Raw genomic sequence first — 68340 nt, forward strand, 5'->3', positions numbered from 1 at the left:
AAGCTCCCTTGGAGGGTCGATATGGAGCCACCTTTACTCTGGGCAAGGCTTGTCCCTCCAGCCCTACACTGTGCTCTGGTGTGGTTGGTGACTTGCTCCCAGTTCTGGCCATGCTCTTCTCCCAGGGTCAGTGCTTCCCAACCCACCAGCCACATCCTGCCCTGGTGCAGAGGAGGATGGATGAGGCCGAAGCACTGGTGATGGGGTGAGGATGGAAGGCAGCTCATAACTTCACTGGAAGGGGAAGGGTGAGCTCATGGCTTCCCAGACGCCAGCGGAACCACAGGGAGAGGGATGTGTTTTGCAAACCCTGGCCACAAGACAAGCTTTGGCTGGAGAGCCCCAGAGCTGCTCTGTTGGCTCCCTCCGAAGGAGCTGCTCCTACACACACCGGCTGGGCTTGTGTTAGGAAGGAGGGATGGGGAAGCAGCTTTCTGGGTCACAGAGTCCCAGGGTCTGCTAACGCAGCTGACACGTCAGCCTGGCTGTGTGCTAACAGAGCAATGAGGCCGCCTGCTCCCCACCTCTGCACTGGGGCTTTTCCCGTCCCATCCGGGCTTAGAAATCACCTTGGAAAGGGGATGCAGGGCCACTGGGGGGACCTGTGCAACCAGGAGGTGGCAACAAGGCAGTGGGTGCTGGGAGAGGCAAAGGAACTCCCTCCCGTCCCTGGATGGAGCCCCACTGCCATCCAGGACAGGCAAGTGGTACCCGGAGGGGCTGCCAGGCGTGGGAAGGGAGGAGGATGTCACGAGGAAGCAGCTGAAGATGCAGGCTGTGGGGAAACTGGAGCAGCTCCAGCATTCCCCAAGCACAGGCTCTTGGCAGGATCGGCAGAGTGAAAACCCGCAGGAACTGTGCTGGAAAACACCCCCAAAGAGAATCCATCGGGCTGTGTCAGCAGGCCCACGAGTGAGGCAGGAGGTGCTGTGGCGGGGAGAAGGAAGCAAAGCGGGAAGCGAGCACATACCTGGAGCACAAAACCAGAGCGTGCCGGGCTCTCCTGCCAGACCTGCATCCAGAGAAAACCACCTCCCTGCCGGGCATGGATCCGGCGGGCAGCTGGGAGGCCGTGCCTGGGAATTGGCTTAGGGACCTGGCCGTGGCTGCTGTGCTTCTCGGCTCGCTGAGCTCCAGGTTAATCTCAGCCCAGCTTTCCCCTTTTATCCCCTGGTACAACCTCGGTACAGTTTTTCAATTAGGTGCATCTTTTTAAGCTCCGGAGCGCATTTCTAGGAAGGGATGCGCTGTTTCTCTTGGCCCTCATGGGCTGATGCTGCGCAGAGCGGGACATGCCTGGCACCGATCCTGCCCGCATCCAGCTAAAGTGCCGCCACGCTGCAGCCGGTGCGGCGCTGCCTGGAAGCACTCACGGAGTTACCCGTTACCCCCAGCCCACCTACCGGGTGTTTTTAAGAGCAGCATTCCCTGCCTCCCTCAGCATGCCTGGATCGCGGACCGCTTTCGCCGGGCCCGTTATGGGAAACCCTGAGCAGCAAACTGACTCTGTCCTCTCTGGATCCGCGTCTGCCGCCCGGCTGAAACCCAAAGGAATATACGCAGCCAGGGTGCACTTTGGGATGAGGAGGCTGGGTGAAAATGTGGTCTAAAAGCGACAGGAAGAAGAAGAATAGATCGATCAAGCCTTCAGTGGATACTTCGGCTCAGTGAAGCCGCTGCCTGATGCGGGAGGGATGCTTGCAGGGCGATGGGTAAAGCAAAAGAGGAGTTTGCAGAGCAGGAATGTGATGTGTGGAGATGTTTCACTCAAGTTGGGAATAGCAGAGGCTGGGATGAATGGGAAGGAAGCAGCTTGCTCAGCCTGGTCAGCCCGATCTGGCCCAGCTCCTACTGGACACAGTGGGCAACCGAGCTCCGCTCCAAGAGCTGAATTAAAACACAATGGAGAAGCAGAGCTCACAAATGCACAATGCTGAGCACATTTCCCCTTGAGGCCAGTTTCCAAGCTGCAGTCAACCGCAAGTCCACCCCATTAACAGCCTCCTCCATTAGCATTCACGTGCTCCTTCCTATCGGCAATGCCCTCCACCGAGGAGCATCTCCAGACGTTTTACAAATAGCAGCAGCGCTGGAGTGCAGCGATTAGGCCTCGAGCCAGGGAGCAGAGAGACCCGGGATTGCTTCCTGCATCTGTCACTGTCACCTCTCCCCTGCCCCACTTCAGTGAGGAATTCTTAGGGGCAGGGGGCTGTCTCGCAGGGCACATCTCCACAGCGCTGGAGATGGGTTCTACACATCTGTCTGCCCCCTGCTCCAGCTGTGCTGGGTGAAGAAGTGGTGGCTCCTTCGTCCCGCTCGTCTGCTTCCCACACCCACATAGGATCATAGAATGGTTTGGAAAGGACCTTAAGATCATCCAGTTCCTGCCTCCCGTCAGCTCTAATGAGCTGGAGCAGGTTAAGAGGTAGGTCTGCTTGTTTTCACACAGACACAAGCTAGGGAACATCCCCTGAGCAGCTCAGCTGGCAGATGGGAGAGACAAGGGAGAAAAACCCCAGCAGCACACTGCTTCACTTCCTGAACGCAGGAAAACCCCCCTAAACTCATCATATATACATACATCAACGAGCTGAGAGAGAAAACAGCACCAGAGCATTCCCTGGGAACAGGTACCTTGCTTCTGGGAGCCCCTGAGAACGGCTGAGCAGACACCCCTTGGCTCTTGCCACTCGGGATGCTGCACAAGCCAGGAGGAGCAGAGACCACATCCCCCGTGCCTCTAGCCCCGATTCCCCAAACAATTTTAGGGTGATCTCACTTGGTAAAAATAACCCCTACAGCTCCCCCTCCTAAACTCTCTGCTCCCTTCTGTATTTCTCAAGCTGGATGGGAACAGGGAGTTTTTGGCGCTGCTGGAAGGGCCACGGGTCACTTGTGGCTCGCTGTGTCTCAGGTCATTCTGGTCCTCGATTTAAAACAGAATGGGTGCTTGAAGCAATGCAAACTCAAGGCTCTTTGTTCTCCCCCTCGTGACTAAAGGGTTCAAGGCAAGCACTCACGTGGGTCCAGCAAAGAGCAGAGTGTCCTCCCACTCGAACCCAAGCACTTTGAACTGGTATTTTCAGATACTTGGGGTTGTCTCTTTATCACCGTTTTGAAATATTAGGGTTGAGAGTGGAAAGATAAAAATCCCACATGGGAATCATTTTGCATTTCCAAGTGCTTAAAGTCCTATGGATGAGGTAAAAAGCTGGGAGTTAGATGTCTGGGCAAGCAAATGCCAAATCTCCTAATCTTGGTGAATAAGGGGGAAAAAGTAATTAATGCTTCATGTCATTAATTGCTAACAAACCAGAAAAAGATTAGGACACCCGTTCCCAGTGCTGTCTTCCCAGCTATCACAAGGGCTCCAGCAACAGCGACATAGATGCCTTCCCCCCCTGAGATTTCTTCCCCCCCTGAAGGTTTAAAGGGAGTTACCTTGAGCTCTGATGAATCCAACTGATCGGGCAGCCAGGAAACCAGCATTTGCTCCTGCAGGTAGGTTTGGTACACCAGTAGGAAAGGGGAACACAGCCTGCAGCTTCCTCATTCTTTCACAAGAGCCACCGTGGCTGCGGGCTGCCTGGCTTTATGAAATTGCTGCCTTTTGTCCTGCCTTCAATGCAAATAGGACAGGTGAGATAAGATCTGAGCGTCGCAGAGCTTGTCCTTTTTCCTTAAAGCCAGCCTGGGCTTCTACTGGTGGCAAAACACTCAAAGGACCTCATTGAAAAGCAAACAGAAGATAAAGAAAGGGAAAGACAAAGCACTAAAAACTGCTTCTCTTCCAGAAACGTGTCTCATTGTTAGTCACAGGGAGTGTTTCCATCAGGTTACAGAGTGATGATGTACATTTTGGGGGAGGATGGCAAGATTTAAACTGTATTAGCATATATACGATCAAAGATAGATTATGACATTGAGTTACAAAGAAATACATTTCCTGTGGCTCAGGAGACATACCAGCTTACATGGCAGTGCTGACTGACAATCTCCCATAACTAATGTACTGCATCTCCCTAAGATAACATCTGCCTCTGGAACAATAGGTTAGATTTCAGGAGGTGTTTGTACAAAGTAAGCCAGCAGTCCTCTGCCTGCAGAGCCTCCTCCAAACACACACTGCAAAGCATTCCTGTTCCCAGGGTATCTTTTCCTACAGCCCTGGATGTGCAGTGAAACAGCCACTGGAATGTGTTTATCTCACTGTTTGTGAGCTAGATATATGTTCTTGTTCAACAGGTGAAAACATTATCCCTTCCCACAAGCATATCTGACTCATGCTTAGGAAAAACTGTTGACAAAGTGCCGATCCCTTTTGTTAACACATCTTAGGGAGACAAACCCAACTGTTCAAGCCTTCATCTCCTCCTTGGATATGGAGCTGAACCTCACACCTCACCTCCCAGTTTTGTGGAATCAGAACTGCAGGGAACACCACAGCAGGACTCAGGCGGAAGCACCCTGATTCTATTCACTGCTTTGGAACAGGATTTTAGCCTTACACCCTACCTTTCACTAAGACCAAGACTAAAACTTGTGCTTATTTAAGTAGAAGAAGAGGTAGACTAAGAGGTTTTGACAATCCCACCCCCAACATCTCAAAATCAGAACACTAAATTAAAATCAGGAACTTGGAGAGAAGTGGATCATTTGGATCTTCCACTTTTGGGTAGGAAGAGAAAGAAATGTACAGAAACTGATGCAGGTTGAGGCTATGTTTAACTAGTTCTACAAACAACCGTGAGAAGTAAGGCAACAAGAACTGTGCTAGTCTGATATAAAGCTTCATTAAACTTCTTATAAAACAAACATTAATTAGAAAGACAGAAGCGGAACAAGACTGTATCTAGGCTCCTTGATTCGATGTATTCAGATCACTTGCCTTCAACTTGGAGGGACACATTTTAGACCTACTTAAATGGACAGCATATGAACCAGTTGAAAATGAGATCTGTTTATAAAACCCAACAAGATCGCATACAATTAATAAGATATTTCACTCTTCTCTTGTAAACTTAAACTGTTTTAGAACTCATTAGTGCACTTCCAGTCGTTTTTACACATCATTAGGTGAACATCTGGTTTTTACCTTGGGTTTAACACGTTCAAGCAATATCTGTGGCTGTATGCCCATGGAGAGCAGGAATCACCATAGTGTTTGGGAATGCTGCTTTAACACATTCTTGGTAGTAGCTGCGTCATGCTAAACCACTGCAATACAGTTAAGAAACGGGCATGGTACATTGTCCTCAGCAGTTTGCATTTCACTGTGCCTAAGAATTACATTTCCAACTGTTAACCTTCATGTCTGACCTTAAATTTTCCCATCTGAGGACAAGACTTATTTTGCTTGGAAGGTATTTCCACAAATCATTAAAAAGTAACCTCTCTAAAGATTAGAAAAGCTTAGTCAAAACTCTGTATTATGAACAGTAGGGACAAGCAGTAGTAGTTTTGGTTTTGAAGGAATAGCAACATTCACTACAACTGGGAAGGCATCCATAAGGACAGCAGTAACTGACAGTGTGCAGTTCTTCGAGGAACCTCAGGAATCAAAGGATTCAACAGCTTATGGACACATCACTCTGCAATGTGACATGCCACTGCTTTTTAATCAGTCAGGTTTCCACACAAAGTACTGAATATTATTCTATTTACATTCAAAAATAGCATTTTTCTCTCTTCAGTACAGAGTGGGAACGCCTGTAAGTTAGTCAGTAGAAACCTCTCTAGCACAGGTGGAGGACAGCTTTGTTGATCTCTGGGTTTGTCCAGTCGTTTCGGATATCATCCAGGTGATTATCAAAATCTACCAGTGTCTCGTAGGACTTGCTGTCCAAGAGAGATGCAGCGATTCTCTGGGCTTCGGTCCAATCTTCACAAAAATCACTAGGATGTAAAATAACCAGCAGTCAATAGTAATCACCAGGAAAATCTCCACGACCTCCTCCACTCTGGAAATTAAGACACACTCTCTGCAGCACAGTTGTGGCAGTCATCCTGCCTGGCTGCAGAAGCCAGTTCTCTGTCACTACAGCAAAACCCACCTTTAAAACCCAGCTACACCCACCACCCTTACAGTGTCACTCAGCTACAGTCAAAGTTCCTCTCTTAAACAAGCAGCCTGTTTTTCCTTGCTACCCAAACACAAAGAAACTCTGAAGTTTACTCACACATGTGGGTCCTTGCACCTCCACTTGTTCTCGTGAAGCTCATACACATGAATGGCAGGCTCTACGCACTCCATCGTAAACTTGGTGTTATCGACCTGTTGTGCACAGTGAAACACCACTTTAGTCTCCTCCTCAAGATCTCAAGTAAAGAAATGAAATAAAAACCAGTCAGTTTTTACTAACAGGGCACTTTATACTAACTCATCCATCGTTCTACCTTAGAATGAGCTGAATTTTACATGTTTAAACTGCCAACATCCTTTGCCACTGCAGCAAGGAGGCAAAGCACTCCAAGTCTTGAAAGACAAAGAGTTAAGCAAGAGTTTAAGTCACAGAAGGGGGTCTGAATTAATGAAAACACTGTCTTCACTCTAGCCTTGCAAGCAGAGAAAGCCTCCACTTCCTTTGAGATGGCAGCAAGGCAACCACAGCTTCTTTGTAGACACACTAAGAACTGCACTGGCTACTGGCATCTCCTCCCCAGAGCATTTGGAGGGAAAGAGAAAATTAGTTACTCCACTATTAAAGGACCCAGAAACTAGTGTTTAAATGGCTAGTCCAACACTACAGTCATAACATTAACAATACAGAAAGAGGTGGGAGGGAATGAAATAATTTACCATTATGAGTGCTGTATCATTAAAGCCTTCTGCAATCCTGGAGGCCACCTTTTCTGCAACCTGGTTCGGGCTGCAACAGAAGGTAAAAGTAACTGTGTTAGGTGAAGCAAGACATTTCAGCTGAAATCAGCAGGAAATATGCTTAAAGAGATGTGAAAATTACACTGCGTGCTTACAAACAGGAACCAGATATCGAGCTAATGATACACTTGACTGAAGTCAGAAAGCCAAGAAAGCCTCAGCTCCTCTCTTCAGCACATGATCCGGACCTCAGCTATGCTTAGGCAATGGGGTTTGGGATGGCAAAATGTTCACCGAATCAATGTTTTGTGGCCCCCTACCTTCTCCCACCAGACCAAAGGCAGCAGCCACCTTTGTCCAAGCAGGTATTTAAAAAAGAAAGCAAGTTTGCTCCCCACTCTGCATTTGAACCCACGCACTGCCCAGCTTCTCTACCAAAATCAGATAATCTTTTAAAGGAAAACCTTTATCCTGTTTCAAAGATGACAATCCCTATGCGGTACCAGTTATCTTCAGAAATGAAATCAGAGTTCAAAAAAAAACCCCAACCAAGCCTGTGATATTCTTTCAAATCTCAAATAGAACAGACAAACTGTATCTTCTCCTTAAAAACGTCCCTAGCAGAATTATTTCCCTTGTAAGGAAAGGATAAATAATGCTCTTATCCCTGCTAGATACTTTAGCAGTCACAAGGATTACTTAAATAACATACTTGAGACCGAAGGATTTACATTAACAACATAACTGCAACGTAGCATAATACTTTAAATAAGCTGTTCATACTTATTTTAAATGCAAGTATGATGTACTCTCATTAGCCCTGAAACTGGATTTATCTAATAGATACAGGGGAAAATACTTGATACACATATCCAAAACTACTGTGGCTCCACAGTAAGGCCACTTTATTGCTTATTGAGTAATCTGCATTAGCTACGAGGGAAAAAAAAAATGACTAATTGTGGGGAAAACAAAGTGAAAAGAGATACCGCTGCTTGACTGACATCACCTTCCATTTCGAGAGCGTCCTGCCACCATCTAAGAAAATGCTTCAATAAAACTTGGAGACTATTAGTTTAGCAAGAATTAGGTCACTTCTGAAAGACTTTCAAAGATACTCGGAGTCATTCCAGTTTACAAGATCTGTACTGCACAAGCAAACACGCCTGCAAATTTTGGCTATTTCCCTGACAACTGCAATTAAACTGGCTGGCAGTCGTTCAAAGACTGGCCTTTTATAGGACCCACTGAAGAGGAGTGGTTCTGGAAAGACTGGGGTTTCTGCACCTGAACAAAGGCCATACCCACCAGGCTCCACGAAGACAATGTGAAAGCAGATGACAGTTGTCAAAGTTAATCAACACGCATGATTTATGTCGATGATTTTTGCTGGCAGAGTACAAAGTACAACATAAAAGAGCAAACAGAAGGAAATATTGCACCAACACACCTGGCATCTTTCACGCGTTCGTTTGCCTGGTAATATCCAGCTATCACGTAGCTATTCTCTTTGCACCAAGAGTCAATCTGGAAAAGTAATTCGAACAAGTAAGACCAGGAAAAAGAAAGGAGAAAACCCCCACAGAACTATGGAAATCTCATGTTTGCCCTGCAAATGGAATAGTAATTGAAGCATTACGGTATCTTTGCCAGTTGCTTCTTTAAATATATACATATTTATATGTATTTATGTGTGCACTCACACAGTTTGCCTAATTTAACTAGAACAGAGAAATCAAGCTGAACATCTAAGAGAATCACGGAAAACATTAACCAAATGGAGCAAAAGAGCAAGAAGTTATCTCAGTCAAAGCCTGGCCTAAATTTGAGTGACAGGACTATTAACTTCAGCAATGCTGCCTGGGAGAGGAGTCTTGGTCTTACCTATCGCTCTTGGTGGCTGTTTTCTGTTGGTGTTTATTTGACAGACTCTAGACAACATTCACCATGTGGATGTGTGATTGCACTGTCATTCAAAAGGAGCTTGTTGATTTTATTTCTATGTAGTATAATAATGTAGTGTTTCTAGGTTAAAACGTAACCATTTTTTACCTTCATTAGAAAATAAAGCTCGAAGTGAAAGTTAAGTGTGAGGCACAAAAAGTTTGCCCCATTTACCATTTTTCCAACCCACTCCATTATAAAACAGCTTTTGCAACAAAATTGTTTTTCTTTTGAGAGTTCCTCCTTATTTAACACCTGCATGTAAATGCTTAAATGTAAGCATTTCTTTGCGCAGAATTGATATAACTTTTGATTTACACAAGTACAAAACTTTATGTCGTTTTGGGGGTTTTTTAAGTGCAGGTTCAGCATGCACATGCTGCCGCTCTTTCTGCTTCATGCTGGATATGAACTATTCCTGCTGAGTCTGTCTTTCTTTACAATACTTATATATATGTGATGTTTCTCCTTATAACTGAGGATATCAAGTCAGCACAATACAGAGCCCTGAAAGACAGAAGTGGAGAAAGCAGCTAGAATTTTCCTTTGCAGTCCCTAGAGAGCATGCATCAAGAAAACCTCAACAGCTATATTAAAATGGAGTCCCAAAATAACTGATGCTGACCTGTCGCATCCTGTAAGTCAAATCAACCTCATTTTTAGCAGTAATTATAGTATTAGACTGCATAAAAAAACAAACAAACAAAGCCATGTGAAATAATCCTGCCTCTACAAGGGATGACATGGATTTATGTGATAAAAAAGAAGCTGTGTAGCCCTCCTATAGCTGAAGGCCAACTGCCGTTTCAATTACAAACCCATGTTGAGGGATTAGGACTATGGTTTTAATTGTTAGTGGTTTGAAAGCTTGGCATTAAAGCCAGAAGCCCAGACACTACCATTAATAATAATAAAACAAGAAGTCGATCAATTTAAAAATTAAAAAACCTTAGTTCTCAATCAGTTTTTGTTGTGTACTGAAAAAGGACTTAAAAAAGTGATAGAGAGGATGATTTTTAAGTTCTCCGCTCTCTGAGTGGTAATTAAAAACTGCCTCTGTCAAAAAAAACAAGGAAAAAAAAACATCTTTTTGGAATTCAAGCTGTTTCCACATACACTTTCCAAACACTCTCTAACCACGGCCCTGCCACCACATGTAGGCTCAGCAGCAACTACTCCCTGATATTTTTAGTCATGTCCAGCCCTGCCAAGGACAAACCAGTGGGAGATAAGCTGCATCCCGCTTCCATACGGCATGTGTCAAAAGCAGCCTGCCCTTGGGTTTGCTGCAGCCACTAAAGTGGGTGTAGGGGGGTTTGGAGAGCCCTAAAGGAGGAGAAAGGCTGTAACCTACCACCCTCTGCTCATGGGTCCAGGCGGTGGGGAGCCGGCCATGGGAAGTGCTGCTTGGTGCGATGGTGTTTGTGCTCTGTTTGAGAAGATGTGGTTGCAAACCCACATCAATTAGCTGAGAAATTCAAAAGCACAAAAAAAAACCCCCAAACCCCAACCCCCCCACCACCACCATGTGAAACTTAATTCACTTTTTCTTTAATGACTCCATTTTCAAAAGGGATTTCAAACTGATGAGCCAAAGCGCAAATTAAATGCAAGCGCTTCTGCTCTCTTCTTCAGAGTTACAAACCTTCAAGTGCTGCTGCGTGTTTAATAACATCTGATTTTGTGGATTCCTTGTACCTAGGCTGCTGCTAAAACGCTGCTCACGATTTTTATTAGTTACCACGTGAACAAGCCTATTTTCAGGCTAAATCTGGAGACTATTGCTCCCATTTAGTGTTCTGGGATAATTCAGGTAAAACGAGGAGGTGAAACTCGAGGGGCTGGATCTATAAAACCCTCACACAGACCACAGGCTTGACCAAGAATCAGCAGTAATTGAACTGAAGAGAGACAGATCACATCAAAACCTGCCAGAGCTTTAAAATCCTTTAGAAACAGAGGTGCTTTGTTACAAACACTGAGTTTCAATGCTAATCTCACTGATTTATTCAGTAACCATGCGTTATGTGGTACAGAACACTCTCCTCTTCAACCCTACAACAATAAAACCCAATTCTCTTAGCTGCCGAGCCAGTATTTACTGACACCTTTGCCTCTATTTAAACAAAGAATGGGAGCAAAAGGCCATGGGCTCTTGTTGAGCACAGAGTTTTAAAGCTGCCAAGTATCACAGGAGTCATCAAACATGACTGCAAAGCCCTCTGCAAGTCCTAATTAATGTGGGAAATGCCAGGGGTTTCCCATCTTTGACTTTTTGTATCAAAACCCAAGAGCAAATACATAAGCCACTGCTGCTTCTTTGGTTCCATAATGATCTGCTTACAGTAGATGCGGTAAGATGCTTCAGATGTTGCAAGAAACAGGATTTATTTCCTAATAATCCAATCCTGGAGCAAGATCCACACTGGAAAACTCCACCAAAGGTCAAAAGTTCATGAAAATTTACTGCCACTGACCACGCAGAAAAATATCCTGATTTAAAGACAAACCCTACATGTACTTTATGATACATGTTATTCTATACTTCACTAGCAACTTCCACTTACTCATTCCCAGAGGAAAAACAAATTACCGCTGTTCCAAAAGGTAACGTCAAGCCCTGCCTACATTAAAGCAATTCCAACCAGGATTATTATATTTTCCCAGACTGTGCCATGAGGAAAACCATAAGGAGGAAATGATTACACTCACGGTGTTACTCCCCCACTGGTGTAAATGTGCTTAAGACTGACAAATATTGTGTGCTCCACAAGGGCACAGGCCAGGGTTTTGGGCTCGGTTCCTGTTCCTACGCCTCCGGCTGCATATCGTCATGTCCAGGCTTTGGAAAGATCTCAACATTCCCATGGCATCACCTCAACTAGAGAAAACTGGAGTTTATTTATGAGAAAATATGGGGTTTTTTTTTTTTCATTAAGCTATCTATTAAATGGAGGGGAACATTTAGGACAAATCTAGAAGGATCAGGAATTAGTTATTTTTACAGGTATCAAAAAGGGACAGACTTTCCCCTGATAAGAATGGAAAAGTTGCAAAATGGATAGAAAAGTCCAGAGCTCGAATCATACCCAAATCTCACTTTATGCCTGCAGTGAGGGTGCCAAAGCACTTCTTTGCCTCCAGATTTGCCCCAGCCCGCCCTGACTCCCTATTGCAATATATCCAAGCATGTTTTGCTCCCTGTGTCTTCTGGTTTTGACAAAAGGACTCTCTCAAATGCTGGCAGAAAGGAGCTGTGTCCCAGCGCAGGATAGCTCCTGCTCTTCCTGAGCAGGGGTTGAGATGGGAATGTGCTGGTCCTGCAGTCCTGACATCACTCTCATCCTGCTTGTATGATGATGGGGGGGGGGAAACGGGTTATCTCATGACGACTTATTGCTCTTCCACAGCAATGGGCAAGGTGTGGGATGTAAACAAGGAGTGCTTGGCTGTCCCTGGCTATCCCATGGTTAATGAACTGACAGCGAGCTGGCAATATACCAGCTGAGACATCACACCCAAGCAAGACCTGCAGTATGAAGAGACTTCATTCTTTTTTCTGCTTAGGCTAATGGCTTCCATAAACGGGGAAAGTACAACAAAATTTATTAAGAAATACATACTTATAATAGAATGCTTTGGGTTGGAAGGGACCTTGAAGCTCATACAGTTCCAACCCCCTGCCATGGGCAGGGACACCTTCCACTAGAGCAGGTTGCTCCAAGCCCCTGTGTCCAACCTGGCCTTGAACACTGCCAGGGATGGGGCAGCCACAGCTTCTCTGGGAAAAGTCTGTGCCAGCGCCTCAGCACCCTCACAGGGAAGAGCTTCTGCCCCAGAGCTCATCTCAATCTCCCCTCTGGCAGGTTAAAGCCATTCCCCTTGGCCTGTCCCTACAGGCCCTTGTCCAAAGCCCCTCTCTAGGTTTCCTGGAGCCCTTTAGGCACTGGAGCTGCTCTAAGGTCTCCCCTTCAGGAGCCTTCTCTTCTCCAGGCTGCCCCAGCCCAGCTCTCTCAGCCTGGCTCCAGAGCAGAGCTGCTCCAGCCCTCGCAGCAGCTCCGGGGCCTCCTCTGGCCTCGCTCCAGCAGCTCCACATCCCTCTTGTGCTGTTGCCCCAGAGCTGGATCAGGACTGCAGGGGGGGGTCTCCCCAGAGCGCAGCAGAGGGGCAGGATCCCCTCCCTGACCTGCTGCTCACGCCCTGGGGGTGCAGCCCAGCACACGGCGGGGTCTGTGCTCAAGTGCACACTGAAACCAATGAACCAACACCCCCAAGTCCTTCTCCTGAGGGTTGCTCTCAATCCACCCTGCGCTGAGCTTGTATTTATGCCTGGGATTGCCCTGACCAGGCACAGGACCTTGCACTTGGCCTTATCGAACTGCATGAGGTTTTCCATGAGAGGTGAACAGTCCCACCTCTCAAGCCTGTCCAGGTCCCTCTGGATCTCATCCCTTCCCTCTGGTGTGTTGACTGCACCACACAGGTTGGTGTCATTGCCAAATTTGACGAGGGTGCCCTCAATCCCACCGATGATAGATACTTAGAGGCATTTATACACCCATACTCTAAGACCAGTGTTCCCTTTTCCAACCAGCATACACCGCTTCGAGGTGCCTTAAACTAGGATAAGCTCTTCCCGCTGCAGAACGAGGACATTCCCTCTGGGATTTACTCTGGGATAACACCATCAATACACACAGCAGTTTCCCTGCACTTAGAAGGATATTAAACAAAACTAAAGGGCTCTGTATCCTGCTGCTTCTCCACAGGAAACGGGATGGGATTTGGGGGTTTTCCACACTTCAGGAACACTCTCCTCACCCCAACCGATACCAGGGCCCTCAGCACCTCCTCACCCCCTCCACCTTCAAGCCTACTCCCTTACCAGTGTAAGCGCCACCTCCAGCATGGGCGCCAGCGCCAGGGTGCCGTGGAACAGCGGGATGCAGTCCACGAAGAGGGATGGGGGCCCGGTTTGATCCCGGCGCGGAGCTCCCGCCGAAGGCCGCTCAGCTACCAGCAACCCGTTCACGGCGCAGTGCGGGTACTTGGCGCTGTGCAGCACCATTTTACAATAGGCCTGAGTGGTCAGCTTCATCCTACCGCGGACCCGGACCCGGACCCGGACCCCGCGCCCCGGGCCCCGCTACCGGCGCCGAGCCCCTCCGCGTCCCCTCAGGCCGCTCGCTGTGCCGCAAAGCGCCTCCGAACACCGCCAACCACCGTCGTAAAAGCAACGAGGGGATAGTCCGCCTGTATCCCATCATGCTTTGGGGAGAGGGGAGGGGGCCGCTCCTCCCCGGTGTGCACCGCGCTTCCGGTCCGCCGCGCTTCCGGCGCGGAGCGGCGTAGAGGACGGAGGCAGGTCGTTGGGTACCGGGGCCCGGAGGGGGGGACCGAGGCCTGGAGAGGGGGGACCCCCGGTCCCATTCGGGTTATTGAGGGAGGGGGGACACAGAGGGAGCGCTTGTAGGCCCCGTGTGGTGTCGCCGCTGTCGCGATATGTCGGGGGGGGGAGGTTTGGAGGGGAGGCCCGCGGTGAGGTGATAAACCCGTAGTCTTGCGGCGCTGGTGCCTGTGTGAGGCGGGCGCTGGGTGTCCTTGCGGCGGACGCGGCAGTGTTGGGCGGTGATGAGGCGTTTGGGGGTGCGGGATGCGTTTAGGGGTGCGGGATGGGTTTAGGGGTGCGGGGTGCGTTGTTTAGGGGGTGCGGGATGCGTTTAGGGAGTGCGGGGTGCATTTAGGGGTGCGGGATGCGTTGTTTTGGGTGTGTGGGATGCGTTTGGGGGTGCGAGATGGGTTTAGGGGTGCGGGATGCGTTTAGGGGATGCGGGATGTGGTGTGTAGGGGGTGCAGGATGCGTTGTTTAGGGGGTGCGGGATGGGTTTAGGGGGTGCAGGGAGTGTTGTTTAGGGGTGCGGGATGCATTTAGGGAATGCGGGATGCGTTTAGGGGTGTGGGATGTGTTGTTCAGGGGGTGTGGGATGCGTTTATACCCGTTTGGGGCTCCTGGCTTGCACCCGGTAACGATCTGTTACCAGGTGAAAGCGCCCAGAGAGGCTGATTTGAACAAGGGAATGCCTTTGAGGTCCAAGTGCAGGGAAAACAGGGAGAGGAAGGTTCATCCCAGTCCGTCTGGTAAGGGAATGTCTCTGAGGAACCCAGAGCAGGAGGGACAGGAAGGCTCTAGGCTGGTTTATTTAATAGACTCGTGGAAAATGGTGTTATTTCACCGTTGTAGGTTTGATGTCTTCACCTCACCTTGACTTACCTACTGCTGTTTTGTGCTGACAGGATGTTGGCTTCCAGGGCATTCAGCCTCGTTGGGAAGAGAGCCATTTCCACCTCCATCTGCTTGAGAGCGCATGGACATGGTAGGTGGTGGCTGCTTTGGTATCGTAGTGAGGATGATAGGACGAGCAGCTTAGAGGAAGAAGGTGAAAAGCTGCTGCTGGTGTTTGGGTAAGAGGAGGGTTGGGATAGAGGAGGGATGGTGGGGCTGGTGGCAGGCTGTGCCAGCAGATGGCATTGTGGAGGTGCAGGCAGGGCTGTGGGGAGGCGGCAGGAGCTGAGGGGCCAGGCAGAAACCAGGGTGGAAAATGGAGCCAGGCTGAGAGAGCTGGGCTGGGGCAGCCTGGAGAAGAGAAGGCTTCTTAAGGGGAGACCTTAGAGCAGCTCCAGTGCCTAAAGGGGCTCCAGGAAACCTGGAGAGGGGCTTTGGACAAGGGCCTGTAGGGACAGGCCAAGGGGAATGGCTTTAACCTGCCAGAGGGGAGATTGAGATGAGCTCTGGGGCAGAAGCTCTTCCCTGTGAGGGTGCTGAGGCGCTGGCACAGACTTTTCCCAGAGAAGCTGTGGCTGCCCCATCCCTGGCAGTGTTCAAGGCCAGGTTGGACACAGTGCTTGGAGCAACCTGCTCTAGTGGAAGGTGTCCCTGCCCGGGGCAGGGGGCTGGAGCTGGATGAGCTTCAAGGTCCCTTCCAACCCAAACCAGTTCTGGGATGCTATGATTAATAAAGTGATTTTGGATATTACCTTTTATATATATATATATATATATACTTTCTGCTTTATTCTTGCACTCTTAAAATAGCACCCATTTTAAATGCTTCACCTGGAAGTCTTCTCCGTCCTGGATCCTTTCACTGACATCACTTTTCTGACTGAGCTGTTGGGTTCTTTTTGTATTGTAACCAGTAAGAGGTGTTTGTGCAGGAGTCGGAACCTGTGTGTCTGTTCTGTTCCCCTGTGCAGCTGGCGTTGTCAAAGCGGATGATTTCAGCCTCCCAGCCTATGTTGACCGCCGTGATATTCCGCTGCCCGAAGTGGCCTTTGTGAGGGATCTCTCTGCTCAGCAGAAGGCGCTGAAAGAGAAGGAAAAGGCATCTTGGACTGCTCTGTCTGCTGATGAGAAGGTTGAACGTAAGTAATGGGGGCTTTAAGTCACCTCACAGCTAGCAACAGTGATCTAACCTGTTGTGTGTTAATTATTGACAACCTGGTAGTGCAGCCACTAACCCCTGTGCTTCCCGATGGCTCTGCCGTGAGGAGCTTTCTTAGTTCTAATGGAGCTGCTTGTGCTTACACAAGCAGAGATCAGTGCTTGGTGTTCCCGGGATCCTTGGTGCTGTTTCAAGGTTAGACGTTCCCGCTGCGGTGTCTGTTATGTACCTGAGGTCAAGTTCAGCAATTTCTTCTTCTTCTAGAAAATAATTATTATATTTATTTCTTGATTCCCATCCACTTTCAACAAGCCAGATGAAAGATCTCCTTATTACAACAATATGCAGTAGTTAGTCCAGCTGAGTAAAAATGTGCCCTAGGGATTGGAATGTTAATGACCACTGACCTCAGCATTGCCAAATTTTGGCCGATTAAAGTGCCAGGCAGGTGTTTTGACTTGCAAATAAAACCGCATCAAACTAACATCATGGTATGCCAGTGAGAACCCGCTCTCAGAAGATGCTGTGTCTGCCCATGTCAAAGGGGGAAGGCTTACAACTCCTTTGGGAACAGCTCAAATATTCATAAGCACTCTCCAAATGTAATGTTCTGAATTTCCAATTCATTTGGACCTTAGTGACAAAGGTGAGAGAAACCTTCTGAGATACAAGTTGAAATGATTTGTTCTCAGAAGGTTTGGTTGCAATAACTGTGCTGGGAGTTGGAGGGGAGGAAGAAGAGCTCTGTTTCTCCTCCTTTTTGGGCTGATAATGCAACTTTACAGTAATCCGTAAAATAGAGATGAACGTCAACCTGCTGAGAGGTGAGACACATGAGGGGATGGTGAAACAACTCCTTTACCATGGCACAAGGGCCTTGGTCTTGTTGCAGGAGAGTCCAGCTTATTCAGAAGCTCTTTAACATCCCTTTTGGTTGGCTTTAGGCTTTGGTCACCTCCCTCTGGAGTGGCCTGCAAGTCACAGCAAAAGGGAAAGGAATGATTTGATGCTTTTAACTTCTGTTTTTTTGCAGTGTATCGTATCAAATTTAACGAGACCTATGCAGAAATGAATAAAGGAACAAACGAATGGAAGACTGTCCTCGGTGGAGTGCTGTTCTTTCTCGGTTTAACTGGTTTGATCCTCATTTGGCAGAAGCACTTCAGTAAGTAAACACCATACGGTGTTAACTCTTAAATGAAGAGCAAGATCAGTTGATGTCTGATGGGGAAAACAGTGATGGAAAATGAGAGGCTTGCTGTGAGCTGCTCCAGGGAGTCAGTGGTGTATCCAACAGCCGTGCTGGTGCCCTCCTGGCACTTGCTGTTTGTTAGTCTCTGAAAACTCAGTTCTGGAGCTTCTGCATGGAGGTCAGCAGGGATGTAGTGCAAATATTCAGGAAGCTCACTCACTGAAAGGCGAAGGTGGTGGAGAAGAGCTTTGGTGGGAGGAAAAGAAAGGGAGGGGAAGGAGCAGTGATACCACTGATCCGAGAGCCTCCCCTCTGCTGTTGCAAAAGCTTCTTGCTGCCTTGGTAGTAAACATTTGGGTTTCTGCCACGTTTGGCTTCGGTCCCAGCTAACGTTGCTCCCTCAAGGGAGTGTTCCAGCTGCCGCAAGGCAGAGCATGCTGTTAAATGAGCTGTTCTCTGTCCCGAGGCTTCATCTACTTGCAGTGAAAGTGGGTTGTTGTCTTGGTACAAGCCTTTACAGAAGAACGGAAACGGCTAGGGAATCGATGAGGGAATCCGGCCTGATCTGAGTGCTTCAGGACTCAGATGTAGGGAATGCAGGTTTGAAGAGATGATGGTGTGGGGGTGATTGGTACCTATAGCTTTGGGGCAAAAAGCTTTTCATTAGTGAAACTTCAGTTCCCAGCTTCATATCATGGTGTGATTCCACCTGCCTTTGAATTGCAGTGTACGGCCCTATTCCGCATACCTTCTCCGATGAGTGGCTGTCGGCGCAGACGAAGAGGATGCTGGACATGCGGATTAATCCCGTGGAAGGCATCTCTTCCCAGTGGGATTTTGAGAAGAACGAATGGAAGAAATAAAGCAATTCAGTAGAACCTGTTCTGCTTGAATATGAAATGATTCCATCCCCTGTGTGTGACCTCGTTGCTTGTGTACTGGAACAACCTCTCCACCTACATAGAGGCTAATAAATGTCTGGTTAACTTGAATGTGTCCTTTTATTGCTCTTTGGATGTGTGTGTTGTGATGGGAATCTATAGCGTGGGTCGAGGGGCAGAGCTTTCCTGAGTAGTCTTGTCGTGAGTGGTGTTTGTTCAAGGGAATGTCTTTGGGGCACAGCCAGCTGTCCTGCTGTGCAGAGGTTGGAGCTACATGTAAGGTAAGCAGATCCCAGCTCCTGCAGAGGCTCTGCATCCCGTAACCATTCCAAAAATAGCACGTCAGTGCTCCAAAAGGCCAAGTCAGAGCGTCTGTGGTGGAGATCAGCGCTGCTCCCTCCGTCTGTCTGCCCTCCTTGTGAAGGGAATGTGAGGAGGAGAGGGAATTACTACAGGTAGTTCAGCCAAGAATAGGTTTAGATGAAACCCCAAGGCATGTTTCACACCCTGCCTTGTGTGTGAGGTGACAGTGTTCAGAGGGGATCACTGCAGAGTGGGGAGGGAAAGAATCTCTGTGTTTAGTGCGACCATATGGAATTATATTAAACACAGTGGGCTGAGCAAGTTCTGGTTCATGGCTTAACGTTTTCAGGGCCTGATCTAAGAAAGCTGGTGCCTTTGCTCTGTCTGTAGCTGCTGAATTTCTCTCTTTGGCTAACCTGGTACGTGGCTTTCTGCAGGCAAACCTTTTCCTTCAGCTTAAAAATGCCCCTGTGGAGACTAAAACAAGCTTCAACTTCAGCTTGCTCTCGTCCCGATGACAGGTCTGCCTTGGGTTTAAATCCATGTGCATGTTTAGCAGCTGAGGTGGAAAATCCTGGGGTGGCCTCAGCCGCGTGTGCTGACCCGCTGTGCTGGGCCTGGCAAGCCTTTCCCTTCCAGAGACACGGGGGAGGCTTTTAAAATGAGATGATTTGATGGGAGTTAAGCCACGAGCTCCCCTTCCTACATCTTAAACATCCCTTAGGTGAAACGCTTGATCTCTGCAGCGCTGAGAAGGGTGTAACAAGGATGACAGAACCACAGCCTGGCGATGGCTGCGGGGTTTTTGCTACACTTGTGGTTTGCTTTTCTCTGCTCTTCATATAGCTGGTGCCTCTGGCAGGCTGATGGCGCTGAGCTGGGAAGGGGCCAGCAAGCTGCTAGGCAGATCTGCTTTGGAAATGGATGTTCTGAAGCGTGTGCTGCAATAGCAGCGCTGTTTTACAGCTCCTCTTAGCTCCGTTCCTGGAGGGAAGGGGGAGATGGATTTATCCCCAGTGCTCCATTAGCTGCAGGTCGCTCGTGCCACGCTCTGGTTTTTGAGGTAAGTGCCCTATTCTGTATTCTCCTCTCATTCCTGTGGCTGCGATGAATTAGCATGAATGGGAGAGAAATCCCATGGAGCGCAGGGCTTGTAACAGCCTGTAGCATACCAGAATGACGCCCAGAAGCATCGCTGGGACAAGGGAACTGTTCCTGCCAGGAACATCCTCCTCTTCCCTCTCCCCAAAAGGCTTTGAAAGCCCCATCGAGCCCAGGATAGAAACCTGAGCCTCACCATGGCCCTGGATCCTTATTTCCTCCTCCCCTGCCTGGCACCAGCCACTCTCCTCCAACCCTTTCACCCTAGAGCACGGCACAGGGACCTGCTGGAGCAGTCTATGCCTGGTGAGTGAGCTGAGTTTGCCAGGGCTCTGCACGCTCCCTTCCTGGCATGTGTCCCCCTTCCTCCTGCTCTTGGCAGAGGGATGTGCTGTTGGGAGGTGGTGGATCTCACCGTCCTCACTGTGATTTTTCGGGTGTTTGTTTTCAGATAGCCTTGGATACTGAGGAGCCACCTGAATCCTGATCCTGGAGACAGGAAAACCATGGGGAGTGGAATGAGCAAGGTACTGGGGCCAGCGGGATGGTGGCCAGCTTGTCCTCTGTGGGCAGGACCTTCTGCAGCCCGGGAGGATGCTTGTTCAAAGCCACCATAATCATGGAATGGTTTGGGTTGGAAAGGACCTTATGATCATCCAGTTCTAACCCCCTGCTATGGGCGGGGACACCTTCCACTAGACCTTGTCACCCACGATGCCCTAATAAAACTCTTTGAATATTCCCTTTCTCATTCCCCTTTGAAGCTCCAAGCACTTGAGGAAGGGAATTAAGAAAGCAAACAGTGATCTCTGGGTTTATATCCAGAGTGATGAGCTAAGTGCCTGTGGGTGTTAGAGAAGTGACAGCCAGCTTTCTATGCTTGTCCCTTGGGTGGCAAGGCCACGGCATTAGCATCCTCAGGGCTGATGGGGGTCCCTGCAGGGGAATTTCCTCCCCTTGCCCCCTCTGGGACATGTTTGTGCCCAGCAGCCATGTGCTGCAAAGGGGAATGCGGTGTTTTGCTGCTGCTTGTTGCTCAGCTGAACGCCAGGGCTGACAGAGGGGATTGATTTCTGTTGCTATCCTTAAATAACCGCTCGGTATGTGCGTTCTTCAGTTTAAAATTAGACTCTGAGACAACAACAGCGAGACCAGATCAGGGCAAACTCTCTCTACATGGCTCTGGTGAGGTTTAACATCGGGGTTTTGTGCCCTGTAGATGCAGCCTGACCTATACAGTGGCTTTTACAGCCTCCCCGGTGCCACTGACACCACTTGGGGAGCCCAGGCTGCCTTTGCCAGGGGCTGGGTTGATGCAGACATGTTTGTGCTGCAGGATCCAGCTTTGACTTGATGAGCTGCAGGGCTCAATGTCCCCCTTCTATTGGTAACAGCTTGTGCCATGCTGGGCATAGGCGTTTGCTGAATCCATGTATTTGCACACCAGGGATGGGCTGGGGTTCACTGTGTGACCCAGTGCTGCTGAAAACCTTTCCTATAGCCTCTTAAACCAAGTATCTTCTGCCAGATGGGTGCAAACAGGTCAGCTCTTCCCTTCTGTGCCCCTGGAAACTGCTCTGGTGGGCTCTTGCACCCTGTAAATACTCTGAGCTGCCCCTTTTTCTCCTCCATAACCCTGCAGCAGCGAGTCAGAGACCAGCTCCATGTACTTCACGGCACTTACTGCAGCATCCTGGCCAGAGAGGTGTTATAAATAGCCTGTGCTTTTGCCCATCTATCCCCAGCTGGCAGAGGCAACCTTTGAAACTATTTGCAAGAGGTGGTTGCTATAGAATAAATAAATAAATCCAAGCTGCAGTGGGGCTGGTTTGCCTCCAGGAGATGGGGAGATGGTGGGGTCCCCACTGGACCTCCACCTTGACGGAGCAGCTGGGATGGGCTGAGGTCTTTGAGTAATTCACCCCAATCCTGATAGGAAAATAGGACCATGCGTAAGCCTCTTCCATTGATGCGCTGAGTTTTCCTCAGATCCGTGCTCCTGGAGGGGTTTGGGATGGTGGTTTCAGCCTTTGCTGTTTGTTAATGAAGGTGGTTCATTGATTAGGTGCTTGGTTTATCCCTGCCTGGGGGGGTTTGGTGCCAGATGCCCTGGTCCTGTTGGTACCACACATGCAGCCCGATGCTCCCACCACCTCTGATGCACATTGTACCTGTCTGAAATCTCTCTCCTTTCTATCACCTCCCAGGTAGTCACAGGCCTTTACCTTGGGAACATCCGCGGTGAGTGCTTTTCCCTGTGTTTCCACCTCTGTGTTGCTGTGGGATCCATGGGGCTGCAGGATTCCCTCTGTACTCTCTGTGCCTGCTCCCCGGTGAGGACCTCAGCATCATCCAGAGATCCTCATCCACCACACAGCCCCATCCCAATCACAAGTGGCTCTGTGCAGCTCTAGCTCTGGAAATGGATATCCGTAGGGAGTGCTGGAGCACTGGGAAACCCCCGCATGGCTGGAAACCTCCCCTGTGTTTACTGAGGCAATATTTACAGTAGGACAACGCCTGGCTTTCTCACTGGGGCCTCTGGGCCTGTGTGGAGCAGGAAGCTTGTGTTTCCTCCAACAGCGAAGACACAACAGCCTTTTCCAAGTTAGGAGAGTATTTCTGGTTTTGAGGGGAGCCAGCTGAATATCCAGTGCATCCAAGGGGAATTTTGCTTTGAAGGAGATGCATCGTGATGCTGGGTCTCCTTCCTTGCATCACGCAGAATGAAAGGCAGTGGGAATGAGGGGCAAAGGAGGGGTGATGGATGTGGGCTGCTGATGTGTGCTTGGTCCATCAGATCTCCCAGGAGGGCAGGTAATTGATGTGCTTCTCCCACTTCCAGACTCTGAGGACCATGAGAGCCTGCGGAGGAACGGGGTGACACACATCCTCTCCATCCACAACAGCGCCAAGCCGGTGCTGGAGGTCAGTGCTCGGGTTGGGGGGTCTGGGGGAACACCCAGGGGAGGTTAGGGGCTGGGAGGGTGCAGATGGGGCACACACAGTGTTCTCCCGGCATTGGGCAGAGAAGTAATGCTGGGTTTGCACTGACTTGCACTGATTTGCACTGACTTGCACTGATTTGCACCATGCGATGCTGAATTGCACCCAAAGGGGCTCAGCCTTGGGTTTGGGGGGGGGGGGAGGCGAGTATTTTGGCGGTCACGGCCCTTCTCTCGATGGGTTTTAGGGGCCGCAGCGCTGGTGGGGCCTGGACCCGGCGAGAACCGCGAGAGGGCGGCGGCGCCCCGCGGATGGCGGCACCGGCGCCGCGAGTGGCCCCGACGGGGAGGAGCGGGAGCGGGGGGCACAGCGGGACCGGAGCACCCCCGCCCGCCCCAGGACGGTCCTTGTGTGTGTGTGTGTGTGTCCAAACCTCGCTGAGCCCCCAGCGCTGCGGAGCCCTCGGGATGCGGGCGGGGAAACTGAGGCAGGAGGGAGCTGCCCCATAGGTTGGTGCTGGAGGTGCAGAGGGTGTTGCAGAGGGTGAAGGGAACTGTTGGGATCCATCATCCTGGGATGCTGCAGAGGGTGAAAGGGACTGCCAGGATCCATCAGTTTGGGATGCATCAGAAGGGGAAGGAATTGCCAGGATCCATCATCCTGGGATGCTGCAGAGGGTGAATGGGGCTGTTGGGATCCATCATCCTGGGATGCTGCAGAGGATGAAGGGGACTGTTGGGATCCACCATCCTGGGATGCTGCAGAGGGTGAATGGGGCTGTTGGGATCCACCATCCTGGGATGCTGCAGAGGGTGAAAGGGACTGCCAGGATCCGTCATTTTGGGATGCATCAGAAGGGGAAGGAACTGCCAGGATCCATCATCCTGGGATGCTGCAGAGGGTGAATGGGGCTGTTGGGATCCATCATCCTGGGATGCTGCAGAGGATGAAGGGGACTGTTGGGATCCACCATCCTGGGATGCTGCAGAGGGTGAATGGGGCTGTTGGGATCCACCATCCTGGGATGCTGCAGAGGGTGAAAGGGACTGCCAGGATCCGTCATTTTGGGATGCACCAGAAGGGGAAGGAACTGCCAGGATCCATCATCCTGGGATGCTGCAGAGGGTGAATGGGGCTGTTGGGATCCATCATCCTGGGATGCTGCAGAGGATGAAGGGGACTTGCACAGCTACAGGTTGGGCAGAGAAGTGATTCAGAGCAGCAGAAGGACTTGAGGGTGTTGGTCGATGAGAAACTGAACATGAGCCGGCTCAGTGTGCGTTTGAGCCCAGAAACCAACCGTGTCCTGGGCTGCATCAAAAGAACCATGACCAGCAGGTTGAAGGAGGTGATCCTGCCCCTTTGCTCTCGTGAAACTCCACTTGGAGTATTGTGCACAGTTCTGGTGTCCTCAACATAAGAAGGACATGGAGCTGTTGGAGCAAGTCCAGGGGAGGCCATGAGGATGATCAGGGGCTGGAGCAGCTCCCATATGCAGACAGGCTGAGAACATTGGGACTGTTCAGCCTGGAGAAGAGAAGATGCGTGGAGACCTCAGAGCAGCTTCCAGTGTCTGAAGGAGGCCTATAAGGATGCTGTGGAAGGACTCTTCATCAGGGACTGTTGCTACAGGACAAGGGATGGTGGGTTCAAACTTAAACATGGGAAGTTCATGTTAGATATAAGGAAGAAGCTCTTTACTGTGAGGGTGGTGAGGCACTGGAACAGGTTGCCCAGAGAAGTGGTAAATGCTCCATCCCTGGCAGTGTTCAAGGCCAGGCTGGACAGAGCCTTGGGCGACATGGTCTAGTGTGAGGTGTCCCTGCCCATGGCAGGGGGTTGGAAGTAGAGGATCTTAATGTCCTTTCCAACTCAAATCATTCTATGATTCTATGATATTGGGATGCTGCAGAAGGGGACTGCCAGGATCTATCATCCTGGGATGCTGCGGAGGGCAAAAGGCACTGCAAGGACCCCTCATCCTTTGGGACCACAGTGGGGAGGGAGCCCCATCAAAACACCAGCTTGAGCCTTTTCCTCACTAAAGCATTGAGTAAGGTGGAGTGGGGCAGAGAGAGGAGGAAGGAGGCCGCATGAAATGGGCGCAGAGAAACGGCTCGTGGCTGGGGAAGGGGCAGCAGCTGGTGCTGGTGGTGCTCAGGGCACGGCCAGATGGGTAACAAACCACACGGTGACTTACAACACGGAGCGAGGGCTGGAGAAAAGGGGAACCGGAAAGGCATGGTGGGTTGAGCAATGTGTCAATCACAGCCCCGCGTTGGCAACCGCAAACCCCAGCACCGTTCCCATGCATGGCCCCGAGCCCCGAGGAGGGATGGGGGCACCGCGGGGAAGGGGAAGCCACTGGGAGCCCGGCAGTTAATCCGGGATTGGGGTACAGGGAAGAGTGGGGTCGCTTTGGCTGCTCCGCTGGTTGACACAGCGGCTTCGCCAATGTGGTGGCTCTTCTTGCTGTGGGGAGGTTTGGCTGGTGCCAGACATGGTTTTTGGGGATCCACAGCCAGGATCGATGGATTTCCAGCTTTTGGGAATCCACAGCCAGGATTGATGGATTTCCAGCTTTTGGGAATCCACAGCCAGGGCTGATGGATTTCCAGCTTTTGGGAATCTACAGCCAGGATTGATGGATTCCCAGCTTTTGGGAATCCACAGCTAAGATCAATGGATTCCTAGCTTTTGGGAATCCACAGCCAGGATCGATGGATTCCCAGGTTTTGGGAATCCACAGCTAGGATCAACGGATTTCCAGCTTTTGGGAATCCATCGTCCCACAAAACCTGCTGCAGTTTGCTTGCTGGTCCTCATGTCCCTGCCTGGTGCATGGTCTCCTTCTACCTGCTGAGCTCCTGCCTGCACCCAACATCCCCTGTGTGCTGAGGAGCTACGGTTTGGCTGGGGACATGGATGAGAAACCCACCAGCTCTCTTTTCCCCCCTTGTTCTGGTCTTTCTGGCTGCTTTTCCACGCAGGGAGCAGCCCGCTGGCATTCCATCAGGATCTGACAAGTGCCCACCTTGTCCCCATCCCATGAGAAGCTGCAGGGTGGCAGGGATGAGCATGGGACCGGCTGGGGAGGATGGATAGGATGGGCATGAGATGTACAGGAATGCCTGCCCGCACTCATCCTGGCAACATGAGTCTTTCCAGCACAGAAATATCCCCGCGCTCATCCCGTGCTGCCCTTTCCCTCCTTAAATAATCCTGTTTTGCCAGCATCCTGATTTGCCCTGGGCTGGAGGGAAGTGAGGGTGTCTCATGGGGTTGTTCAGCCTAAGGGGGACTCTCCATAGTGATGCCCATGGCAGGGGGGTTGGAACTGGATGATCTTAAGGTCTTTTCCAACCCAAACCATTCGATGATGCCAGAGGGAACTACTGAAGACGGGGCAATCCCTGGTGCTCGGCTGTTTTGGCTCTGTCTGTCAGGATTTCCATCTATTTTGCTGAGAAAAGGGAATAAAAAACACAAAAGGGGAAAAAAAAAAAAAGAACATCAGATGAAAAGGATCTAATTTTAGCTCAGAACAGGGAGGCTCGAGGAAGCGATGTTTTAAAGAAAGGAAAGTAATCCGACCTACGCCAACATGCGGCAGGATGATTTATTGTGTATTAAAAAGGGCTGGGAGGAAATAACTCATTGATGAGAGCAGCTTCATCAGTGCGTGTTCATACATGTCTTCCTCGTGGGGCACACTGGTTGGGGCCCCGGGAAAGGGGTGGCTGGGATTTGGGGGGCTCCTGAGCATCGTAGCAGTTCTCAACAGCCTGGCCTTTCCTATGGGATGAAATGGGGGGGAAAGACCCCATGGCGGGATGGATGTGACCTGTCATGGTTCTTCCTGCCTACAGGGAGCAGGGTGATGGTACCCAAGGGTACATTGTGGCTTTCCCCTCATCTAAAGGTCAGATGGGGAGAGGGAAAAGGGAGAAACAGGGGTTTTTTTGTGTTTCTTGCAAGCATCTTATTACTGCAACCATCTTTGTATTGCAGGACATGACCTATCTCTGTATCTCAGCCTCAGATTCTTCCAGCCAAAACCTGTAAGTCATTTGCCATCCTTTTGCCTCCCATCCAAGTGTTGGTAGTTGTTGGTCAATAAAAGCTCAGATTCTGCAGGATGAAGGTTCAGTTCATTTGTGCTGTGGAAACTTTGTACTGTTGCAGAGCTTGACAGAAGCTGTGGTTCATCCTCAGGTGGTAAATAGCATTTGTAGAGCTTAAAATGTGTTTCTGTGTGTGTTTGCATTTAATTTTCCATGAAATCTTAGGTTTTTTCTACTGGGCAGGGTTTAGAATTAGAGCATTAGAAAGACAGTGATTTGTGTCGTTCTTCCATACGTTTTCCTAGGAAAGAGAAGTAAAATATTTGTTAAAACCATCATTTTCACCCACCCCACAAAGCATAGTTACCCATAAGTCTTTTACTGATGTTCTGAGGATGAAGCTGGTGGGAAGTGCTGCAAGGAAGCCCCAGGCTTTCATGGGATGCAGTGCTGGGGTGTGATGGCACAGGGGGCTGCAGCACCATGAAGCTCCTTTGGCATCCATAAACCTCCCACTGCAACCAGAAAATGGGCATTTTTTTCTCTCCAAACCCTAAAAAGCATCAAAACTTAATGCAAAATGACTGGACAAAGCCTCATTTGTGGAGGTGCCGGTTTTCCAGCATCCTTGTGAGCAGCCTTGCGTGGGGATGGGATTCTGCTTGCTCATGCTCCCGCTGAGAGGAAAGAGGAGCTTTACAAGAAAACCCTGCCTCAGCAAGAAATGGGTTTTTTTGGTTGTTACTTTTTTCTCTCATTTCATTGCGTTTGTGGCATGTCTACCAAAAGGGAAAGAAAAAAAAGGGAGAAAAAAAAAAAGAAGATCAGAGTGGCTGCCGGAAGGAAGGTTTATTCAAGGAACTATTTTCTGCTTGTCAGTTTATGCCTTGGATTTCACAATCCTGGTGAACTTTGTGTCCTGCAGAGGAGATGCTTGTGACTCAGGATCTCGGTGGCTCTCAGCATTACCAGCTTCACGCCCCAATTCCATGCTTTGAGGTTGGAAAAGCATGGAGAGAGGTTTTCTATGCCTGGGGGGAAAAAAGCCAGGGTGGAATGAGTGAGGATGGATGGGATGGTTGATGTGCTCACCTCCCTCCAGGATGGGGTGGGAGAGTGATGCTGCATGCATGGAAGGGGCTGGAGGCTGGCAGAGGGAGCTGGAGGTGAGAGCATCACATCCATGCAAGCACCGTGCATCCCTGCTGGTCCAAGCCGCGGATGGAGGACTGGGACCTGGAAAGCTTGGACGTATGTAGACACCATGTGCAGCAGCCCTGATGGATGCTGTCTGCTCTGTGGAGTAGGATGAGCTGAAATGCCCTGGGAAAAGCAGGGAAAGGCCCCTCGGATGGTGAATGCTCCATTTGCTGTTGTGGTCAAGGAGGAGCCGTGTCTGTAGCCCATGAGGAGTAGTGAACTGACATCTCCTACCAGGGCTGAGAAGCTCAATATTTTTACAGCTTCAGGGGCTCCCCCATCTCTCTTCTCAGACAGCAGAACCCTCTGCTGTTTCTGAATACATCCTTGGCTGGTTTCTTAGAAGGTGCAGAGCAGGGCGAAGAGCATACCCTTCGATGGGCTAGCTGGGATGGAGCAGGTTTTGGAGGGCTCTGCCTTGTCGCTGCAGGGAAGCCAGCTCTGTGCCCCACTGGGAGCGAGCCCTGGGCTCTGTGGTAGCTCATGCCTTGGCTTCTGAGAAATCAGGAAGGCTGTGCAGGACACCCACCCCATCACGTGGAGCCAGAGGAAGTCCGGCGCCGGGGCAGAGTGCTGCTGGCTCCTGCACTCCCTGCCAGGCGTCAAAGGGACCCTCTTCTCCTGCCCGGAAAGCTGGGGCCGGGCAGGCATCAGCAGCCCGAGTTACTCAGAATCAGGTTTTCTGCCTCAAAACTGCCCCAGGGCTCAGTGTGACTGCAGGGCGAGCAGGGACGGGCAGAGGTTATGGCAAACACACACCAAGGAGATGAGTACCTGCCTCAGTGTGGGTTCTTGGAGATGCTCGCTGCCTTTGGGAAGGATTTGCAGCAGCTTCCAGCATCCCATCCAGTGATGAGCGGGAGGGATGCGTCTCACCAAAGCCTGCATAACCCTCTCACAAGCACCCACCTCTATCTCATCCACACATGTGGAGTTATTTATCTCATTTTATATGTCTCCACACCTTCAAAGAGATGGGTGCTGCTCATATGGCCAAGCATCCATGTCGGAAGCATCCAGGTCGGAAGCAGAGAGGCATCATAATGTGTTGCAGCAGAAACTCCTGTCTCCCTGCCCTGTTTTGGTGTGAAACTCTCTGGTTGGGGTTAATGTGCTGCCTCGGCCTTGCTGGGGTGCTGGTTGTGCTTTCAGAAGTGCAGACAGCTTATCCATGGCTGGCAGCCCTACATCCTACATCCTCGGCATGGGCAGCCCTTGGTTGGGAAGGGGCTGGAGGGGCTGCTTGTGTGAGAAGGAAAAGGGAGTTGCACTATTTCAGGATCTGCAAGCAAAACGCCTTGGGAGCCACCTTTTCCTCACCAGCATCTTCCCCTTGGAGGGAACTGGGTGTTGTTGGCATCGTTTGGGAATTGGGGGTGAACCAATGGCTGAGGACAGCCTCTGGCATGGGGATGTGCGTGTCCCTTGGGCACAAGATGACAGCTTTCCCCGGAGGCTGTCCCCCTGCACTGCCTTGGCTGACAGCATCACGCTGATCCTGAACCCTCAGGAAGCAGGAAATCCCCCGGAAAGCCTCCCAGGTCATTTCCTTCCTTGCAGACAACCATCAGCACCTCTGCCTTCGCTTGGCAGAGGGAGGATCTCTGCTCCCATCCCATGTCGGTGGCCCCTTGGGGGGGACACGCAATGGCTGTTGCCAGGGTGGTTTGGTGCCTCCTATCCTCACGTCCTTCCTCTCTCCTTGCAGGCTGCAGCATTTTAAGGAGTGCATCCAGTTCATCCATGAATGCCGGCTTGGCGGCGGAGGCTGCCTCGTCCATTGGTGAGAGCTGTGGAACCCCATCTCATTCCCGGTTGGCATCGGTCCTCTGGGAGGTGGGGATGGGCTCCCAGAAAGTGTCCTCAATGTCAAATGTCACTTATGGTGGGGAGGAAGAAGATAAGACAAGGAACAGTGGGAGGGGGACAGGGGAAGGTTTCTGCTGCTGAGATCCATGGGGCTCATGGAATCAATGGGGTTGGAAAAGACCTTTAAGATCATCAAGCCCAACCATTCCCCAGCAATGCCAAGACCACCACTAACTCATATCACTGAGTGCCTCATCTACATGGTGTGTGAACACTTCCACTATGGTGATAACACCACTGCCCTGGGAAGCCTGTTCCAGTGCCTGACCACCCTCTCTGTGAAGAGATTATTTCTATGTCAACTGCCTCTCACAGTTGCAGCCTATATTTAACAAGGAGACAGCTTACTTTCAAAGTGTATTTCATGAGTATTTGCTATGCCATCTCCACTACAGTGCTTGGATAGCAGCAACAAGATGAGTTGGTAGAAAAGTTTGTCTTACATTAGACTCAGTAAGGTTAGATTGGAGAGTTGTCAGATTGAAGAGTTAATCTCCATCTAAACCTCCCCTGGTGCAGCTTGAGGCCGTTTCCTCTTGTCCTATCACTCATTTGGGAGAAGAGGCCAACCCCAGCTCACTACAACCTTCTTTCAGGCAGTTGTAGGGAATGATGCATGGTATCATTCCTGAGTATCCAAAGAGATGGGATGGGGGAGTCCATCTACCCAGAGCCACCAGCAGTGACTCTATGTCCACGCAACTCCTTACCCCCACCCAACCCGCAGCCCTGCCAGCATCCCATTGAGATCGGGTGTCCATAGGGAGATGCATCCCATGTGCATCCCTCGCTGTGATGGGAGCACCTCTCCCTGATGCTGCTCCCTCGCTCCGTGCCAGCCTGGCCGGGGTGTCCCGCAGCACCACTGTCCTGGTGGCTTATCTCATGACGGTGACCGAGCTGGGCTGGGAGCGCTGCCTCGCCGCCACCAGGGCCGTGAGGTCCTATGTGAGCCCCAACTTCGGCTTCCAGCAGCAGCTGCAGGAGTACGAGGTGACCTTGCTGCAGGAGGTATGTCCTACATCAGTGTCCCTTTATATACGTGTCTGCAATGTCCCATTATATACATGTCTGCAGGGTTTGCGAGCAGGGATGGCTCTTTTGCATGCAGCTCTATGCATGGCCAGCTGTTTGCCTGAGCTGGCCTTTGTGTGCGCTATTTATTACCTGGGGATTTTGGGGTTTTGCATGCAAAAACTTCAAAAAACCCTTAAAAATAAGAAAGTGCCTAGACATTGTGCAAGCGCACTTAGAAAAGCTCTTTAAACCCCAGTGCTTTTCTCAAGGGTTCGGTTAGGATGCAGCAGGAGGGATGGGTGAGCAGCACGTCCCCTGGGAACCACAGGAAGTGTGCTGAGCTGGTTCCCTGGAATGCAGCACAGCGTGAGGTGGAAAGTGGGAGAGGAGAGGGAGGAATGCTCTTGTGAGCGGCTTCAGGATGTGCTTGGTGTGCTTGGGCTTCCCCTGACAGTGAGTCCACTGCTGTTAGAGGCAGGCAAGAGACAGGAGCAAGTGGATGCAGAAGTTGTCCTCTTCGCTCAACCAAATGATGAGGAGCAGCAGGTTTGAGGAGAGCAGACGCCCTGGTTGGGTGCGTTCCCACCCCATGCAAGGGGGGGATGATGCAAGCTGGGCTGAGCCGGATGCCGGCAGCTGGGAGTGACAGTGGCATGTTTAATCAGGACAGCAGGGCTCAGGGATGCACTCTTGACCTGGAAAGCCTTTGAAAGCAAAGGAAAAGGCACTTAAAAGCGCAGCTCCCACTGGCTCCCACACTGGACCTTGCTCCTCCATCCGTCCCAGGCTCTGCAGAGGACCAGGGTCCAAAACTGCCGATGGGCCACAGATGGACTTCTGCAAGGAAAGAGTAACCCACAACCTGATGTCTCACAGCCCACATCAACCTTAAACTTGGTCCCATCCCTGAAGTCAAAGCCCTCCCCATCCACTGCAGCCACGAGCATCGTGCAGTGTCCCCGCGGTCTCTCCGGCCACTCCAAGCGGGTCAAGGGGATTTCTCTCCCTCCCAGGCGATAAGCAGGGACAGCATGTGACATGGTCACAAATGTCACCCCTTCCCTGGGCGCTGTCACGTGCGGGACACAGCAATGACCCGTTATTGCTGGCTTGCAAAAACGCCCGTGGAGGAGGGCAGAGAATGGTCCAAGAGATTACAAAACCCCCGCAGTGCTGGAGATTCCCTATGGGGCTTCCCCCGTCCGCTCCCCAGCCCTTCCCACGCTCTGGCTGTGTTCCTGCATAGAGCATGATGTGGGGTTTGCTGTCTCCTGCTCCACAAAGCCCAAGCTGGGCTCAGGAGGCACCAGATCTCTGTACCTTTCCCTTGGATGCTGCTTTTTTGTCTCCTCAAGGTTTTGCCAAGGTATTTGCAAGCATTTTCCTGAAAACACCAAAGGCAGAGCCAAGGGTCGAGGCACTCGGATGTGTGCTCAGATGGGGTTTAGCAAGGGCTGCTTTTTCCTTGAAACACGCTGAATTCCCTGCAGTCCCAGCGCTGGGAGGGAATGCAATGGCCTTGTGGGTGGGCTGCTGCTGGAAGCTGGAGCAGGGAGTGTTACTTACCCTCAGTTGCATTTGGAGAAGGGGAAGAGCCAGGATGGATGCTCCGACTGCTCCCAGCTCATCCCTGCATCCTCCACCTTTGCAAGAGGAAGGTCAGCCAAGGCGGATGCTGGGAGTCCCATCGGATGGTGGGTGCTGTGGGGATTCACCTGCATGGCCAGGAGCCCATAGGACCCAGTGCGACATGGGTCCTGCCCCTTTCTTCATGCCAAGCAGCATTTGGCTTGCTTATGTTGGCTGTAGGAGGTCGCACCTTGTTTCTGTGGCTTTGGAGTTGTTTTCTGTGTGTAGATAAGATGCAGGATTAAGGGTATCATGACCAGAGCTTCAGCTCTTGATGAGGGTAGAAAACAGCTTAAATCTCCCCGTTTAGCTCAGCTGCCATCCCAGCAGGCATCAGCATGAAAACGCAGTGCTTGGGAGCAGCCATGGATAAGGGCTGGACAGGCTGCTCAGGTGGAAAAGCCTCATTTCTTGGTGGTTAAAACCTGCAAGGAACAGGTTGATCCTCATGGGAACCTGCTCCACAGGGCTATGGGTGAGCATCCCTCAGTGGGAGTAGGCAGTAGGGACCTCAGATGGGACCCTGGGAAGTAGAAATGGGGAAGATGTTCTCTGGTGCTGGCCAGAAAGCCTGCCTGGAGCGTGCAGCTGTGGTTTTGAGCTGGCAAATGGTGCTTATCGGGATGTATAAAGAAGGAAGGAAGAGCAACCAAGAGCAGCAGCACCATGATGGGTAAGGTTAGAAAAGGAAGTAAGTGAGTGCAGAGAAGACAGTGTGGATGTGAAAGAGGGCACAGATGGGCATTCGAATGATGGACCTGTCCCCCCATGGTGCTGGCACACCATGGCCAGGCTGCCTTCCTCACCCTGGTGCTGTCCCTCATGGGACGGATGCTCCTGGCTGCAGAGAGAGGAGGAGGGCAGCAGGTTAGTGGTCAGCACTGGAGGAAACGGGCTGTAGCCACTTCTTGCTCTCACTTTAAAAGGAAACTCCTGGCAGCAGCAGCAGGGTGCTTCTCCCGATGGACACTTCCCTCCTTTGCTGGATGGCAGAAGCCAGCTCCCAGTGGATGGGATGTGTGCTGAGTCCTGGTGGGTGCCAAGCCTTGGTGGCCAGGCTGGTCTCTCCATGGAGCTTCATCCCTTTGGATGGTTTACATGGGAGGAATGTTCCAAATCCTGTCCCAAATCCTTTGGGACTGACTTCCCAAAGGGCTTTCGGGGTCCAGCCTGAACGAGGGGTCTATCTGCTTGCAGGAGGCAAGTGTGAAGCAGTCTGTGGTGGATCCCCCTATCCGAGGGAGTGGATTTAGGAAATCCAGACATTCCTGTTGAAAATCAACATTCCTGTTGGAAATCCCCTCTGCCTGAGCTGACTTTCCCTGGCTGCAGGAGGTGGGGATGCACCAGGGTCAGTCTCAGCTCATGGTCCCCATGCCTGCAGCAGTGCTGGCAGGATGGGGCTGAGCTGGCCATCCTGCTCTCCTGCATCCCGCACCTTTGCCATAATCTGCATGGCGCTGGGATGTGGGATGCTGCCATGGCATCCTGGGAAGCTGGAACCACTGCAGGGACATCTCACCCTAGGGGTACCAAGGTTGGATAGCTCATGGGGGCTGTTTGCCTCCTCCTTCGGCTTCCCCTGTGCCTGTCTCAGTGCTACCCTGGCTCCAAGGGTTGGTCCCTCTCTGGATCCTTTGCAACCACAGGTTTCACATTCCCAACTCCATGTTCATTCTTAAGGGGTTTTCTGGGCATATTCCTACCACTCATCCCAGTAAGTCCTGCTTGCTGGAGCAGCTGATTCCCAGCTCCTTAGGAAGATGGCAAAGCCCTGGTGGGGTCTGGCAGAGCTGCCCATGATCCCACGCACTGCAGTGTCAGCCCATTGGGCTGTTCCACATCCCAGCAGAAGCAGGAAGCATTTCCATGGACCATCTCTCACTTCCCAGCCACCTCTGGACCTCATCCTGCTGCCAGTTCATCCCCAGCCACTGGGATGCTCCTGCAGCCTTTGCAGCTGGATGCAGGGATAAAGGGAGAACAAGAGGCATCCCTCAACCAATGCAGTGAACAAGGTGCTCTGCAAACAAACCTGCCTCCACATGCAGGAGCTGACTTGGCCGTGCAGCTTGTAGCAGCGAGTCCAGCCTGTGGGGACTGTTCCTGTAAGCTTTCCTTACAGGAATTCAGGCGCACAAGGGAAGAGCAGCAGCTTCTTGGCAATGTAAAGTAAACAAAGCTGCAGCCAGCGTGAGAAGCTGAGGATGCTGCCAGCTTCCTGGGTCTGCCTGTGCCGGGCTGGGGATGCGGGAAGCACTCATTGAGGGGGTAAAACTGTTGCATCTCTCATACAGTGTGGTTGTGGTGTGTGAGATCTTGAGAAACTGGGGCCTTTCTGCTTGCTGGCTGTGCCTGGGGATGCCTTGTCCTTGCTGGAGGCTGTGGCTGGGATGCTGTGGGCATTGTCCCTGCTCTGCTTGCTGCTTTTCACTGTTGCAAGCCTCATCTCTCAATCTGGAGGTGTCTCATCCCCCAGTGGCCCTAATAACCTCTCTTGGCTTTGTCCTGTCAGTACCGCACTTGGATCCGCCACAGCTATGGCAGGAACCCATTCAAGGACCAGGAGGAGCTGCAGAGCTTGCTGGCCCAGCAGGAGGAGAGGCAGAAGGAGCAGCAGCTGGGGAGCAGGGATTGCTCCTGGCTCCACTCACCAGCTCCCACCTACCCGCTCCCCTACCATGCAGGTGGCACCAGCAGAAGCAGATGGATGAACAGATAAGCAGCCGGCTGCTCCGAGGCAGATGTCGGCCCCGGGGCTTGGAAAACCCAGTCTTCCCTTTGCCAAGTGCCTCCGGGGGTTCACGTCTAGGGCAGAAAGCAGCCAGCGCCGACCTCAGCTGTGGATCAAGGGTTGGAGCGGGGGGGGTCAGAACTCACAAACCCTCCTCTTGGCTGCCAGCTCTATGTATACCCCGTGGCAAGGCAGTAAATTAATGACAGTGTCTTGCTCTGTCCCATTCCCTCATTCCCCAGTGGATTGCAGCCCCTTTCCCATCACTCAGAGCAGCAGCAAACCTCATCCCTCTCTCCAGCAGCATGGTACCCAGGCGCTCCTCCGGCAGGGTACGAGGATGACAACGCAGACCTTGGAAAGCAAGGGTGGGATGAGATGGGGAGACGTCATAGAATCATAGAATAGGTCACCTTGTATTGCGCTTTGCAGAGGAGCTGGGAGCTGATGCAGCCCCGGGAGGGATGAGTCCTGGGATATGGATGTGCTGCTGAGCCCTGGTTGTCAGCAGGATGGGGATAAGGGGCTGGAGGCTATTTGGGCTGCTGATGTCCCTCCTGGTCCAGCCCGTCCTTGGTACATGTCTGTCTGGCATCTTTCCCAACCCACCTCCCCAGGGAAGGGGGAAATCCAGCGGTGCTGCAGGCCATCAGTCCCCATCGCCTCCATCCCTGCAGCTGGAGTGGGTTTGGGCTTCCCCTGCTGCCCAATCTGAATGTCCCTGGTTGCAAAAGAAGCCAGTTGCTCGGTTGGACTCAGTCGACTCCAAGCCCAATTTAGCACTGTCCCTCTCCAACAGCCTTTTTGATATTGGAAGACTCTGACTGTGTCCCTTTTTCATCCCAAACTCATCATTTTCCAAGGCACGGGCTTCCTTTGCCAAGGTCCTCATATCTGCCCTACAAGGAGGGTCCCAACCCATCGACACAGCCATTCTACATTTAAACCTTTAACTCTTCTTGGCCTGTTACTATAAATACCTTGCTTGGCTTCTCAAAAATACGAGTTCTGCAATCCATTCTGAGGAAAAAAATAGCATTTAAATTATTTCTAGGAATTCCCTTACTGAAAATTCCTGGGTACTCGAAGTGTGACAGGGCCAGGGGTGACTTGACCGTTTCCTAAGAAAGAGGAGAGTGATTAAATCCATACGGATGGTTGGTCTTGATTTGTGGTGTTCCTAGTGGGAATGGAGGGATGGACTGACATGGCCATGTTGCTGTGTCCTGTTTCCTATTTTGTTGATGAGAACCACTAGCAAAATAAACATTTTGAGGACTCAGTGTTTAGCCATAATATAGGATTCCAGGGAAAAAAGCTACGGAGGCTATTCTCTGTCTTTTTAGGTTGAGAAAAGGGCCCCGTTGGCTGCAGTCCTGCATGGAAGAACACAGTGGATTGTGCCTGCAGCACATGTGGGAAAGCAGAGCAATTAATGCGATCTAGGGCCATAAATGGATAAATGCTGTTGGTGGGGTGGACTGAAGGGAAGTTGAGCAAACTGGGTCAATATGGGATTTAATGCCTCTGTTATCATTTTAGGAAGCAGAAAAATGGAACTTGCACATAGGGGGGAAAAAAAAAGAGAAGAAAGTTGGTTTCTGGTATAAATAGGAAGTCATTGGAGATCTGTGATAAGCAGGGATTAGATTTGCAGTAGGTGTGATAACCTCTATAGAGCGCTGCTGTCCTGTCACCTCAGCCTTCCCATCCCATCACCATCCCGGGACTCAAACACTCCCAAAAGAGCTGCAGCCCCAAAGCAGCTGTTACCCCTGGAAAAACACTCCTGATTTTGGGAATCACAAGGGATGCTCGCCATAAGCTGCAGCATCTCCCAAGCGTGGCATCACAGCAGCACCTATTGCCCAAATAGCACCTCCCAAACCCAATTTCCCCTGAATTTGGGGGGTGTCCCAGGTGAATATATATATATTTCCAGTCTGGCCTGCACCAGTGAGACCTGTGGTGGCTTTAGGACTTTGGGCCCTGGAATAAAAGCCCTGAAGGAGATGAAACCTGATTTCTCTTTCTGATTTCTCTTTGCCAAGAGCACTGCACCCTTCACTGCTCAGCTCTCCCGACAGCCCAGTGCCTCTGCTGTGGGGGAAATCGCTCTGTTCAAGGGTAAAAGAGCTTCCCATGGAACTGCTCACACACAGGGAAGTAGTTTACAAGAAATTCCCAGCTCTGCCGCCTGCCCCAGGGTGTGTTTCGTGTTTGCCTTTGTCATCTCACTCCCTTCCAGCCTGCCGGCACCATGAGTAGGCAAAAACCCCATTGTCAGAGGGCTGTTATTTTATCCTCCTCCCATTGGGACCCCCGTCACTCTAGAGAACTGAGATTTTGCCTTTCCAGCTGCCGATGAAGTTGTGAAGCCAAAATGAAGCCAGAAGTGACGGAATCGCCCTGCTGGCAGCAGGGTGCCTTTTAGTCATTGCGCTCCGGATGGGACAAAGGGATGAAGAGGCTGGATTATACAACTCCCCTTGAAAATATCCTGAATTTTTCAGAACTTTTACAAAATAAACCATTTCTTACTCAGGGTGTCTCTGTCCAGTATAGAACTGGTGTTATGGGGGCAGAGATGCAGCTCCCCCTGCAAAGATGAACTTGTTTATCAGTAAAAAGCCCCCTGAAATAACCCTCCCAACCATGTCTGATTGCAAGAGGTGTTTTTGGCTTCCCCCAAATCTCATGGCAGGGAGGGGTGTGGGGAGCATATGATTAGGATCAGTCGAGTGTTTAAAAACAAGGGTTATTACAGATGTTATTTGTTAGGAATGACAGTAAAAGTTGTGTACCTTAGATCATTCTTTTTATTGTAGCAGCTGTGCAGCTCCATATATTTCCCATTTCTCTCTATTACCCACATGGGAGTAATTATGGTTTTCTTCCAAGAAATGTGTGTGTAATCTGGTAATCCCAAAAAAACCCCCTCTGAGGTCAGGCTGCAGATGATCCTTTATGCTCCACCACAGCCAGCAGCCCCGGCTGGGTACAATGGGGACGGACTAGGGCTGCTGGGCATTGCCAGGGCTCCAATACTGGCTGGGGCAGTAAAGGAGGGACTGATCTAGAGCTAGAGCTGATGTGGGCCCTGAGGCTGACCCAGGAGGGAAATGGGAACTGCTGGGGGATGGACTGATCAGGGACTGCGGAGACTGGTCTGGGACTGGGGATAGACTGATCTGAGACTGGGATAGGCTGATCTGAGTTGGGCAGGAGATGGATCAGTTGGGGACTGGGCAGAGTGGCCTGGGACTGGGGATGGATCGATCTGGGACTGGAGAGGCTGGTCTGGGGCTCGGATGGATTGATCTGGGGCTGAGAAGACTGGTCTGGAAGTGGTCTGAGACTAGGGAGGGAGTGATCTGGGACTAGGGAGACTGCTTGGGAACTGGGGAGGGATAAATCTGGGCATACTGGTCTAGGACTGGAGACAGAATGATCTGAGACTGGGGATGGATCAATCAGGGACTGGGGAGACCCATTGGAAACTGGATAGGGACCAGTCCGGGACAGGGAAGGCTGGTCTGGGTCTGTGGATGGACTGATCTAGGGCTGGGGAGACTGGGCTGGAACTGGTGTGAGACAAGAGGGACTGATCTGAGACTTGCGAGGCTGGTCGGGAAGTTGGGAGGCATCAATCTGGGACTGGGAAGGCTGGTCTGGGACTGGGAAAGGACCAATCTGGGGCTGGGGATGGACTGACCTTAGACTGGGGAGATTGGTCTAGGGCTGAGGAGGGACTGGTCTGGGACTATGGAGACTGGTTGGGAACTGCGGAGGGGCCAGTCTGGGCAGACCGGTCTCAGACTGGGGATGGACTGATCTGAGACTGGGTATGGATCAATCAGGGACTGGGGAGACTGGTCTGGGACTGGGGAAGAACCAATCTGGGACTGGGGAGGCTGGTCTGGGACTGGGGAAGGACCAGTCTGGGACTGGGGATGGACTGATGCGGAACGGGTCTGGACTGGGGAGACTGGTCTGAGACTGGGAGACTGGTCTGGGTCTGGGGAAAGACCAATCTGGGGCTGGGAAGGCTGGTCTGGGACTGAAGGTAGACGGGCCTAGGACTGGAATGGACTGATTTGAGACTGGGAAGAACGGTCTTGCACTGGTCTGGGACTGATCTGAGGCTGGGGAGACTGGTCTGGGACTCGGAAGGGCCAGACTGGGACTGGAGATGGGCTGATGGGGAATGGGTCTGGACTGGGGCGACTGGTCTGGGAGTGGGGAAGGGCCAGTCTGGGACTGGGGATGGACTGATCAGGGGCTGGGGATGCTGCTCTGGGGCTGGGAAGGGGTCACTGTGGGCCTGGGGATGCTGCTCTCGGGCAGGCTGAGCTGAGCCGGGGACGGGCGGGACACGGGGACCCCTCGGAGACCCACCCGGAGGCCCCGCCTCCTTGCAGTGACCACGCCCCCTGTATGGACACGCCCCCCTCTTGACCACGCCCCCCCCCCCGCCCGGGTCTGATTTCCCGGAAAGGCGCGCGCTTCAGAGAAAGCAGCGCCAGCCGCGCGCGCGCCCAGCCGGGCGGCTTCCCATTGGACAGCCGAAGAGGGAAGGCAGCTCCCCATTGGGCCGGGGCTCTTCCGGAGGGCTATATAAAGGGCGGTAGCGCGGGGCAGAAGCGCTGGTGCGGCGGCGCCGCGGAGCGGGGTGAGGAGCCGAGAGCGGCTGCGGGGACACGGGGGTGCGGGAGCGGAGGGGTGCTGCGAGGGCTGGAGCAGCTCTACCCTGGAGCCAGGCTGAGAGAGCTGGGCTGGGGCAGCCTGGAGAAGAGAAGGCTTCTGAAGAGGAGACCTTAGAGCAGCTCCAGTGCCTAAAGGGGCTCCAGGAAACCTGGAGAGGGGCTTGGAACAAGGGCCTGTAGGGACAGGACAAGGGGAATGGCTTTAAGCTGCCAGAGGGGAGATTGAGATGAGCTCTGGGGCAGAAGCTCTTCCCTGTGAGGGTGCTGAGGCGCTGGCACAGACTTTTCCCAGAGAAGCTGTGGCTGCCCCATCCCTGGCAGTGTTCAAGGCCAGGTTGGACACAGGGGCTTGGAGCAACCTGCTCTAGTGGAAGGTGTCCCTGCCCGTGGCAGGGGGTTGGAACTGGATGAGCTTTAAGCTCCCTTTAAACCGAACCATTTGGTGACTCCAGATGGGATGGATCCAGCCCCAGGGACCGCTGAGTGATGGTGCAGTGCTGCCTGTACCAGCCAAGTCTTTTGTCTGATCGTCGTGGTGTGGGGCTGGTGTCCTGCCTGCTGCAGGGCGGGCTCTTTGGCTGTGTTGTGTGTGCTGGTTTGTGTTGCTAGTGCCAGCCTGGAGGGTTTGGTCAGCATTCCATGGATGGGAATGGAGCTCTGGCCTCTGCCAGTGATGGGAACAAGCAGATTTAGGAAGAAACTCCCACTCTAGCAAGTGTTTCTGAGCCTGTTTATCTTGGCATAACTCCAAAGCCTGCAGAGAGGCTGCGTGACTTTATCTATGAGCTGTGGCTTGTGCTTTGGGGTGTCCAGCTTTGGAGGGGCAGTTGGGGTCCAGAGCTATGCCCCAGCATTGTTGTTTGGTGGTGTTAGCTCCCACCACCCCGAAAAACAGGCTGTGCTGTGGATGGCAGCAGGGTCTGTGTGTCCTACTCTGTGGCAGTAGGGCAATGGGGAAGGGACATAAGTTGGTGGCACTGAGCTGGTGTGGACCAAAGCAAGGAGCACCTTGCCATGGAGGTGATGGGGGATGCCAGGAAGGCTGATCCTGGTGCTTTGCTTTCAGTTGGGCAGGAGAAGCTTTCTCATGGCCCCTTCATGAAGTCACCCAGTGGTTTTGGCTCAAAATGACCAGAAGTCCTCCATGAGAGTGGTGTGGCTTCATCCTGGCATCCATCCTCTGTTGGAGAGGGCTGGTTGTGCAGCCCCATCCCTGTCTCCTGCAGATAGTAATAAATGTCTGCCCTGGGGTGACTTGCCCAGTGTCATTTAGCTGACAGCAGAACTGGGTGCTTTAATCCCTTTCCATCTGCTTCCTATGTAACTTATTCCCATTATTGCTGCAGGAGAGCACCAAGTCAGCCTGCTTCTGTGAGCAGAGCTTTGATTGATAGAGCGGGAGGAAGATGTAGCAACTCAGAGGAAATTGCCTTGATTTTTCCTTCATTATGAAAGAAGCAGGAGGATGTTTTAATGTGCAGACATGGGACATGAGCACAACACAATCCCTTGTACCCCAGTTGTGCTGGGATGGTACTGGGGGAGCTAATGGGGCTTGGATCTCTCATTCCATGCAGGATGTGTGACCGCAATGGCGGCCGGCGGCTCCGGCAGTGGCTCATTGAGCAGATCGACAGTGAGCTCTACCCCGGGCTCATCTGGGAGAATGAGGAGAAAACCATGTTCCGCATCCCATGGAAACATGCTGGGAAGCAGGACTACAACCAGGAGGTGGATGCTTCTATTTTCAAGGTAGGACCAGGTGGTTAATGTGTTTTATCAACAGTTCCTGAGCTCTACAGTGCTGTTTTTCCCCATGCTGACAGTGCTGCTGGTGGGAGATGTCCATGCTGTCTATAGGTTTTTCATTTCCAATGCTTGCGAGAGATGCTTCCCCGCACAATTGGTCTCCCAGTCTCTTTTTGGGGGTATTTATTCCTTTTTGCCAAATGTTGGTACCAGGTTTAGGTTTGTTTTCAGCCCTAGTCTGGCTCAAGGAGGAGCTGGATGTGCTTTTAACCTGCTCTAAGCTTCTTACCAGGATACTCTTGATAAAAGGCTGGATTTATGAAAGACTTTGCAGGAGGGAAGGAAGTTTTGGATTTCACTGAAGGGGGGATTTCCAGTTTTGGGGAAAAACTGGAAATTCCATCCTGAACCAAAAAGGTCAGGCTCTTCCCCAGGAATTCCCTTCTTTCTGCCCCCGCTTCCAACTATCTGTACTGGTGAGCAAGTTCATTTTCATGGCAGTGACTATTGGTTAGTGGCTGGTTCAGGAGCACTGAGTTATGAGGATGGCATTGAATTCAGGTATCTGAAAATATAGAAATATCTATTAAAAGGAAGTATGTATATAAAAAGGAAAACATTTTCCAATCTTCCTTCAGTGCTAAAATGTATTCTTACACCAAAAGCATGTTCTGGTTTTACAAAGAAAGCAGCTTTCCTTTATTATCCAGAAGCTGGAAAATGAGGTTTATTTGATTTTTAATTGAGTTGTTATCAGGTCATTAGGATCACCTCTGCTTCAGCAGCGATTCCTCACATCCTCAGCAGCTCCTGACCTGTAGGTGCAGAGGTGAAGCCACCTATGATGATCTTGACTTCTGCTTTCTAAAGCCTGGGTGCTGCAGCCCTTTCTGCACCTGGAAGCATCACTGGGGCAGGTGGTGCTGCTCTTGTCCCCATGCACGCACGTGTCTGCAGTCTAGGAGCTCACATGGAGGGTTATTCTGTGGTTGCTGTTGCTTTGTTTTAGGCCTGGGCTGTTTTCAAAGGCAAGTTCAAAGAAGGTGACAAAGCGGAACCGGCCACATGGAAGACGCGGCTGCGCTGCGCTTTGAACAAGAGCCCTGACTTTGAGGAGGTGACAGATAGGTCCCAGCTTGACATCTCTGAGCCCTACAAGGTCTATAGGATCGTGCCAGAGGAGGAACAGAAGAGTGAGTGCCCTGATAAATGGCTGACCCTTGTTGGTGCTGTGAGCAACCACGGACTCCTGCTGCTGATCTACATCTGAGCAGGGCTTCCTGGCCAGCCTCTGCTCTTGTGCCATGGTGCTTTGCTTGTCCTGCTTTGCACATGTCCCCTGTGTCACTGTGGTGCCAAGGAAGGGAAGAGGAAGGATAGGCTTTTTTGCTACCCCCCTAAACAGCTGCTTAGGAAATAGGGGATAACTGCAGCATCATAGAATAGTTAGGGTTGGAAAGGACCTTAAGATCATCTAGTTCCAAGCCCCCTGCTGTAAGCATCCATCCTGTAAAGATGCTGCAGAGGCAAATCCAAAATCATTCCCCTCCTTGATGAAGGTACTTGAGCCCCAACTTTTTGTCCTTCCAATGCGTGCCCTAGGTGGATGTCAGGGGGCTGCAGTCAATCCCATCTCTTGCCAGCAGTGATTAGCAGTAGTTACACAGAGCAGTTGCTGCTGTGATGCCTGGTGCAGCGCAGGTCACACTAAGTATATCTCATTGTGGTTGGGGGTGTGTGTGCTTTTCTTGTTAAGTGTAAAATACTTGAGACAAGAAGTTGTTGCTCTCAGGAAACCTCCCTTTAGCCTCTCGGTCCCCTCCAGCCATGTTCACACGGGGGGGCCGTGCTGCTGCTATGCAAATGGCACTGCAGGTTCCCACCAGCAGCACGACTGTGCTTGGGGTGGAAAAAGGAGAAGCAGCAGCCCCGGTCTCTGGGGTGCTCAGAAAAAACCCAGCCCTCTCCTCTGCTCTAGCTCTGTCTCTGCTGCTGGCCAGACTTGATTTGCCTTGCTGTTGGTCACCGTGCAATGGGGCAATGGGTTGCAAGCTGGGTTTTGCAAACACAGCTCTGGAGGGGTCTGCTAGCCCCCCCTGAGGTGCTGTTATGTGGGTCTGCTGTCCTGTGGCTCTCAGTTTTGTAACTTTCATGGGGTGAAGGGTTTCGAAAACCCAATGGTGATACAAGCAGTAGCTCTGTGTGTGTGTGTATGTCCTCACTGCATCCTGGTCTCCCTTTCTAGGCAAAGCAGGCGTTGCCAATGGGAGCAGCCTGAATGATGTCACGGAGATGGATTGCAATTCCTCTGCAATTGATGACCTCATTAAAGAGGTAAGCCCTCACCGTGGCTGCAGGGCGACTTGGCTGGACGTGGACTCATGTCCAGTTGCCTGATAGTGTTTGTTGCCTTCCTAAAATCCAATCTGCAAAGCACTGGGGAGCAGCACTGGGTATTGCAGCTCATTCATGTGAGCCAGCACCGGGACATGGTTGCGATGAACAGATCATGCTTTTGATTTGCATCTGAGCAAGTGAGACCTTTGCTGGGGGACGGAGGCTGTTATGCAGCTCTGTTTCTCCTTCTTGGCCATGTTGCATCAGGCTGCTTCTGCTCAGTAGCCCTTGAGGGTGGTGTTTGAGTGAACAGCCTTAGGAAGGCCAAACTTGATCTTTCTAACAAAATTCATTGGCATCCTGTTGGTGTTGCCATTTGGACCCTCTCTAAGCATTGCAAGTGTCTCAGTGTAAGGCAGTGGCTGCCCGAGGCATTGAGCCTGCTCTGATCTCAGTGTCTGCTGTCTCACAGCCTCCCTGTGTAGATGAATACCTGGGGATCATCAAGAGAAGCCCATCACCACCCCAGGAGACCTGCAGAAACCCCCCAATACCTGACTGGTGGGTGCAGCAGCCCAGCCCTGGTAAGCAGCTGATGTCTGGTGTCTGATGGGACTGAGATTTATGGCTAGGGCAGGATGTGTAATGGACAACAGTTGTATTTAATCTTCCTTATTAAGGCTTTAAGTAGTAATTATGAATGCTGTGCTTGGTACCAGGCACTGCACATGATTAAATCCACCTAGGAGTGTTTATTGTTCTGTAGAAGCTGGGAAGCCTGGAGCAGAAAACCAGGGGCTGGTGAGAGGAGAGGAGGAGATTGGGATTTGGGAACTGGGCATGTAGGCTCAGCTCAGCTTTCTCTCTACCCACAGCAATGCCATTGATGAATGGATACTCCAGCTATGAGCAGCATCATTCAGGTAAGGCAGCTCCCCTGCTTGGTTGCAGACTGTGGCCATCAGATGCCTCTCTGGGGCTTGGCCTTGTTGTGTGCAGTGGCAGAAGGTGGCTCTGACTCTGCTCCCTGCCTTGGGGGAGGCTTTGCTTTGAGGGTGCTGCACCCTCCTGAATATGCACAGGCTTTGCATGCAGAGCAGGGTCACATCCTGCCTTGTGTCCTGTGGCCATGGCCCTGGTACGGGGAGTTGCCCTGGGACCAACCATGTCTTTGGCGAGGGGAGATCTGCCTGCAGTAAGGGAAGTGTGGAGCAAAGGCAGGAGGAAGGGGTTTGGTACCAGGAGCTTGGTCAGCACTGCTACCAGGCTGAGTGATGGAGATGTTCTCTAGCAAGGTGATCAGGATTGGAACAGGCTGCCAGGGGCAGTGGTGGAATTGCTATCCCTGGAAGTGTTCATAAACTGTATAGATGAGGCCCTTAGTGCCATGGGTTAGTGGTGGCTTTGGCAGTGCTGGGGTAAAGGTTGAACTTGATGATCTTGAAAGTCTTTTCCAACCCAGTTGATTCCATGATTCTAAGTAGAAGATCTTCATCAAGTGAGATTTGTTCCTGTGAAATTCTGCTGCTCTCACGGGATTTGTGCATTGCAGTGAAGAGCAGGCAGGGTTTGTCTTCCCCTGATGGTCTTGCCTATCCCCATCATTCCCCAGGTTATTCCCAGATGGTGATCAGCTTCTTCTACGGTGGGAGGCTGGTGGGGCACATCACCACGTCGTGCAGCGAGGGCTGCCGGCTCTCGCTCAGCCAGCCCTCCAGCCATGGTGAGAAGCTCTATGCCCCGGATGCCCTGGAGCACGTGCGGTTCCCTTCTGCTGATGCCATCCAGAATGACCGCCAGAAGCAGATCACCAAGAAGCTCTTTGGGCACTTGGAGAGGGGTGTCCTACTGCACAGCAACAAGCAGGGCATCTTCATCAAGAGGCTGTGCCAGGGAAGGGTCTTCTGGAGCGGGAACACCATGGTCTACAAGGACAGGCCCAACAAGCTGGACCGGGATGAAGTGGTGAAGATATTTGATACCAACTCATTCTTCAGAGGTTTGTAGGAGCATTCCCATCTTTATCCACTCAGGAGGGTTGGAAGGGTAGAGCCCTTTGGCCTTGGAGCACTTCGAAGTCATCCCTGCCCATCACTGATGGGTTACCCAAGTGTTCTGGATGAGTAGCTGATGCTACGAGATCTAGGAAGGAATAACCTGGTGTTTTGTGTCACTTGGCAAATGCATCCCGATTGGAGGCTTTGCACAACAAAGCAGCTTCTCTTGAGCCCGCAGCTTTCTTCTATGGCAGGGTGCTTGGTCCCAGAGCTGTGTAGCAAAGGCTGGCAGACAGCTTCCAACTGTTCCTCTCTCCTCGCAGAGCTGCAGCAGTATTACAACAACCAGGGCCGCTTCCCGGACAGCAGAGTCATGCTGTGCTTCGGAGAGGAGTTCCCAGATGCAGTGCCGCTGAGGTGTAAGCTCATCCTTGTCCAGGTATGGAGGGCTGCCCTTTGGAGCTTTGATGCTTGATTTCCCACCTTGTCTGGACCATATTGCCCTTTTTTCCCTTCCAAAAGTAGGGGTCTAGCTTCATCCCCCAGACCCATGGGTCATTTGGGTGCCTGAATTGATCGGGTGGTGTGGCATGAGTATGTGCATATCCACAACCTCCTGAGAGGTGCTTGGGCTGTTGCTTGTCAGACTCCTTGATCTGGGTAGATCTTGTTTGCAAACAAAGCTCCCAAATAGAAAAACCTTTCTTTAGAGTGCTAGGAAATCTGTTCTCTTCCTTCTGTTCCTGCCTTTTGGCACTGGGACCTCTGCCCTCCCATTGGGGAAATGGTAGAATAGAACCCTGGCATGGTTGAGTTAAGGGAAAGCTTCAAGCTGAACAGCCAACAGACATGGTGGACAGCAGTGGGGTTGGGAAACCTTCAGTAGGGTGAAGGAGGAGATGGGATGAGAGGGGCAGTCCCCATGGCTCTTGCCAGATAGTTCTCCCTGGAGAAGCTGGAACAATCCTGGATGTCAAAGCCTTGGGGCAATGACAAGGTTGTTTCTGGAGCCTGCACCCAGTATTGGGTTCCCCTTGGGCCAACAAGGCTGTGGCAGCAGGGACATGGCAGGGGGGCACAGGGAGGGTGCTGCATCTGCCCTTGAGCAAACAGACCCACCAAGTCTGTGAGGTCCTGATTTCACAAGTTCAGAGACTGGTCCTGTGCCTCCTGCACAACTTTCTGCCCTGGTCACCACCTCCTGCTTTGTGTGTCTGCACCAGCACTTTGCATGTGCTGTGTCCTACCTCCCTATAGCTCTGCTGGGAGAGGAGCTCTTGTGACTGCTCCTATTCTAGAGGTACTTGTGCCAAGGTGGCTTGTGGAATTGGACCTGTTGGCCTGGCTGGACCTGGATACCCATGTCTGGTGGCAGAATGGCTCTGCTGTATCTCTCCCACCCCACACCCTACTGCTTGGGCTGGTGCGGGTGGATGGCATCAGTGGGAGATGCCCAGAGAGGTTCCTCTTCATTCAGCGTCTGTCTTGTGGTCTTTGTGACTTCTTCTTGTGCAGGTGGAGCAGCTGTGTGTCAGGCAGGTGGTGGAGGAGGCTGGGAAGACCTGCAGCAGCAGCCCCATGCTCCCCATAGCTGATGAGACGCAGCATGACCAAGTGTACAGGATCTTCCAGGACATCTGTGCGACACACCAGCGGCCGCTCTTCAGAGAAAACCAGCAGATTGCTGTCTGAGCCTCCTTCTTTGCAGTCGTTATGTGGTGATCTAGGCCCAGATTGGTCCTCTTAGTGCCTAAATTCCCCTTCTGGAAAATTGGCTTTTGTCCTTTGCTGTTTCCAGTCCAGAGTCTATAAATACAGCAGTAAAAATTGCTGTGAGACAGTAGGTTGGATGCTCAGCGTCCATCCTGCCAGCATGATCTTCACTGATACAAATGACTTGTACCCAGCAGGGTAGTCCCAGTACTGTTGCCTATAGCTAATGGCAGGGGGAGGAGGGAGTGTCTGGGCCAGGGTTGGCTTTGCTTTGTGTTGTCTTTGTTCATGGCCAGTCAAGCAGATCCAGAAATTAACAGCTATAACGCCCTGCTCCAGTGGTCTGCAGCTCAGGCCTTGCTAAGAATAGCAATTTTATAGGGGATAGCTCTTGGAAAAGTCTTAATATGCTTAAATGTAGGCTTTTTTCCTCCCAAAGACTCGTGCTGATAGAAGCCAGGGTATGCCTTCCAAGGAGAACCTTCTCAAATCCCTCTTTATTTTTGCAATCTGTAATGCCAAAGTATTTTGAAATTTGGAAATGCAGAGATTATATATGTAAATGTTGAATAGAAGAATTTAGGAATCTTAATTTTTCCTAACCAGAGAGTTTATATAAATATTATATATCTTTTATTTTCAAGATCACAGCGTAGTGTGAATGGTTTGGCTTCACCCTCCCAAATGCATGTGTTGGTCTCTCCCAAGCATGACCAGGCAGTGGCACCCATGTGTAAATCCTCATTAACATCCTTTGTGGGTTGACACAAAGCATGTTCATGCAGCTGACACAAACCAGGACTGCACATGTGTGCGTGCTACAAAGCTGCCTATTTATTTTATGCCTGAGGTTTATTGAATTTTTTGTATTTTTTTATCCCCCTGCAATTAAAGTGCTATATTTTGTATTTCTTTTGCAGTGTGGTTCTTGGTTGTGATGAGTGGGAGCTCAAATCTGATCAGGGGAGTCTGGTATCTCTGACTTGCTCCTGCCCTGATCTTCCCTATGGTGGGGTCTGTGTTAAGCTTTTGCTGTCACCTCTGTCTTACTCCATAACTACCTGGCTCCATCTCTGGGGCAGGAGGGAAAGGAGCCGAAACGCTGTGATGCAGTGGAGGGAGGAAAAGGGTGTTGCTTGAAGAGCCTTCATTGCAGGGGTGTGAGGATGGATCCCTGCTCATCTTCCACAGCACTGAGCTGGGTCATGGGGTGGAGACAGTTATTTATGGTTCTTCTCCCGTTATTGCCTGCTTGAGCATTTCCCCATGGTCCTTTCCATCCAGCTTTCTCACAAGGCCTGGTTTAGTGAGGAAGGTGGTGTTTGGGGAGAACCAAGAGCAAAAAGGGAGTCATACCTTTGTAGAATGGAGTCAATGTTGCAGCAGCAGAGGCAGAGCATCTGCACCCTCACTTGCCTTCACATCAAGGCTGTGTTAGCGGCAACACATCAAGAGGCTCTGGAAGGGGTGTGAGGACCATGTTTGATGTGTCCCCTTGCCCCCTGCAAAGGACAAACATGAACTCTGGCTCCTTCCCCATAGCAGGCTGTGCCATCTGCTCTGGGTTAGCCTTGCTAAAGGGTGCAGGCAGGGAGGTACCAGTCCTCATGGGGTGACCCTGGTACCCAAGATACTGGGGGATATAGGCACTTGTGAAGGCAGTTCCTTAGGAGATGGATGCAAAGCTGTCCTCCCTGCTTGGGTGAGACCTTCCCAAGTGTGAGTGTGTGGTGAGGGCACATTTAAGTTGACTTTTACACATCGTGACTTGGGATAAGTTGACGTAAGCTCACTTCTGGCAGGAGGCTGTTCTGTCTGCAGGGTTGCCAAGCAGGTTGGGGTGAGCAACTCAGTCTTCCCAATGAAGACTCTAAGGCTCTTGCGGGCCTTGGAGCTGACCCCCCTGCATCCCTCCAGAGTAAGCCCCTGAGGTTACAGTCCCAAAGAGCAGTAGGTACACAGTGAGACACACCATTTACAGCAACTAAAAGGTGCTCTGAAATGGGAGACCCAGCTGAAACTTTATGGTTATACATTAGGATTAAGGGGGGCCCTGCATCACAAGGTATTTATGCAGTGAGCACCCTGTGCTACAGCTAATATGTGCTCTGTGTCCCAAAATGTTGGTGGGATGCTTGTAGTCCTGCCTGTGCCTTTGTGCATGTCCATTACAGGCATTACAGCGCATGGTTTTGTGCTTGTGAGCAGAGAGGTGCAGACCAAGATTTCGGAGGATGTACCAGGATTCTAAGGGCAATAAGTGCCCAACTCCTGTAAACTCTTATAGGATGCTTGGTCACCGAGATGGAGATGGCAGCTTTTAGTTGCACCATCAACATTCACTCCCAGCCTTTCCCTGCTCCTGAGGACCATCACAGTGTCTACCATGGGGTTTAACCCTGTCCCAGTCCTTGGTGCTCCCTCAGAGCATGAGAAAGACTCACCCTACCATGGCTAAGATGCTTGGCAGGGTGCAGTGGGAACAAGGACCCACTGCGGTCTGTGCTGGAATAACACATGCCCACTTGTGAAGCGCATGATGGGCTCAGGCTGGGACACCATAAATGCCGCTTGTGGTTTCCCCACACGTGCTGGTGCAAGTTCTTCCTCAGAAACCACCATCCTGAGCTCGTGTGGAGCCACCTGCTCTGTCCTCAGGGCTCTTTCGATTTCCACCCCAAGACCACGAAGAAGCAGCAGGGAGCGCAGGTACCTCCTGTTGGATGCGGCTGCACTGTTTATTTTCAGTGTTACCATTGTGTCCCAGAGCTCAGCCTGGGTCCCTTCTGTGCCTCGCTCCATAAAACCAGCAGCACAGCTCCCGTCCCACACAGCATCCAAGCCATGTCCAAGAGGAGACAACTGGCGGTTGTGGAGGGAATGGGAAGGAAACCGTGGCACAGCATCATGTGGCAGAGGTGGGATGCAGGAAGGATAACACAGTGAGGTGCATGACTTTGGGCAGGAGTCCCCTTGTTTGCTCAGGGCTCAGGTAGGACTTGCAGTGCTTAATGCCTGGCCCAAGCTGGATTTCCAGCATGAGAGAAGCCTTCAAGGCTGATGCTTACTCACAAAGGACTAGATACTCAGACAGGAGCAGGTTTGAGGCAACTGTGCCAGATTGCACAGATGGATGCTCTGGCCCAGACTCTGTCAAAGCCAGGGGGAATTTCTCCACCTCTTATGCTTTTCCTTGCCCAGGCAGGCAGGACGCTGCTGTCCCCATCATCTTGGCTGGGGATCTGGTGCTGGTGGTGCCTGGGAGCATCCTGACCCCATCCCTGCACCTCGCCTGGCCCCGGGTGAGCTGCTGGTGCATCTGTGTCAAGTCTCAGTGGTTTTGGGTGACTGGGATTCACTTTCATTGGTTTCTGTTCACTTGGGTTCTTCTCTACCACCTCACTGAAGTGAAACCTTGTGCCTGGTGTCAGCACTTCTTCATCAATGACTTCTTCATCACTTCTTCAACAGCCAGTGACTGTCAGCAAGTCTGAACAGTGGCCCGTGTCTTCATATGAGGCTCCTGTCCCCAAATCCTGGGGATACACATAGCATCTGTGGCACAGGCTGCATCCTCTCCACTGAATGATCCTCACCAATGTAGTAAGACTGTGGGTAGCATGGATGAGAAGCTCAAAGGCTGTTCTGCCCAGAATGCATGCTGCTTGTCCAAATGTGGTTTCCTACACCTTGAGCATGTATTTGAGTTGGAGCAGCACCACCATTAAACTCCTGCCTGATGCAGAGATATTTCCTTGCTTTCTGGCGAGGCCAACCCAGGTACCCAGTCCTGCCCCTCTGGATAGGGCTGCAATCCCTGCGGACATGGGAAGGTACTTTTTGGGAGATACCCATAATAAACTCCTGCCTTCAGGAGCAGGAGGGCAGAGCAAAAGTTTCACATGGGAATGAGGGAGGATCTTGGTTTCCATGGAGGAAGAGTGACCTTTACTTGCAGGAGATACATGGTTCTCCTCAAGCATGTTTGGGAAGGAGCAGTGTGCTTACCCAATCCTTGTATCAGCCAGCAGAGAAGGGTGGACCAGGACAGACAACATGGGGGTATTTTCTATTGATCCCTTCTCTAAGGTCTTTCAACATAAAGATATCTACTCCATGGCGTCAATGGAACGCTTTGATTTCTGGGTGCTGCTAAGGATGTGATAAATACTGCAGCCCCCACCTGACGTTTTGCTCACTGATTTGGGGTGTGATTTGAGTTCAAAGCCAACCTTACTTCTGAGGTTTGTCATGACTCAAGGCAGTTAGTGAAGCATTGTCCTTGGGAGAAAATGAGCCTGGTTATACCCTGCATCAGTCCTGTTCATAATGTGCTTCAGTAGTTTCTCATGACATGCCCTTCAACAAATGCAAAAAGGATCACTGAGTGTGGCTTCAGGAGCAGAATCCAGTGCCTATGAGGACAACCAGCTTCTACCCATCCCTCCTACACGCTTGAAATACAATGTGAGGAGTTACCTGGTGACAAATGTGCATGGAGAAAAGCTTGCTGGGCTGGAGAGAAGGAAGGCGAGGTTTGGTCCAGCTAAAGCTACTAATATTTAGCCCATCTCAACCTGGAGAAAGAGGAAAAGCTCTGCAGATACCTCCATCCATCTCTGGGGGCCGAGTGTTCTGCACAGAGAGATGACCACAGGTCCCAGCTCACAGTTGAACTGCTCAGGAATACAACATACACCAGCTACAGCTGCTTCCTCCAACCTGCTGCTGCTTGGCCCCCATAGGCGTTAGAAAACAAACAGTCACTTTTTATTTCTAGACACCAGGCTTTCCAGCATTGATTGCTCAATGCCCCATTTCAGCACAGCAGCCTGTCCACGGCGAGCATCTCTGGGCTCTTCCTGTGAGCATGTTGTAATATGGGAAGCAACCTCCTTTGCATGGTCACCACCAGCAGGACATCTCCTCCCTTGCCTTTGGGAAGGCAGGAGAGAGGTATAGGGGCTTATCTCCAAAGTGTTTGTGCCCCCTTGGGTAGTCTGATCATCAAGGACACATCAGTGATGTTCCTTATGAAGGAAGCCTGGCAGGACAACACACCTAGAGCTGTCTTTGGTGGACCTCAAAGGATGTGCGCCATGGTGTGACTGCTCAATAAGCACTCCCAATTCATGCTTGCTTTGGAGGCTCACCTACATGGCCATGGCTTGGTTCATGTGTCAAACCACAGCACTCTTGAAGTCAAACCTGAGCAGGCAATGGGAGGGGAGGGATAGTCCAAAGGAACGTTATCAGCTTTGGGCATCTCAGCTCCACCAGGACTGTCCCAAAAGAAGGGAGAGAGGGCTGTGGGATGAGCTGAGGATGAGGATGCTGAAGCTGCAGGGTCTGAGCCTGGCGAGGCAGCCAGCCTGTGTTTCCTCCAGCTAGATTTGGCTGCAGAAAGGTCTCACGCAGAGGAAAAGGAGATCCCAAGCTCCAGCAAGCGTGACAGCTACTTATTTCCTTGCATCCATTTTGACAGATGACCCTTTCCTCCTGCAAGTCTTTGCCATAGCACAAAGCACAAGGTCAGGAAGACAGGCTCCACCCAAGCCACAGCTGCAAAAATACACAGAGATGAGAAGAAACAGGGCGATGCTTGTTTTGATTTGCCAGAGCTTTGGGTTTGTTATGAGACCAAGTCTGTGAAACTGAGGTCCAGGCTGATATCCCCTCCCTTCCCCTCCAGTTTGCATGCACCTAGATGTTGTGTCCTGCTCTGAGCATATTTTTAGTGCGTGTGATTTGCTTGCAATAACGCAAACACACTGATGCATCAAAGTGTCTGGAACCATTAAATACAGTCAGATAGTTTGTGTGTACCAGGTAATCCGGGCCTTTGCTGCACTTCAGAAGAGTAACATGGAAGAACTTTGACCCAGCCCTAGAACACTCATGAAGATGGGAAGAAGGAAAAGGCATTTCGGGCTGTTGCACAAAGAGATCTTTGTAATGTGGCAGTTAATAAACCACTCCAAGCCAGAGAATCATTCCTTTCCCTCCTTTTTTTTCTCCTTCCCCAATGTGTGAGAGTATCTGAGTGCTCAGAAAAGTTGCTCCAGCTTGTACGGAAAGTATAATTCATGTGTCTTATGTAAAGCTTTCTTTACCTGTGCTGAATGTTTTACAGAGAACCACAAATCATACAATCCCAGACTAGTTTGGGTTGGAAGGGACCTTAAAGCTCATCCAGTTCCAATGCCCTGCCACGGGCAGGGACACCTTCCACTAGAGCAGGTTGCTCCAAGCCCCTGTGTCCAACCCGGCCTTGAACACTGCCAGGGATGGGGCAGCCACAGCTTCTCCGGGCACCCTGTGCCAGTGCCTCACAATCCATGTTTTTGAATTCTGGAGCGAGTAGGCTATGGATTTCAATAATATCAATCTCCAGTGAGCTACAGTTCATGGTTCATCTTCTGCTGGGCTTCAAAGGGAGTTTTGCCCCAAATCATTTCCTGCATCTGCACTGCAGAGAGCCAAGAAAAGAAGTGCTGGACACAGTGCCTGGGTGTGGGAGCTGCTGCTGTGAATCCAGCTCTGTTCTGCTGCAAGAGTGAGTCCTGCTGAGCCAAACTGTGAGCTCAGCTGCCATAAAAACCTCCATAGCCTGTAACTCGAGGTTGAGGGAGAGCAGATGGCAGTGACCGTCTCCATAGCAAAGAAGACCGAAGCATGTGGATGGGACTTCTGTTTGCAAGCTGAGTGCTGCATGTGGTGGCTGTGCCATGCAGATGTTGGCAGGACCTAGCAATAGGTGATGGGTTTAAACTTAAATAGGGGAGATTCAGGTTAGATCTAAGGAAGAAGTTCTTTACTGTGAGGGTGCTGAGGCGCTGGCACAGGGTGCCCAGAGAAGTGGTGAATGCTCCATCCCTGGCAGTGTTCAAGGCCAGGTTGGATGGGGCTTGAGCGACATGATCTCGTGAGGCAACCCTACCCATGGCAGGGGGTTGGAACTGGATGATCGTAAGGTCCTTTCCGACCCAAACCATTCTATGATTCTATGATTTGGACTGAGAGAGGTGTGTGGAGCAGACCTGCATGTGGAGGTCAGTGATGTCCTTTAAACAACAGTTTTGGCCTTTTGCTGGTGTGAATGCGGTGCTTGGATTTGGCTGTGATCAGGGATTGCATCTACCTCCTAGCTTGGTGTTGAGCTCCAGCTCAGAAATGAGCTGTAATCGAGTAATAACCTATTTGCTCACAGAGACCATAAAGAAAACACACATTTCCTTGAAATCAGATGCCTTGGCGCACTAGAGCTAGAGCTCCATCCATGTCACACTGCAGTGGCCATGTCCAAAGGCCATGAAATGTCCCCTTGGTCTCTCCATGCCAGCGAAGTCATCTCCACTGGTTAATCCAAGGATGCCCTTCTCCTCATTCAACCCTGGTCTCTTCCCATGCTAATTCCCTCCTTAGCCTTGCACCTTAGGAAAACCCTGTGCAAATCCACCCTGGGACCCGAAACTTCTTGAGGCTCCTGGCAAGGTTCCTACCAAAATCAGCATTTCCCCATTTTTTTGCAGAGCAGGTCCCCATGAGCCGGGTGCTGCAGCTCCTGGGGGAGGCCTGGGGTGGGGGGACCAAGGTATGTGGAAGCAGCACGGTGGTTCGAAACAAGTGATTGCCTCGCATGGATCTTTCTGTTCTGTATTTCTCTTGAGAAGTAACCACTTCTCCCCAAGATAAATCTGGCTCATGGACACGTCCACAGGGTGCGAAAGGCAACTCGTCTTCCCAGCAAGAAAGTAGAGAGGGGGATCAGGCTGCGGAATCAATAAAATTATGAGCTTCTATCTTTATTATTTTTGCCTTTGAATTTAAGTGATGTAAATGCACAGCATAGAATAAAACCTAGTAGAGTTAAATCCAAGCTTTCAGGAGATGCTTGGATGGGGCTTTGAGCAACCTGGTCTACTGGAAGGTGTCCCTGCCCATATCAGGGGAGCTGGAACTGGATGATCTTTGTTTAAGGTCCCTTCCAATCCAAACCATTCTATGTTTTTACCTCTCTGCCCCAGAAAAGATAGTCTGGGTTTATTTTATTCTTTCATAAAAATACCAAATACTTAGAATTTGCCATTTTGCTTTGCTGTTTCTACCCAAGTTCCTGCTCTGGGGTTTTCTCTGCTCTAAATGCCCATCACCACTGTAACCTCCTTCCCCAGCTTGCTGCTGAGATCTGGACCCGCTCCACAGAGAGATGGGCAAAGCCTCACGGCTCTGTCTCCTGGGGTACTTTCAGGTGGAAAAGGGACCATTTGATTACACTTAAGACAAGGAGGGAAAAAACAGTGGGAAATGTGTCCTTGTGGTGTCACCAGCAAGGGCAAGGAGAGCCCGAAGGAAGGAGCCTTGTGGTGGGGAAGGTGGGGAAGGTGGGCTGTGGTGTTCACCACCAAGCAGCAGATTGAAAAGGTGAGGGATGAGGATGGATGTAGGGAAATACTCGTTACTGATGGAGCAAAGGAGGAGCTGGTGGAAGGAAGTCAACAGAGAAGAGTGAACATCTGCTATACCAAAGCCTGCCAAATGTCCACCCAACATGAGTCAATAGATCCCTGAGAGAGGAAGGAGCAAGCCTGGCAGATGAATCTTGCTGTGGTCCCAAAAACCAGTGGCTGAGGGACAGCCTGGACCACAAGTTGTGCCTGCAATGTGGTGGCTCATAGTCCCCAGCACAGCTCTACTCCATGGATGCCTTTAACGCTCTTAACCTTCTCAAGGGCGTGTTGGTCATCCGCTATGAAATGATGGCCAAGGGATGGACTATGTGGAGAAGGGAGGGGAGGGGAGAGAGAAAGTTATCCCCATCGGGCAGAAAACACCACTGGTGACCCCTGGAAAGGGGGAATCTCCTGATGAGCCTGAGAGCATCTCTAACGCACGGCGCTGTATTGGTTCCTCTTTCCTGGCCACAGCAAGTGACTGTGCTGAGACTCCTTTCATGGAGGCAGGAGGCCAAGCACAGCAGGGGAAAATGAACCTGTTGTGCCCAGCCTTGGGGTGCCCTTGGGGTGGATGTGGGAAACTCTCGGTCTCTACAAGAGACTGGAAATTCTGGTGTAATTATAGCCCCGCCGTGGGTTGTGAGAAACCAAGGGGCTTTACAGGTTGCTGTGCCGGGCAGTCAAAGTCACGGTGTGCAACTCCCACAGGAAGAACATCAATCCCCAAGTGAGCCATAGGGTGAAGTGGGGCAGGATCGGTGAGAGCCCTCAGCCACCCCATGGAATCCCCTTCCTCTGGCTCTGCAGAGACAGAGATATATCACCATATAGTGGTGATGGCTCAGGGGAAATTGGTTTTCAAGGAGGTGAATGGTTTGTGGTGTTTAGAAAAAGCACTGGAAGATGTGGTCCAGGGTGGTTGTGAATGGAGGAGCCCATCTGCTTGATTTTCCCCCTATCAGTCTTTCTGGGTGAAGATTCTCACCCCAAGGATGAGCCACAAAGACAAGAGATATCATTGCTGGAGGGTTTTGAGTAGCAGGCAGACAGGCAGGCATCAGCCTGGGCTGGTTTACTAGTGCCCGTCCTAGCCTAGAGCTTTTATGGCCACGAGTCTGAAACTGCAGTTCGAAGCAGGGGTCTAATACTGCAGGTTTTCAGTCTTTGGTATGAAAACAGAAGCGTGAAAACAAAACCTTGCCTTGGTTTTGCCTTGTTCAGAAATCATTTCATGTTTCTAGTAAAGTGACAACATCAGTTAGAGCTGCTGGACAAAAGCGGTTGCTGTGTTGGTCGTGGCTGTGTCTTTTCTGGCCCTCCCTCTTAATTTTGGCTCTTGAGTGGAAAACTGAGGATTTCACCCTAATTTTTTATGAAACTAGTAGAGCTTATAGCAGCCTATTTCTAAAGTGAGATAGAAACAATGACTGCAGCCTTCAGAGCATTTCTGCACAGCAGCAACATAGAATCATATAATCAACCAGGTTGGAAAAGACCTTTAAGATCATCAAGTCCAACCATTCCTCAGCATTGCTAAGGCCACCACTAAACCATACCACTAAGGGCCTCATCTACATGTTTTTTGAACACTTCCAAGGATGGTGATTCAACTCCAAGTGCAGGACCAACAAAAACCTTGCCTGTGCATGAAGGTCTATTTGCTGAAGGCTGAATGATCCAGGGCCAGCACTGGTTATCACCTTGCACCATCACGATTTCATTCAACTCCAGGAGTCCTTCAGCAGGAACGGACACATCACAACCTGGTCCTTGTGTGCCTTATCATCCCAGGGACGATCGATGGAGGTAAGGCTGGAAATAAGCCCAGGGAATTGAATAATTCACTCTTGATTCTGCATGGCTGCCATGGATGGATGCTGAGTTCTTGCCAGAGAGGTGATTGCTGTTCAGGGCAGGGTCAGATCTTAAAATAGGAGAACAGGAATGAAGTGTAACATTTCTTTTCTCTTTTATTGGCACGCTGTAAATGTTCACATCCATCCTGAGCCATCAGATGGGCATGGTGTGGTAATCCTGGCTTTCCGGGAATCGTGCCTGCGGTGACCCATGGACCTGCTGCTTTGCCTGTGAATCCAGTCTGAGCTGACTTTCGCACACGTCTGCTTTTAAGTGAGATGAGAAAGAGTTGTCAGTCAATAATTTCTCTCCTATTTTGTACTTTTCTGCAATTTTAACTATTTTATATATATATCTATTCTTGGCCAAAAGAGGAAGCTGGCAGAGCCAGAGCTGCTTTCAGCCGGCTCTGCCACTGTTTTACATTCAAACCCAGCATCTTTTCATCACACCCTTCAGCTTCTGATGCTGCAGGTGCTGGAAATATTCATCCGGCTCTGAAATACTCCTGCTGCCTATGAAAAACAAGTGCCCAGGCTTTGAAAATCCACAAAGCTACAAAGAAAATAGAAATCCCCTGGACACTGAGAGTTGCTCTCAGTTTGATACGCTGCCAAAACCTGGAGTTTCACTGAAATGAGCTGAGAAAATGCCTCCCCGTCCTGTAACCCCTGCCCTTTGCGCAACTATTTAATGCGTGCTTTTGTTACAGCCTCAACCTGCATCTAGACTTGAAGAGGGATTCTGGCTTGAGACCAGATTCTGAAAAGCAAATAGATAGAAATTAAACAAAACCTGTGAGCGCAGAAAAGCAAAATCCACCAAATAAATATTTATTTTGCTCAACTGAAGCTCCCTGAAGAGGCAAGAAGGAATTTTCCTGCTGGGATCAGCCACATCACTGGGGTAAGATTCATTCCTTTTGATGAGAAACTGAGCCTTGCGTCTGAACTTGGACTTTGGCCTCTGCTGGGAACGAATTCATCTGCACCACGCTGCTCTTATCGAGGTATCGGCTCTTTGGTTTCCTGCTGCGGGATGCTGAGCACGGGGGTGCCCCTGCTTTAAAATGCAGAAATTCAGGCAGAAAAAGTGACTCGATGAGAGCTGGTGGCTGATGGCACCGGGTCTGTGCTGGGGTGGTGGCCTCGGGGCTCATTTACATCTCATCGAGCAAGAAGTCAGGCGTGAGCTGCTTTCCTGTCAGCACTGGCCTCGACCCAAACCCCCCTCTGTTTGTTTCATCTTTCTCAGGGCTGGCAGTGAGATATCAGAGGGCAAAAAGCCCTGCGAGCTGTCAAGCCTCTTCTCTTTGTGAGTGGAGTCACTGGTGTCTAGTAATGAGGTTGAGCATGTGCTTCGGCTGCTCCATCGTCACCTCTATTGTTATAGTTGCTATTTAATAGAATCATAGAATCATAGAATAGCTAGGGCTGGAAAAGACCTTACAATCACCCAGTTCCAACCCCCTGCCATGGGCAGGGACACCTCACACTAGATCATGTCACCCAAGGCTCTGTCCAGCCTGGCCTTGAACACTGCCAGGGATGGAGCATTTACCACTTCTTTGGGCAACCTGTTCCAGTGTCTCAGCACCCTCACAGTAAAGAACTTCTTCCTTATATCTAACCTGAACTTCCTCTGTTTCAGTTTGAACCCATCACTCCTTGTCCTATAGCAACAGTTACTGATGAAGAGTCCCTCTCCAGCACCCTTGCAGCCCCCTTCAGACACTGGAAGCTGCTCTGAGGTCTCCACGCATCTTCTCTTCTCCAGGCTGAACAGGAGGTTTGCAGGAATTGGGCATTTCTGAGGCTGCTGAAATCAGGTAGAGCTGAGGCACGGAGGCAGATGCCATTGCCAATGATAAGGACACCCCTGGGACCCCAAGAGCATCTGAATAGATTATCCCTGCTCAGTTGGGTTGGTGCAACATATTGCTCGTGCCAAGCTGCACTTGTTGCTGCGTCCCATTGCAGGTCCCTCTCCTCCCAGTGGAGTTAGAGAAGCTCTGGGAAGAGGGACCAGGATACACTGACTTGCTGCAAACTCCTTATCGGGTGGCTCCATGGGTCCCCAGTTTTGAGGGAGAATTGTGGCCATTGCACACAATGGGGGAGCCTGCAAATAATGGCTTTGCACCCCAAGAAGGCTGGTTGCTTAACACTGCTTTTTTGCCAATGTCTCTGGGCTGGATTAATCACAAGAGGCAAAACTGTAGCTGGAGACGAAATGGAGTGTTTGCAGCCTCATCCGTCCTTCTGCATGCATAGCACGGGTGAGATGGGAGTTGATACTTCAAGTTCCCCTCTAGGTATCAGCTTCAGGATACCAGGATACCAGCTTCCCATCGGGTGCATGCTAAAAGCAATCAAACGGTTCATGTATCTTTGTCCACATGAACTTCAGAATGGAAAACGAAGATAACGTTTTTCTCTCATTTCTCTTCAATTCTGCAATTTTCAAGCTCTTCCGCCAAAAAAACTCAAAAAAAAAAAAAAAAAAGGCAGTTTGCCCAAATGTTGATCTTTGGGCCTGAAGGAAATAAAAGTGTTCTGATGGAGGGGAGCTATCATTCCAGCTGCTATGCTGCTTGCTGGGAGTATGGATTCCCTTGGCCTGACACTGGGATGCTCTGGGTATCTGATGTTCCTGCAGCCCCAAATTGCTGAGCATGGGTGTGGGAGTTGAGCTTGGAGAGAGCAGCACCTATCCCTTCTGTAGAGGGACACATTTAATACAGTCAGTCATTAACAAAAGAGCTTCTCTTCCATCACACACTTTGGTTATTTAATAAACATGGTCCCAGACAAGCTGCAGGGTCATGGAGGAGGTTTTTTTCTGCCATATTGAATACAACAGTGAGCAAGAGATGTATTTCCTTCTTGCTGCTGTTACTAACGCCATTGGACTGCTCATCCTTTTTTACCCACCATTTTTTGGTGCAGGAGGTTGCAGGGTGTGATGGCACAATAACCCTTGCTCTCCTGCCCCGTCCTTACCTGCACTGAGGTGGTGAGGCAGAGCTGGACTTTGCCTTAGGGCAAAAGGGTGTTTTACGGGGATAAACAATAGAAAGAGTGAGAAAACCAGGTCAGAGATGAATCCAGGCCTTGAGAGGTTTGCAAAATAGCTGGAAATCTCACAAGGCCAAGCTGTGCCTCATGAGATTTCTGATACTTCCCACTTCTGGCTGGGCCAGAAATACCGCAAGAACAACGCTGCATCATCATTCTCAGCGCTGGCTTTGCTCTTCCCACACTCCCGGCAGGGATTATCCTCTCAAGCATCCTCCAGGCTACGGATCCATTGGTGCTGGCTGCAGCTCCAAGGGCAGCATCACTGAATGGTGCCTGGTGCAGATGGTGTCCTGCTCTTCCTTTAGACCCATGTGTTGAGAAGGAAGATATTTTTGGTCAAGAAATCAAATGACTCATTTGTGGATCTAAAGAACTATTTTGGGACAGAGCTTGTGCCTCCTTGGCAGTCCCATGCCGATGCTTGCAGCCGATGGGGATCTTAAACCACCACGGGTAGATGGGTGAAGAAGGGATATTGCACCCCAAGCCTCCCGGATTATGGGATTATGAACCCCAGAGGCTGCCGGTGGCCAGGGATGTTGTGCAATCCCACTCCACACATTTCAGTTCGGTCCTTACCCTTTCCGCCCTCCGGCCGGGTTTGTTATACAGAGGAAGCTTGTTAAGAGCCTCGACAAACAGACAGGAAACCGAGTCTTTCACTGCGCGTACACATTGTCTGCCTGGGGCTAATTTTGAACATAAAAAGACCTTATTTATTTCTTTTATTTATAAATCCTGAGCCTTGCGCTTTGAAGACAAGCACACACACTTGTTGGGCTAGGAAGCGTTCAGGAGAGGGCAAGGGAAAGAGCAGCTGTCGCGGCAAGGAAAGCCTGGCTCCGGTGTGTGTGTCACGGTCAGGGCAGGCTCGGATGTTGTGTGGTACATGGGGTGATAAGATACCAGCAGAGACACTGTAAATGATGGGGTTTGGGCTGGGCAGCTCTGAGTGACTGGTCTATGGGTTAAGACTCAACCGAGGACCTCACGGGCATCCCCTGGGTTGATGATGGTGAAGGTGATGCGGGGCTGCAACCCACCTCGCCTGGTTGGGGTTGAATTTCTGGGTGGCTCCATGTCGCCATAGAGGTTTGGGTGATGGGGAAGCGGCATTGGTGAGGCCAGATGGGCACTGCTCAGGTCCATGCCTGTGAGCATCACTGGCCTTGGCCACCACCTCTGGAGAAGCTGCTCAGCATCAGAGGTACGGTAAAGGTGGCCTCGCACCCACCTCATGGGCTCCTGGCCCCCACCAGACCCCTAAAACTCACATGAGATCTTCAGGGAAATCAGAGGCTCCTTTGGAGATGTTTTTTCATCATTTTCCATGTACTGGTGGGTATTTCCAGGGCAAGGTAATGTGATAGGGGCAGGCAGATATTAGTCACTGCAGCAGACTTTAAAAGTGAGAACATGAAGTCGAAAGCTACCAAACCTGTGGCAACTTCCCAAATTCCACCTGAAAAGTAGCAAAACTCACCTAAAAAAGGCACAAAAAACAGTAAAAGTTCCAGCATTGCTTTTTTTTGGGTTTGTTTTCTGTTGTTGTTGCTGTTGTTTTTGGAGAAGCACCATGCTGTATTCCGAGAAAGGGGAAGCATTGGGGCCATCAGCTCTGTGGGCTTGTGCATCCCTAAATGGGTGCCCCTTGGGGGAGCAAAGATGGGGGGAATGAGCCCCAGCACTAGGGATTGCATCAGGTCTTGGGCAATCATAGAATCACAGACTAGATTGGGTTGGAAAGGACCTTACAATTATCTAGTTCCAAACCCCTGCCATGGGTAGGGACGCCTCACACTAGACCATGTCACCATGTCACCATGTTACCATGGCAAGGCAACAGCAATGCTGGGGTTTCTGTGGCAGAGCCAGGAGGTGCAGCATGAGACACACGGGTAGTACAGAAGAGGAGAAGCCTCCCCATATCCTCACCATCTGCCCCGTTAGGGCTTTGCACGGATGGGTTTGGGCACGGGGCCGCTCCGTCGTTCCTCCTTCCGCGCAGCCACATCCCACTGGTGAGCTTGGTCTCAAGCTGCACCCAAAAAGACGCACCGGCCATAGCGGCTCTTTTCTTTAATTAACCCTGCCCGAGCCCAGGATCGATGAGCCACTTCCACATTTCGTGCCAGCCATGGCCCAAAAAACCCTGGAGCCGTTTCTGCTCCTTGCTTGCAGATGCTCAAACCACACGCGCCTTCACCCAGCCTGGCCCATCACAGATGGACATGGCTATAAATACCTAAAAGAACCGCCTGGCCACAGGCGTCCTGCGAGGGTCTCACAGTCAGAGCAGCTGGAGCTGAAAAGATGAGCTAAAAATAGGGGCATGGTGTTTCAGAAGATCCCGAAACACAAGGTGAAACTTGGTCCGGGCTAACGGAAGAGCTGAGCGTGTTGAAGGGCTTATTTCTGCTCAGGGAGGCTCAGCAGGGCTAATGTGGGAGCCTGGTAGCTTTCGTGCATGGGTTTAGTGGGGTATCATCTCCATGCATCGCCCATGTTTGTTCTTTGGGGTCGCTACCCATGCAAGTGGTTGCCTTCTTGGGGACCAGAGGTGCTAAACTAATGCTGTAGGCACGGATTTTCTTTTCGGGGTGAAAACTTGGGGGTTTGGGCCCCTTTCCTCACCCAGAGGGTCCAGGCTTACAGCCAGCTCCGCATCCCCCTGCAGTTGTACACATACCTGATAGAACCCATGCAAATTGGCTGAGCCCCATCCTACCCAAAAGGATGCTCAACCGTTCTAGCCTTTTATAAGGATGGCAGCTGGAGATCTATCTCTATTTCCAGCCATGAACCACAAGCTAGTGGCATACCTGAAGGTGTGTGGTCCTATCTAGGTCCCCTTTACCCACCACCAAGCCCAGGGGAGCCGATCGTGGCCCTGTCCCCCCCCTACCTTGCACAACCCTCTGGTCCTTCTCCTTCCTCGCGCTGGGTGAAATCAGAGCTGTTATTTCAAAGAGCAGCTTGTGATTTATCGCTGTAATCTCAACCACAAGTTGAGCTGGCAGTAGTTAGGGGAGCCACGAGGAATAAGAGAAGGGTTAGCTATTTAATTTCTGCATCCTCTATGCTCTTGAGGTTTTTATTTCTTCAGTACAACAGCAAGGAAATATGGGTTTCTGCTGAGTAAAGAGAAGAAAACGAAAAGGACAAAAAATTGCCCAGGATTTGTGCTGAAGTAGCTCATGTTGGGCCATTTCTTTGCATACTATTAAACAAAAAAATAGCAGCTTTCTGAACTTCGAAAACTGAGGTCATTGCAGAAACCAGAGGCACCAACCCTTCCTCTGCAAGGATAACAGCCTGGGAAGGAGAGTGGGGTCGTGCTGGTCCACGGGCAGAGCTGAGAGGGTTTCTTCTCTCTTCCTCCCTTTTCCCCTTCTCCATAAGTCACTTTTACAGCTCTCAGCAGTCAGTTTGGAAAGTGTAGCTTTGCACCGATGTTAATGAGTCTTTAAATCAAAAGGCAAGCTGAAGAGTTGTGTTGGCCATATCAGACGTTGTGTCTCCTTCCAGGCTGGGTAAGCACAGCCCAGGGCATCAGAGATGCAGAAAACTCCTAAATACCGACCGTCTGTGAATAACAGCATTTTTATCTTTATTATTTTATTTTTTCCTATTTTAATCTTATTTACCTGTGTTCCTACAGTTTATTTAAGGCACTAAATTCTATTTTCACAAGCTTGGCTTTGCTTTGGAAGCATATTTTTTTGCTAAATATCAGTGAGTTGCACATTATTTTATGTAATTCCAGACTCTGGATATCTAATAAACCCCCACAGATTTCCCAACACTGGAGCCTGGTAGCGCCCTTTGCATTCCGTACTCTGAGTTCCCAATGTGCTCAATAGAAACCCATTGGGTTTTTACTTCTTTTCCTTGTCTTACAGAAGAAAAGTCTATTTTCCAGTCTTGCTGCAGACCGCGGAGGAGTCAGACAGCATTTTAACCCAGTCTGAGGAAATGACAAAGCATTAACTCCCCTGCAAGGTACTGGAATAGTTTTCACTAAATACAATCTTTGCAAGAACCCCGCAGTTATTTTCCAAGCCAAGAAAAAAATAAATGTTGTTCTTTCTTGGCCTCTCTGGTTTGCTGATCTGCTTTGACATTTATTAGCAATTATTTATTTCCTTCCCTGTTGGCTGTTTATGGTGCAATTTTTCAACAAAATAGGCATTACTCAATAATAACCTCTGCAAAAAGGCAATTAGGAAATGTGAGGGGGGTTGCAGGGATGGCTAACAGAGATTCTGGGCTTTTCCCCATGTACAAACACTATTTTATGGCCCAGATGGAGATGGAGATGCTGCTCTGAGCTGCAGACCTTGACTGGGACAGCCTTCACTCCATCCTTTCTGCAAAGGACACAGGGGCTTGTCCCTGCTGTTTGCAGCCTTTGCAAGGAGCAGCAAGCTGAGAAACACGTGTTTAGGAAGACCTGCTTTCACTGTCCCTTGGGTTATAATTTGCTTTCTTCCCTTTGGGTTTTGGTGATGAGGAAGATGTGTAAGAAAACAGGATTCTTGTTCCTTAATGAAAATGCTCCATGCCGAAAGACTCCCGTGAGTTCCCATAAAGCCATAAGGCAGTTCAAAACTGAAAAGAAAATTAAATAATATTAAAAAAAATAGCTCAACCTTTCAGTGTAGCATGTCAGGAGCGTTTCCCCATTCCCTTGCTCTGTGGGGAGAGCTCTGCACTGGCTGCCCGACCTGAAAAATCCACCCCCAGAGCCACGGCTTTACTGAGAAAGGGCTTTGCCACGGCTTCTTGCATGCAAGAAGCCACAGCAGGCGAAAAAAAGCGCTGCAAATTGAAATAATGGAGCTTGAAAGAAAATAAAGCCCTTTCCTAGCTACGTACCAATCACCTGCATCCCTCTTGGTGGGTGCTGATGGGGAGTTGGGGCATGGTGTTGGGTGCTGGCAGGGGGTTTGGGCATGGTGTTGGCCCCTCTCTCATCCCATGGGATGGGATTAAGTTGAAGATTAATTGCAAAAACCATCCCAGAAATCACCAGGGCTGGGTGACGGCAGGAAACACGCTAGAGAGAGGTGAGAGAACAGCGCGTGCTGCTCGAAGGCGGGGACAGCCCAGTCCTGGTTCTGCTTGGCTGGAGCTATCACCTAAAATTATCAGCCTTGCTGCAGTAGTTTTGCTGGTTAGGTAAACTTCATTTTCATTTTCCGACCGGTTTTCCGGCCAGGACATAGCACAGGCTGCTCAGTGCCATGGGGCTGTGGTTCAGGTTTGCTTTGCTGAGTCTTTCTGCTTCACCCATGGCACCAAGGAAGATAGCAGAAGAGCTGCACTGCTGGGCCATATATCCCGCAGTAGCACAGCATCAATCATATAATAACACCCACCCCAGGTTATGATAAGCTTGTTAAATCTTCTGTGCTCTAACAGGCAATATACATAAACCTTCCATAGGCACCAAATGCTCCTTGAGGCAAGATTAAGTTCACCAATAAGAAATCCAGCGGAGCCTCATCTATTTATATGAACCATTAAGGCACAGGGACAATCCACTGTGCATTCCTTTACGCCTGCCATGAATCGTGCATTCCCCTGTGCTGTGCACTTACCCAGCCAAACCGCTCCCTCTGCTTATGTTCAATATTTCCTCTGCACTTCAAGGGGCTGAAAACATTTCTCTTTGTGGATTCTTTTCAATTCCACCCCGAAAACAACCCTCTGAATCATTCAAAGTGTGGATGTTTGTACCAAAGATTCTATAGGGAACCTGGGAATTATTTCACTGCTACAAACATTTCTCATGTCTTATAAAAATTCAGATATCCTAATCCCAATGTAACTAAAAGACAGAGCTAAGAGTGGCTTGTTTACTGTGTGGATTTCTTTCTAGCTGCTTATTCTTGGTAGTTGCCATTGAAAAACATGCTTTTCTGTTCACAATATATATAGCAGCACCGCTTGCAAGAAGAAAAGATGACTTTTAAGAAGGCAAAAGCAATCTCTGAAATTAGGAGTTTCAAATCCTTCTGGAAAATGCATATGAGGATCATGGGGGAAAATATCTTGCTAGAAATAACAACCTCAGCCCGGAAAGTGAACAGTGGAAATATTCTTATGTATGAACAGGAAGACTCCACAGCCATTGAAAACCATTACAGTCAGCATTAATTAGGGCTGATTGACTAAAACCAGAGTCTGACATGAGCTTGGCCCTGCTCGCAGGGCTGCTCAGAGCCTGTACTGAGTCACTGTGAAAACCGCATGCTAAGTTGTTAGACAAAGAAAAATAAATACATATATATATGCACATATACATGAGCAGGTGGGATTTTCCATGGCCATGAGTGATGGAGGAGCCCAGCACTGGACAGCAGCCCCAATTAATGGAGCACCAGCCACCTTTTCCAGCCTGGGAGAGTGATAGTGGATGGTCTTCAGAGTGGGAATGAGTGAGACCTCACATCCTGCTAGGGATGTGCATCCCTGGAAATGTAAAGGCAGGAACATGGATGGAGAAACTGCACTGCCTGTGGAGGAGGGTTTCTAAACTCCCTGTTTTCCACCTTAAAAGGTGGAAAAACACTTTTTCCACTTTTTCTTTTAAAGATAGAAAACAGGGAATTTAGAAGCCCTCCTCCTCCATCCTGCTGCAGGAAGGATGCTGCACTCCCTGTGCAGGCAGAATGATGCACTCCTTGCTGCAGACAGGATGCTGCAATCTTTATGGAGGAGAAGGGCTTCTAAAACCCCTGTTTTCCACCTTAAAAGGTAAAACCCAGGGAATTTAGAAGCCCTTATCCTCCATCCTGCTACAGGCAAGGTACCCAAGGCTGGATCCAGCCTTACCAGCAGTGCATGGGCGACAGCCATCAGTCCTGTCTCAGGGTGCTCTTCTGTCCAGAGAAAGTTTTAGGGCCATGAAAAACCACTTCCCCAAAAGCGTCGCTGCTGTTTCACCATTGGAAGGGCTGAAGGCCTTGCAAAGACCAGGCAGGCTCATTGTGTGGTACTGGGGGGAGAAAGGGGAGCTGAAGCCTCGAGAAGGAGGGCTCTAACCAGCCTGGGATGCAGCTCCACTTGGTTTTTGGGGTGTGCTTTCTGCATGCTCAGAGGATGGAGAGCCTTGAGAGCTCAGTGCAACCCCTGCTCCGCATGGAGCAGCTGGTCCCCCAAGACCCGTTTCCCTGCCCCTTGCTCCAAACCCCGAAACTTACGATTTTGTGAGTTTTCTATGAGGTTTTTTGCAGTCAGAAATTCATATGGCTTTAACAACCTTGTTAGTGAGATAAACGCATAACCCCGGTTGGGG

General features: G+C 50.7%; 4 protein-coding genes across 9 annotated transcripts; 3 read left to right on the plus strand and 1 right to left on the minus strand.

The window, feature by feature from the left end:
* Positions 1-3788: 3788 nt before the first annotated feature.
* On the minus strand, positions 3789-14014 carry EMC8 (ER membrane protein complex subunit 8). Its single transcript, XM_030470487.1, has 5 exons — positions 13650-14014; positions 8271-8347; positions 6800-6869; positions 6180-6274; positions 3789-5895 (listed from the first exon to the last, which is right to left on the minus strand). The coding sequence occupies exons 1-5, from the start codon at positions 13860-13862 to the stop codon at positions 5736-5738; spliced, it is 615 nt and encodes a 204-aa protein (XP_030326347.1). The 5' UTR covers positions 13863-14014; the 3' UTR covers positions 3789-5735.
* Positions 14015-14032: 18 nt separating this feature from the next.
* Positions 14033-18390, plus strand: LOC115600982. Of its 3 annotated transcripts, none has more exons than XM_030470489.1 (5): positions 14033-14125; positions 15059-15138; positions 16019-16186; positions 17240-17371; positions 18125-18390. In XM_030470489.1, exons 2-5 carry the CDS (start codon positions 15060-15062, stop codon positions 18259-18261), a joined length of 516 nt encoding a protein of 171 aa, XP_030326349.1. In that variant the 5' UTR covers positions 14033-14125; position 15059; the 3' UTR covers positions 18262-18390. The 3 variants fall into 3 exon arrangements, with proteins under 3 accessions (XP_030326349.1, XP_030326348.1, XP_030326350.1); XM_030470488.1 differs by having other exon boundaries at positions 14043-14129; XM_030470490.1 differs by lacking the exon at positions 14033-14125 and adding an exon at positions 14811-14902 and having other exon boundaries at positions 15006-15138.
* A 1369-nt stretch (positions 18391-19759) lies between these two features.
* On the plus strand, positions 19760-37658 carry LOC115600985 (dual specificity protein phosphatase 22-A-like). Its single transcript, XM_030470495.1, has 8 exons — positions 19760-19989; positions 20135-20210; positions 21891-21924; positions 22529-22611; positions 26641-26690; positions 29602-29676; positions 30602-30773; positions 34924-37658. The coding sequence occupies exons 2-8, from the start codon at positions 20190-20192 to the stop codon at positions 35128-35130; spliced, it is 642 nt and encodes a 213-aa protein (XP_030326355.1). The 5' UTR covers positions 19760-19989; positions 20135-20189; the 3' UTR covers positions 35131-37658.
* On the plus strand, positions 30001-48552 carry IRF8 (interferon regulatory factor 8). Of its 4 annotated transcripts, XM_030470493.1 has the most exons (9): positions 39802-39814; positions 41426-41600; positions 42607-42790; positions 43843-43931; positions 44407-44518; positions 44810-44857; positions 45547-45933; positions 46255-46370; positions 47447-48552. In XM_030470493.1, the coding sequence occupies exons 2-9, from the start codon at positions 41427-41429 to the stop codon at positions 47621-47623; spliced, it is 1287 nt and encodes a 428-aa protein (XP_030326353.1). In that variant the 5' UTR covers positions 39802-39814; position 41426; the 3' UTR covers positions 47624-48552. The 4 variants fall into 4 exon arrangements, 3 of the variants coding, with proteins under 3 accessions (XP_030326354.1, XP_030326353.1, XP_030326352.1); XR_003989204.1 differs by lacking the exon at positions 39802-39814 and having other exon boundaries at positions 41082-41600; positions 46255-47231; positions 47447-47501; XM_030470492.1 differs by lacking the exon at positions 39802-39814 and having other exon boundaries at positions 41082-41600.
* The last annotated feature ends 19788 nt before the right edge of the window (positions 48553-68340 follow it).

This window comes from Strigops habroptila, chromosome Z, assembly GCF_004027225.2.
Source record: "Strigops habroptila isolate Jane chromosome Z, bStrHab1.2.pri, whole genome shotgun sequence".
Taxonomy (NCBI): Eukaryota; Metazoa; Chordata; class Aves; order Psittaciformes; family Psittacidae; genus Strigops; species Strigops habroptila.

Excerpts from the sequence above, each read along its gene's own strand:
- LOC115600982 (XM_030470489.1), top strand. The coding sequence starts at position 15,060 with ATGTTGGCTTCCAGGGCATTCAGCCTCGTTGGGAAGAGAGCCATTTCC. Across the intron at positions 15,139-16,018 it reads CTTGAGAGCGCATGGACATG|CTGGCGTTGTCAAAGCGGAT; the intron begins GTAGGTGGTGGC and ends TCCCCTGTGCAG. Across the intron at positions 16,187-17,239 it reads TGCTGATGAGAAGGTTGAAC|TGTATCGTATCAAATTTAAC; the intron begins GTAAGTAATGGG and ends GTTTTTTTGCAG.
- EMC8 (XM_030470487.1), bottom strand. The coding sequence starts at position 13,862 with ATGAAGCTGACCACTCAGGCCTATTGTAAAATGGTGCTGCACAGCGCC. Across the intron at positions 6,275-6,799 it reads ATGATACAGCACTCATAATG|GTCGATAACACCAAGTTTAC; the intron begins GTAAATTATTTC and ends TGTGCACAACAG. Across the intron at positions 5,896-6,179 it reads AGGTGCAAGGACCCACATGT|TGATTTTTGTGAAGATTGGA; the intron begins GTGAGTAAACTT and ends TTTACATCCTAG.
- IRF8 (XM_030470492.1), top strand. The coding sequence starts at position 41,379 with ATGGTACTGGGGGAGCTAATGGGGCTTGGATCTCTCATTCCATGCAGG. Across the intron at positions 44,519-44,809 it reads GGTGCAGCAGCCCAGCCCTG|CAATGCCATTGATGAATGGA; the intron begins GTAAGCAGCTGA and ends CTCTACCCACAG. Across the intron at positions 45,934-46,254 it reads TACCAACTCATTCTTCAGAG|AGCTGCAGCAGTATTACAAC; the intron begins GTTTGTAGGAGC and ends CTCTCCTCGCAG.
- LOC115600985 (XM_030470495.1), top strand. The coding sequence starts at position 20,190 with ATGGGGAGTGGAATGAGCAAG. Across the intron at positions 20,211-21,890 it reads TGGGGAGTGGAATGAGCAAG|GTAGTCACAGGCCTTTACCT; the intron begins GTACTGGGGCCA and ends ATCACCTCCCAG. Across the intron at positions 22,612-26,640 it reads GCGCCAAGCCGGTGCTGGAG|GACATGACCTATCTCTGTAT; the intron begins GTCAGTGCTCGG and ends TTTGTATTGCAG.